At 38.2% G+C, this 56,419-nt stretch overlaps 2 protein-coding genes across 3 annotated transcripts; one reads left to right on the top strand and one right to left on the bottom strand.

Annotated features, from left to right (window-relative positions):
* The first annotated feature begins 18,276 nt into the window (after positions 1-18,276).
* Positions 18,277-35,191, top strand: LOC145781426 (thrombospondin-1-like). Its single transcript, XM_082593210.1, has 23 exons — positions 18,277-18,417; positions 18,745-19,352; positions 19,993-20,062; positions 20,284-20,591; positions 21,363-21,456; positions 25,714-25,878; positions 26,463-26,639; positions 26,800-26,973; positions 27,276-27,403; positions 28,276-28,378; positions 28,470-28,624; positions 29,499-29,612; positions 29,737-29,859; positions 30,330-30,489; positions 30,875-30,993; positions 31,250-31,388; positions 31,530-31,625; positions 31,878-32,105; positions 32,549-32,745; positions 33,081-33,155; positions 33,768-33,865; positions 34,071-34,210; positions 34,447-35,191. The coding sequence occupies exons 1-23, from the start codon at positions 18,363-18,365 to the stop codon at positions 34,452-34,454; spliced, it is 3,534 nt and encodes a 1,177-aa protein (XP_082449336.1). The 5' UTR covers positions 18,277-18,362; the 3' UTR covers positions 34,455-35,191.
* Positions 35,192-37,821: 2,630 nt separating this feature from the next.
* Positions 37,822-52,608, bottom strand: LOC145780863 (sarcosine dehydrogenase, mitochondrial-like). Of its 2 annotated transcripts, XM_082592514.1 has the most exons (18): positions 52,480-52,608; positions 49,945-50,219; positions 48,606-48,784; positions 47,567-47,746; positions 46,975-47,124; positions 45,523-45,702; positions 45,187-45,316; positions 44,354-44,531; positions 43,464-43,605; positions 42,824-43,036; positions 42,470-42,701; positions 42,247-42,394; positions 41,927-42,031; positions 41,346-41,494; positions 40,827-40,989; positions 40,072-40,179; positions 39,433-39,645; positions 37,822-38,930 (listed from the first exon to the last, which is right to left on the bottom strand). In XM_082592514.1, exons 1-17 carry the CDS (start codon positions 52,551-52,553, stop codon positions 39,441-39,443), a joined length of 2,811 nt encoding a protein of 936 aa, XP_082448640.1. In that variant the 5' UTR covers positions 52,554-52,608; the 3' UTR covers positions 37,822-38,930; positions 39,433-39,440. The 2 variants fall into 2 exon arrangements, with proteins under 2 accessions (XP_082448640.1, XP_082448639.1); XM_082592513.1 differs by having other exon boundaries at positions 37,822-39,645.
* Between the last annotated feature and the right edge of the window lie 3,811 nt (positions 52,609-56,419).

The following is a 56,419-nucleotide window of genomic DNA, read 5'->3' as shown; positions in this document are numbered from 1 at the left end:
TCAAACCACCCAATAAAAGCAACAACACAAAATTAGTTTTGAACGTTTTTAACTTCTATGGGGCCGTCATCGGAAGCTCAAAAAATATGCCTACAATAAAAGTTACAATTAGAAACCAAACTTTTTCTAACAGCAAAGGATTCTTCAAAAACTGAACAACTCAACTTTATATCAGTCCACAGGTAGGACGAATTTATGCCGCAGTTGGAGAGTGAAAGAAATAAGTGAAACTTTGAAGTCTGCACAAAAATAACGTTAAAATGAGCAAGTTGTTTTGGTTAGCGCGTCACTTCTGAAACGAAGAAACTTCAAGATCAAGCGGCGCTGGTTCGACTCTCGGGGTGTGCGCTTGAGCAACGCACGTTAAGGACTGCTCTCCATTCAGCGGCATCTAATGGATGGAATAGCTCCCCGACAACAAGACTTCAACAATCGGAAACTTCACTCTGTCAGTCTCGGTGACCGGGTCTGCGTCAGTGATTCAAAGCCTCTACAAGTATGAGAAACTACCAGGATTAAGCTCTGCAAGAAGCTTTCCCAGTCCGAGGATAAAGATTCAATCAATCAATAAAACTACGAAATATTTCTTCGATTCCAACTCTTCATTCCATACAATATACATGACAATTGACAAGCCCCATGTCCAACTGTCCATCTGCTCACAGAACTCGCACAGTCCATTTCATCCATTCCATTCATAACATGCTCTTGCACAACGAGTAATATTCATTTTCTCTGGCAAGCGCAATATGGCGGTAGACGTACCTACAATGTGTCGTCCAGAGCAGCTAGTGCTGTTTGCAAAAGGCGTTTCAGCTGTCTGGTCCACCCAGCCAACACCGGCGACGCGTGGGAGCTACTGCGAGACATGTGAGTCACCAAATCTTTGTTTTTGACCATGAACAAGTAGATCAAACGCATTCTAGTCTTCATCATTCGCATTTTGTAATTAGTCATAATAAGAGACACGGTGCAATTTCTGTCCTTGGTGTGATAACAATCATTTTACCATATTTCGAATAGGTGTCAAGGGATAGTGTTGCGTTTCAAAAACTATGAATCAAAAAAAATTCACGACTTATATTTCGTGTTTATAAGCAATGATTCAACTCAACAATACTGTACATGACTTGCTATTTTAATTATCACAATCCCATCGATGACGACGACTACGACGATCCGATGAATTCGTGATAAATTTTGTTTACACTTCAAAGTTTCGTTTTTCATCTTTCGTTGCGAGACATTTTGGAGGGCAAAACTGTGGTCAAAGAGTTAACGGTCGAGTTGCAAAAAACATGTTTCCCTTCACATTCAAATTTGTGAAATTGTGCAAAATAAAAAAATATCATCAATTGACAATTTCGTGGCAAACTTTGAAAAGAAAAACTTCTAAAAACTTGACCTGAAATCGATGAAGGAAACCAGACAGCAAGTCAATTCTTTTCACATTAATTCAACGTTTGCTGACAATGAATCAACGAAAAAATGGGCCGATTTTCTGGCTAGATAGTAGACCTACTTGTTGAGCAGCAGCGTCACTTAAAAGTTACCAAATTATCACGTTTCCAAGCAAAGTAGGCTGAATGGAAGAATGATGAGAAGCAATTTGCACTTCCTATGATTCCTGCTTTAATTAGCTGAAGGGACGTTGGTTTAGAATTCGATAAAAGATTGGAAGAAAAAATTGATTCGCAATCGGTGTAGTCAACATGATCGCAGCTGAACGGGGTTTCAAACCTTTCTATTTGTAGGTATGACGACACTTCGCACCAACCCGAGGTATCAATCGAAAGTTTCGCTACGATGGTGGTAAGAAAGTATTTGACAACAAGTTGGCCTTTTTGAAAAGCAACGTCAACAATTGACAAGCTTTCGTTTTCGAGGAATTTCAATATTTCTCAATCAATAGGGCCTAAAATAACATCTAATTTCGGATTATATTGAAAAATATCAACACTAATCCTAAACAATGCGACATGGACTGCTGTATTGGTACATGAGTATCACTGAGTTGCCCATTGCATTTCAATCAAGCCAAACTAGGTATTTTCAGCTATTAAATTTCTTTGAATTAGTTGATGATTAGAAAATCGTTTAATCTAAGCCCCTATCAGCACAGGCGTGCAAACCTAACCAAAAATGCGAAATATGCTGATCCAAAATTTCGTTGTAGGTCGTGAAAAGAAAAACTTGTCGCTGAATGTGATCCGAACATCTGCGGTTGCTTGAGAGACGGAGTGAAGCAAAGGTTGGACTTGAAGAGATGTAAATATTTACAGGAAATTGTTAGAACAAAAACAGTTTTTTCATTTAAAAAATAACCTCAAACTAACTTTAAAAAATTGCTTTCATATATTAAAACTTTTCAATCAAGTTTTGTTGGGTTCGGAAACAAGATTGAAACGTGGTTATAATTCTTAGATTGTAAACTGTTGATCATTTATTTTTGTTTTATTAAGATCTGAATTTCAAAAGGGATGCAGCCGAACAACATGACCCCGTTGAATTAGCATTCTTCTTCTTCTTCTTCAATTGCCTTGCCTGAACCAAGGATCGACGGCTTCAGTTAGACCAAACATTCCTATTATATGTTGCATGGACGATTGTTTCTGTCTTGTCGTTAAATTGTTTCAGATGCGTTTGTCTGCCAAATGCCCGCTTTCCAAAAATTTTACCAGAGAGAGATGCTCCAGTTTTTGCTTTCTTATTACATGGCTGAGAAATTTATATTGTCTGGTATTCATGCTTTTTAAAAATTAGCATTACAAAGATTATAACTTTGCAAGCTGAATTGCATCTGTAGCCCATATTTAGCTTAAGGCGATGACAAGTGGTAATTAAAAACGTGAAATAGTTTGACTGTGTTTAACAAATAGAATTAACAACAACGAAAAAGGACAAAAAACATTGTAATAAAATTTTCTTCGTCCAAAAGTGAAATCCTGCAACCTTGCAAATATAGTGGGTTTACTTTTTGATGATGACATATTTATGTTGAACACAGACCACTCAAATACGTTACACCCAAAACAATATGCATATACCTGCATTTTAAATATTTTACATTCTGGTTACTTTTTGCAAATTTGGTTGTTGTTAGCTTCATATTGTCCTGGCATTACCCAGGTAGTAAATTCCGTCATTGTTACATTGATTCAACAGACGCTGTATATTTATTGCATATTTGTATAGTCTGGGTTGCACATTTGTTTTTTGTTTGATGTTATCGTGGTCAGAATAGACGCAAAGTTAAAGCCGGGACTAAATATTATGCTCTTTGTACGAACACGAATATTCGTGATTCGTCAATTCGGTGAAGGCCTGTCCAATTTTCAAGATTATTCAAATGGTCAAGCAAGACACTTTTTTAAGTTTTACAAAGATTTTTGGTCTGCATGCTAAGTAGATTTTATCACACAGTAGCCTAACCAGGGCTTCTTCAAACAGATTCCTACTGGAAGGAAGTAATTTTTACGGTGAATATCCTTGTTACTGGTGGGGCGGGGGGGGGGGGAGGTTCGACTCCCAAACTTCCCAACACTTTCTCAGAAATCCAATTCGAGTTACATTAACCTAAAAAGGTGGTTTGGTAAAGATAGTTTCACTTTCGTGGTTGCGTGTGAAATAACTTATTCACCGGACCGCTAAAAATATTCAACTTGTCAAACTGGACCTTTATTAATAAGATTAGTAAACTTTGTTATAGGGCATCCAAGTAAAAAATGCTCATAGAACTAACAGTATATACAGTGACATAAAGATATCACCAAATAGTGCAGTGCCGACCTACACTTGGGTCTACATACTTCTTGGGGGTCCTTGAAAAGTTTTAAGTGGAGAAGAAAGCTTTGATTTTGAGAAAAAATACTCAAATTTACTCATCAAAATTACATCTGTTCAGAAGTAATTTAAAAACATTATACTCAGACTTTTTCTTACAAATATTACAATTATTCTTACAACTATTTAATGTTTATAAACTTTTTTGAAAATTTTATGAAAAAAAGAGCTTGGCTACATAATACGTTTGGAAGTACTGACACGAAAACTACTCGAGAAAACTTGAGATTGCACATTGATCATTGATAGAGCATTGGAGCTGTTTTGAACAAAAAAATGCAAATATATGTAACTACAAAGCAAGGGTTTGATCTCTGGGGGTATTTCACCAGGAAATATCATAACCAACTCCAAAAACTCTGTAATCATCTTTTTACAGATAATAAACATGATGATATAATTTTTACAATCAGCTATTGTTGCAGTAATGTGCTCATTGGTAGATGCACATGTAGATTGTAGAGGCAAAAATTGATGGCTAGATATGTTCATCAAACTGGCTAGGTGGAAAACAATATTTTGATTGGTTGCATTGTCAAATAGATTGGAAATTGCACTTTTTGATTGTCATTTCGCAAACTCAAATCCGTGTATTGTATAAAAGCAGTAGCTCGTCACTTTGGTGCGATTGATTTATGTTGATATCACTAATGTGTTGTGAATATCAGTACTTTCTTCTGTTTTGATAAAAAATGTATTTTTTCACCTAACTTGAAATGTAGATCAGCTAGAGCTATATGGTGCATTAAACTTGGATAGGAAACCTACATTCTGCAGCTTTCATTATTACGTAAATTAAGTTTCAAGCATTTGTGTTCCATAAGATATGGACGTTGGCGCCATTTGGCCCCATGTGGAAGAACGAGGGGGCTTGAGCTACCCTTTTACATAACAACTTGAAAATATTTTGCATGTGATATTTTTAGCCAAATGGAACATTTTAAACACCTGGTACGAACTTCCAATATCTCGCCTAATAGTGACGTACTTGTTGCCAACAACAAATGTAGCATTTCTCAACGAATTTCGTTGTTTGAGTTTTGTGTTAAGTTCTAAAAGTTTTTATTACATAAAGTTATTTGTTGCGCGGAGAGGCCACTTTCATCATGACACCATGGTAAGATAGTTACAAGCATGTGTGGAAGATAAACAAAGCCTACCAACAAAGTTTTCTCGATGGTTGCAGTTACCTATTTATGGAATCTATGTTCTTCTAATTCCACCATGGAATCCAATTCTTCACATATTGTAGCACGCTCCTTGTAGGTCATCGTTTTTTGAGAGTATACGATAACCATCCTTTTGACGGTCAGTAGGTCACATTATATGAAGTAGCCTACACGATTACAGCAAGTCAGCAACATGACCATGCCGCCTTTGAAAAATACCTTTTTCTTAAACACTTGGAGTTGTGCAATGTGCATACCTGAGGCAAAGCATCACTTTTAGAGTTGTTCCAAGATGATTCGTTTAACAAATGGCTGTAAGTTTTGTTTGAAGCGCCGCTTTGAATAAGATTTTGCACAGTTGGCATGTCCTGTTTATTCTGTGAAAATGTTTAAAGCCTTAAATATACATAGATCTCCATTACATACCTTGTTTGGACTGAACAACGCACATCGCCAACCAGTCATGATCAAGAGTTTTGGTAAGAAATCTGAAATTGAAGGTTTTTGATTCTTCATCGCTTTAATGTATATTGACTGCTATACAACGTAAAAATACTGGTTTTAGTAGAAAAGGAAGCATTTAAAAATGAAATCATCTTTCTACAGTGGAAAGACAACAATTTCCTGCATTGTCATGTAAATTTCTGCATGTCTAATATTTCAAAAGTTGTGAAGAAAGGCGTTCTTCCCGGCTATCAGCACAAGGCTGATTACTCACTGGTTAGCGAAGCGTCACTGCAGCTCGCTGTGCTAGTGAGTAATCAGCCTTGTGCTGATAGCCGGGAAGAACGCCTTTCTTCACATTGACCTACCCCTGGCACCTGCTGGTTTTGTTGGCTCTTTCTTTCCACAAAGATAAGAGTTAAACTGACTGGTAAAGCGGCGGTCGATTACTCAAGTGGCAAGAATACGGTGCGATACTGATGAGCCCAGCCTCATGGGCGAAACACGTGTCTATCGCTGTCTATTCGATGCTACAATCGGCTGCCAAAATAACTTAAACGTTTAATTGGAGGTCTCAATGGCTGGCGTGGAAGCTACACCGTTCTGGTTAGCGAAGCGTCACTGCAGCTCGCTGTGCTAGTGAGTAATCAGCCTTGTGCTGATAGCCGGGAAGAACGCCTTTCTTCACATTGACCTACCCCTGGCACCTGCTGGTTTTGTTGGCTCTTTCTTTCCACAAAGATAAGAGTTAAACTGACTGGTAAAGCGGCGGTCGATTACTCAAGTGGCAAGAATACGGTGCGATACTGATGAGCCCAGCCTCATGGGCGAAACACGTGTCTATCGCTGTCTATTCGATGCTACAATCGGCTGCCAAAATAACTTAAACGTTTAATTGGAGGTCTCAATGGCTGGCGTGGAAGCTACACCGTTCTGGTTAGCGAAGCGTCACTGCAGCTCGCTGTGCTAGTGAGTAATCAGCCTTGTGCTGATAGCCGGGAAGAACGCCTTTCTTCACATTGACCTACCCCTGGCACCTGCTGGTTTTGTTGGCTCTTTCTTTCCACAAAGATAAGAGTTAAACTGACTGGTAAAGCGGCGGTCGATTACTCAAGTGGCAAGAATACGGTGCGATACTGATGAGCCCAGCCTCATGGGCGAAACACGTGTCTATCGCTGTCTATTCGATGCTACAATCGGCTGCCAAAATAACTTAAAAATTTCAAAAGTTGTTTCAACAATCCACTTAGCTCGTTTTGCAGGTGGCGCTAAAACCATTCCACAAACAAACAAAAGTTTCCATCTTCGTCGTCAGGATCTTGTTACCATCGATTATAAAAACCCAATTCTCTACATGCATCCAGGGATACTTGTGAGCAAAAGTGGCGAAACTACAGGACACAGTTTTTTATGTTCACTTACCCTGACAAGTAATAACATTGACTGGGAATGTTGTAGAGGTGTTTTTGGATCCAGACCCAGGGTGTTTTTAGGGGCATGTAACCTTTCTAAGAGGCTCTAGAACTTGAAGAACCTAGTATTCTTTAGATGTAGTGCGTTCTTCTTAAAAGTGTTCTGATTTGGGGTCCGAAGATCTTATTGGTACCGCGCCCAAGTTATCCTCTCAGCGGCCCTGAACAAGCGTATACATTGACATTTGTATGCCAATTTGTATGCCAATTTGTAAATTGATTTTGACTATTTATTATGTTTTGTTGCTACTTTCTCCAGCAATTGCAACCCATAAAATTTCTCACAATCCCCGATGTTAAATATTGAAAGGTAGTCTCACTGTTTTTCTCGCCCAGTTGGGTTTTCTCACAAATTCCAATCTTGTTCAATTATTGACCCATCGCGTGTAGCAACTTGTAACTCTTGATAAGCTCTTTGTTGTGTTCGAGATAGAACACAAAGGTCTGATTGTGATCTTGGGGCTTTGATGACATTGACAATATTTGCTGTGTCAACATGGGGTACAAATAAGTTTTATCGTTTTGTGCAGAATGTAACGTTTATATCTAAAAGAATTCTTTCAAAGCTTAACATGGAAAATGCAGCCATGGTTTTCCCATGACGGTCAATGCTTACACCTTTGTAGACAATGAAAAGAGCAAGTGCTGGTTTAAACCACTGACAAAAACCGAGTTTCCAAGTTTAGGGTAGTTTCTGCTTGCTATCAAACTGTACCCGACTAGTTCCCCTGTTAGGAGAAGGGAATTCGGAAGGTAAACGACAAACATGTCTTGATCGAGACACTTCCTCATTAGGTCGAATGGAAACTGTTGGAGCTTTTGAATGATGTCTGGAATTCTTTATTTTTTTAATGCTTTTCTAAATGCACTACATGGAGTGGTTGAAAATTGTTATTGAAATCGTCGATCATGTCTTAAAGGCATACTAAATGAAAATTTCAAACGGAAATTAAGCATTAAAATGAGTAAACTGAACATTCAAGAATACATTTCAAAAAAAATTACCGAAAAAAAATTGTTTTTAATGGCGCTGGTAAGGCCCAAAGTCCAATGTTTCATTTATTTTCATTTTTTTCAAAATGACCAAAAAGTGCAAATACTGCTCGAGAATACGTCACTAAAGACAGCAATAACAAAAGCCACATTACCACATCTGATGTTTTGAGCAAACTGTCTGATGTTTTGATGTTGAAATGTGTTGTTTTGATGTACATGCATACATAGCCTACAGTCAAATCGCCCGCAGTAACAATTATTGCGAGATTAGCTGGATTAGCTGATTGCCATAGTCTTTAGTGACGTAACTGTACAGTCGCACGCTTCGCTGCTCAGGCCAATTTCGTTTTGAAAGCTCTGACAAAAGCACGCGCGCAATGGTGGTCAGACCGCAATGGGGCAAAATTTTATTGAAAATCGTTTTATGGTAGCATGTTAAACACAAAGAACGTGGAAAATCGCTAAGTCAGGTTTTTCCTTTAGTATCCCTTTAACAATCATTAATATATACGTCTTAGCTGGGGCATATTCAATTCCGTGCGCGGACATTTTGCCGAAAGACATTTTGCCGAAAGACATTTTGCCGAAACTCACTTTTCCGAAAGGTTATGTGTTATTACGTTATGATAATACATATAATCCATTTGTATAATTTAGGCAAAATGTCCATTCGGCAAAATGTCTTTCGGCAAAATGTCCGGGTACCATTCAATTCAATGAAACAAACAATTTTCCAAGCTGTATTTAATCGAAATTTCCTGTTACAAAAAACAGGAGAACTTTATTATTATTTACGTCACAATGGTATTGTAGATATTCCACTCTACGCGTTTTATGAGAAAAATTTTTCGATTATTTGAAATTGTGTCAATACATTTCATCATCCTCTTACATCGAAATACATAATTAACTACAAAATTTAACACTTTGCGCAAATAAGTTACAAAAAGTAACTTCAAAACCTTCGCTGTGATGCGAAAACTCATTTTTGCTACGCGATAAAATTGAGATTTTTATCAAACTGTAAACACTTAAACGCAAACAACATTTTATCTAAATTTGTGTAGATAAGTCTTTTCCACATCTTCTTATCACTCGTGCCAGGTCAAGTCAAAATTAAAATAACGCTGCTTCTAACTCATAGAACAGAAATATCCCCAAGTAAAACACACTTTAATAATAAAAAGGTGAGTCTCATACTTAATCCCAGCATCGGGAGGTGAGAAGATAAAGTCCATTAGTTTCATTATACTAAGCCTTCGGCGCTAACGAGAGTAGGGTGGACACTGGCCAGTTCCTTTCTCTTGGCCGCCTTTCCTTCACCAACTACGCGGCACGCTCAATTTATTACACTCTGGGTAGTGAGCGTGTTTTTCAACAACCAGCTGAAGCTGGGAGTCAAAGCAGGATTGCATGATTGGAAAGCGGGCGCCTTATCCGCTTCGCCATTATAGTAACACACGTAATACAAAAAATGATGTGCAATTGAATTAACTTTTAAATAAATTATGAAAATTCATTTGTTAACTAACAAGTTATAAACTCATTTTCATTTTTCACATAGTGGTGGTTAAACAGGCGAAATTGTGTCGCACTACGTTGTGCCAATGTGTGTGAAAATACGCATAAAAATCAACATCTCTTACGTCATCTGATTGTATTAGTAACAAGTATACGGATTCTAAAGATAACGTCATGAGAGAAGTTTACCGCAATAAGATGTTAATAGCTTCGAAAAAAAATTGTCCCAATGCATATACACGGTTTATAAAAATGCCTTATTGATTGATAAAAGGCTTGGAGAAATCAGGTAGGTTGTTATCGTTGCACTTTTACTGTATATTACATCGTTGACTGCAACAATTATCTTCACAAGAAAAGTCAATTTGTTATGAGTGACGTAATGGAACTGTCATGGCTTACATGAAAAGTGTGTGCAATTTTATAAGTCGTGACGTCATTCAAGATAACCTTACCCAGATTAAAATGGCAACACGTTGATAGGAAAGCCTCCGCTTCCCGCCTGTCTAATGTTGTGCACTCAAGGAGAAAACAATATCTTGTGCTGATTCACCGTCCCAGAATGTAAAACTAATGTAACCTATCTTTTAATTTTAAGTAAGATAAACAAGCTTAACCGAATATGGAGTAAGTTAAGTTGATCATTCAAATTGAAAAAGACGTTTTTTGAAAATAATAGTTTCGAAATTGAAATATTTGAAATTCTTTACATTTTCATTGATAAATGAACGAAGAAACTTTATTTAGAAATATTTCTTCATTGAATCTGAATTTCTTCATTGATTCACTAAACCCGAGATATTCACAAGCCGCCGAACACGTTGGCATAAGCTGACAGACAAACCTTTTAAGGATAATCTTTCGACAGACAGGCTGGAATTTTATTTATTTTCAAAGAATGCATTGTTTTTATTTAACTGAGAGATTCTCGGCATCAACAGATACAGATGTTGCTATAATTATAATGTTTTACCTCTATTCCAAGTCTTCAACAGTAGCTTGCTGCCAATTAACAATGCGCGGCTGTGATTGCCTAAATTATTTTTTTATATGAGAAATGAAAATTAAATTCTTAACTGTTGTTTCACGTTTGCTTACGATTGAATTGACCCAGGGTTAAATAGCAAATAAATAATATGTACAAATGATTTTTTCAACAAACAAAGCGTTTAAAAATTTGGATTTAATTAGTCAATCGTCAGGATTTGTATAATCATTTGTGAAGACCAGCATCTCAAAGAAGTTTCCAGAAACCATGGACAACCGCTTTGAGAAGGAATAAGGCAGCACTGTAATCTAGAACTCAATGTAAAATTAAAGTGCAACTGCACGATGACTTTGACCGCACTTTATCTGAAAGAGCATGTTTCAATCTAGAAATACCAACCTCGCCCTTACTTTTTAAGGCTATATTTATCTCAATAAAAATTATCAAAACTATGGTTTTCCACGCGCTTGCATTTTTGGCCACGTTCTTGCAATAGAAGATGGCATTGCGCAACACGCGGATTATGACGTCAGTTGGAGTCAGTCAGATCGAAGCGACAATTGGTTTTGCAAGTCTTTTAGTTGTGTTTGTCCTAGAGAAAGTTGTTTTTTTTCACTGTTTCGATCTTGTTGCACGTGCTTTTTATGTGAAGGCAGGTAGCATAGGCTCTTTGCAATCTCGAGTTTGAAAAAAATAAGCCAGGTCTGTTGACTTATCCATTGAAATTGTTGGTTAAGGAACAGACCAAAGCTGTCATAGGCCATGCGAGGTAAGGTACGGTACATCTTAACCAATGTTATGTGACATTCTTGTAAGCTTCAAGTCTTTCGTTCAAATATATAAAACTTTTAAAACAAAACATTTCTCTTGCAACTTCGTTTTTTAGATTATTCTAGTTCTAAGCCAAACATTTAAAATGGTGAAAATTTGCTCTATCTGTCACACAAAATTTGTTTCTGGTGCAAAGGTGACATTTTTTTGCCTTCCCTAACGATGAACGTTTGCGATTTAACTGGTGCAAGTTTGCTCATCAAGTCCGCAAATGAGGACGCGATAGAAAGTTGTCAAATGAGTGAGTTCACTTGAGCTTGTTTACTGTTCAACAGCCTTTCAAGAGCTGGTTGCGTAATTGTTCCATTCATTATTAAACGACTTGCTGTTACATCTCCCAGGCAATTCAGGCTTATAGGCACGTGCTGGAGTGGCTGTTGGATGGAGAAGTTCTGGGCAAGTCCAACAGAGTCGTGCTGCCATCCTGCATTGTCTCTTTTATCCGCAGAAAGTATCCCAGCGACGATGGAGACTATGCTGGGTTCCGAAGACCAGTGTTAACATTTTAGTCTTTTTAAAACGCAATCTGGTTTATTTGCAACCGTTTGGTTTATTTTTATTTTTCGATTTGGTGTTTTTTTGGTTTGGTTTGTTTTCGATTTGTGTGTCGTAATGCGATTTGTCATCAGTATTGTATGTTGATTTACTCTTATACTTTATTTCTGCTTCAATTTGGTTTATTCTGGTCTTTTTTTTAGCTTCATCTAGATTATTTTTAAAGAACGTAGATGTCAACACCGCCGAAGACAGTCCCAATGAATGCTAAAACGTTATCGCATGATAGTCGACTGTACTATGTCCTACAATACCGTACAATACAAAATATTTTCGATATAACCAAGTTTGGCTGTTGTAATCTACGAAACTAACCTTCGGCGATGGGCTTCGCAAACCACTCCTGGCACACAGGCATAAACAACTAAATTTGTATAATGCTGGCTGAAAGATGCGTCTTCACTATGGATGTCTTATAAATTTGCGCATTCACTAGCAACCAAGCCTATCTCAGCTAGTTTGGTCTCCACTAACCTCGACTCCAACTGACGTCATATCGCTAGGTGGCGTTGACGAGTTTGCTACTTCCAGGTAGCGTGAGAGAGAAGCGCTAGAGAGCGTGTGAAAAGGGTCGGTTTCTCGGCTGTGGGCCTCAATTGTAAGGAAGTAAGTTTTTCAACAGGTTCCCGATGTCTTGGCAATGGATTTTAGCCTATGTTAATTCGATCGTGCAGTTGCACTTTAATAGAAAAGCACTGTTTTTCCTTCAGCCAAAGTACCGTGTGTTAACACGAGGCAGATTCTTTACTTACGGCCACCACTTGATGTCAGTGCACAAAACGCTGTCATTCAGGACCATGAGTGGAGGGTTAAGCAGGCTCGAGCTGGTCAGAAGGGCAGACTGTTGCCTTAGCCTATCTCAATTCTTCATCAGCGTACCGAGCTTCTGGTTTGTGCTTCATTACTCTTTGTCACTATCCCGACACGGCAATCACATGAAAGGATTTCCGCGCCGCTTCATCAGACAATATCACATTAAGGTAAGGTAAAGGTGAGTCCCATACTTGATCCAAGCATCGGGGGATGAGAAGATAAGGTTCTCATTATACTAAGCCTTCGGCACTAACGAGAGTAGGGTGGCCAGTTCCTTTCTCTCGGCCGCCTTTACTTCAGCAACTATCCCCACCCAATTTATTACACCCTGGGTAGAGGTGAGTGGTGATTTTCAACAACCAGCTTAAGCCGGGAGTCGAATCAGGATTGCATGATTGGAAAGCGAGTGCCTTATCCGCTGCGCCATCTCACCGCAAATCACATTATTACATTTTTAAAACCAGATTTGAGTTTGCTATAGAATATACCACTCTGTCTCCCAATTGACAAACATTGAAACCAACCGTCTCTTCCACTCAAGTGGATGCTTTTCCAAACAAGCATTTACGTCACTGCAATGAAGACGTTACGTTGTGCGAGCCAGTAAACTTTCACATATTGAGTGTAATAAGACGTCTGTACTGTTCCTTATAACTTGACATCAGAAAGGAGACTACAAATAGCAAGGATCCGTTCTTTCACCCAGGATGCCGACATCAGATTCATCATCTCCCTTCCTAAGCAGGAGCGGATGCAACTCGTTTGTCTTTTCATAGTTGGTTGGTTGGTTTTGAATCTTTATCCTCGGACTGACAAGCCTTGATTGGTTATTCCTGGTAGTTTCGCATACTTGTAGAGGCTCTTGACACAGGACCGGTTACCGAGATTGGCAGAGTGAGGTTTTCCGATTGTTGAAGTGTTGTTGCGGGGAATTATTCCATTCCCTAGGTGCCGCTGAATAGAGAGCAGGGAGCAGAACACTTTCCATTGGCGCTTTTCATCTCGGGCTGGAGGGATTTTATATGCCCGTGGTCTTTTAAGGCGCCTGGAAACTTAAAGAAGCCACCTCGTGTTTTTGGATATAGTGCGTTTTCTTAAAAGTGCCTTGATTTGGGGTTCCAGGATCTCATTGGTACCGGGCCCAAATTGTCCTCTCAACAGCCCTGTGAAGACCTGGCGCTGTTGTGAGATTGAAAAATGGAACTACAACAAGCTGGAAGGAAAACTTGAGCCTGTAATCACAAAGCGCATTGTTACAACCAGGGTTACAACTAACCATGAAACAATCATTAAATACTGAGAAAAATATCATCTATTTACAAACTATTTTTGACAACGGTTCAATTATTATCCTAAATGCCTGTTGTGTTGTACATCTTTTCAAGGTTTGGAAGCGTTAGAACGATAAGAAATGACGACTTTGTTTGGATGCAAGAGACCACCAGTCGTGTGAAATAAGTCATTAGCTAGCTGCTACTCCTTCAAGTAGAAGGACAAGAGTTTGTTGTGAGCAAATTACATTTTTATGTTCTGAGAAAACATCGCCATTTTAAATTACATTGGTTGGAAGTTTCCCTTCCCAGCACAACAATAAAGAGTGGGCGCTGCAGACATTTAGTCAACAAGATCGGAATTCTTAATCAATAGTATTCACTTTTTTCGACGTAGAAGCGACGTTAACATACCGTGGAAATGTAGACATTGCATGGTTGCTGAGATCAAGCCTGTGCAAATACCAACTTGGAGCGCATGTGACCAACGACGCGACATGGGAGGGACCAACCTCAAATCCGACACTTGGACCACACGTCATTATATCACTATACTCCCAAGCAACAGACTTTGACAATCTTCTGTCTGAAATCCAACAAAATTTAATGTAACATGTAACTGCTATAAGTTGAAAACCATGTTGATAAAATAAATTGCTTAGCTTGTTTTCCAACGGTTTGAGGAGACATGTTTATAGCATTCTCACACAAGACGATTACAAAATTCATTTTTGATTTTAGCAGCTTTCAAATCATTACGGCAGTAAACAAATCTATTTTACGTTGATTTCACGTCTGTAGACTGTCAATTAATATAAAACTGAACTGATTTTCCAGTTGAATTTCAGATATCCGAGTCCAATCTGCAAACAACTTATATACATCATCATCAGCGTTGCATGTCATCTCCAAATCAAAGGTTGGATGTTAATTATTTCCACAAATCTCAATTCGGCTCTTAGCTTGTCTTCACCAATTTCACATTGCTTCAAACAAAAGCAATAATGCTGTTCAGTTGCGTATACTTTTTGAAAAAGTACTCAACTTTTTACTACTTTGAAGTTCTTAGAGTTTGTTGACATTATGTCTGACGCAATCAATCAGACAACATTCAACATTAGACGTTGAATCAACGTAAAACTGATGGATTTTGCTTCCTGGGCAACAACGTGCATTGGGAAGAAACTGTAATTTGCTTTTTGAACCTCATGTTTTATCCCTAAATACAGGAATGTAAGAAGTTACAATAAATGATTTCATCACGGCAACAAACCGAGCAATGCCAAACACTGAGATGTCACTGCTTGCAAAGTACTCATCCATCATGAGTGAGATTTTTATGAAGTTCTAGAAAACATACAAGAAGAAGAAACCGGCAAAACTGTTTATTGAATTTCAGCCATTTATTATTAACATTTCACGAATAATTGTTTTGTTTAGATGATTTAAGATATTTTCCTGAAGAGGGCAGAAAGTTTTGTCGAAAACGTTTGAAATTATGTATTTATTTCATTTCTGTATTAATTTTGAATTATGCAATTCAATGTTATTAAGTTGTTATCGATTGTCTGTCTACTGTTCATTTCATTTGTTAATTAATTTATATGTTTTCACTTGCTTGTGCTTTTCCAGGTGCTGAAGGAGTCGCCTTCACGGCGTCGAAAGCTTTAGCAATAAATTATGCAAGTTTCCAAACATGACTGATTTTGGTTACTTATCAACTTGCAGTACCAATTTTTAGGCCTGTTTGCAGTAACAGTACCAAGTTATTCAAAGAGTCGTGGAGGTAAAGTAAAAAACGATAGTTATTTCTGGTAGGAATCCCGCATTCCCTTGGATGAAGATGACGTAGTTGAGTTGTTCATTACGTACAAGAGTAGTTCATAACCATATTAGGTAAAAGAAAATGCTTTACGCATCACGTCACAAAGCCTAATTAAGCTGGGCTATGCGAGAAGTTTCTCAACAGAGAATATTTATCTCACTTTAGCTCATAGAACATTCCATCTGGTATCTGAGTCGTTGAATGTATTTCTTTACTATTTGTGGTTTCTTGGATACTTGCAAATCATATTAAGAGCGATCAATGAAAAGCTAAGTTGATAGTTTCTACCATAGGTTAGCCACGGAAAGCACACGGATGAATGGATCGATCTGAACAAATTCAGTTCATGACGAATTTGTAGAAATGAATCGAAATCCTTGTCACCAGTTAAGGTTTAGCTGTGGAATGGATTTGAATTGTTCGATGCGAACGTGACGTGCCAAGTTCGTGATTGAAGGCGATTGTCTCAGAAAAAGCTAAAATTAATCATTAAATATCTTATAGCAATTCATAGCAATTAGACTCGCTCTTTTGCAACGGAAACTCCATTTATCTATTAGTGCATTTCTATTAACCTGTTGCATTAACTTAAAAAGTGACGTCATGAATCCAAGTTACTTTCTCTTCGTTTAATCGCACACCGCGATAATACGCTTTGGATCTTTCCACCAACTTGCCAGCATCCGCTTTGGGTCTGTAATCCTTCTGTTTTCGCACGGAGGTGACAGTAAACAACAATATAATTCTACCGATCGGCAACAAAGACACTTTTTGTGGCATTCCTACACATTCGTGCAACACAACTTTGGATATCCATTAATTCTGCTATCTTGAAACGAACTAAAAATATAACGACTTTATAACCAAAGAAACCTTCATAATTATATAATGACAATCTACTTGGTTTGAAAATTATTTTGTTGTTTATTGACTAATCATGGCTTTTAGTGGCATTAGCTTGTTCTGAGATGAGATGGTTCCAGACAATTCAGTATCCAATTCGAGTAGCCTACTTTGCTTCTATTCTGCAGACTTATAAAAAATGCTTAGTTATTTTTCCTTCAACGTCTTATAGTCGAAGTTTACCACAGCTATTGCGGTTCTATCGAGATAGATTTACAAATCACCAACTTGAAATGGCTGAGCTGTCTGGCCTAGGAACAGAATTATGGGCCTTGAAAGTTGCAACAGAGGAAATAATCAACAATTATGATGTTGCATAACATGAGGTTACAGTCCTTCATTCGGCTTCAAAATTTAGGTGGATATTTTGTCACGAGTCATATTGCAGAGCTGCTGGATTACATCACTACAAAGGGAATGGCATCGACTATAGACGATCTGCATCAGCTTTAGGGCTTTTAAGTTTAGTTCTAATGATAAGTAACACCGCCTTAGTTAACTTAGGAACGGGATGATAAATTTCAACTCATTATCAACGCCACCTTTGGTGTATAAGCTTCATAATTAGCGCATGACGCAGTTATGTTGGAGCAAATTTTTTGCTTCGATATTCATCGACGCAAATACATCTTATGATGACGTGAGCTAAGTCGCACTGCGTCACCTGCGTAATATCTGCATTTCATGAATGGAGAAATGTCATTTCGCGATCCCATAAACTGGCGTGAACGTATGCGAGTGTGTAGCGAAAGAGAAAGGCTGTCATGTCTGACATTCGCTATAAAAGCTCCACCAGACGAGCGATCCACCATAATGGTTTACAACAGCATTCATCAGAAAAGGATCGCTTTAATTGATAAAAGTTTTATTTGATTAAAGTTATCAACAGCTTTCAAGTTTGTTTATTGTTTTATGAAATAAGTAGCAACTTGAAGGCAGAACCAGGTTTTGTTGGCAAAAATGAACAATCAATTGGTTTAGAAAATCACAACGGGGTCGAAATGCAAAATTAAACGGCGTTGATAAGCGATCAAGCGGCATAAGGTATTCGGTGACACTTTCATTTCCAAAGTTGAGGTGTTTTTATTTTTAATGTGACAAAAAGCAGCAAGTATTTGTAAACTCTAGTAAAAGTGTTCTCTTAAAATTATACAGAAAAAGAATTGATAAGCGTTTGTCAACTACTGCTACTTTGTTAACAGAAAATGCCACAGGGCTTATATAATTCATTCCGACAGATAAATTAGAGTAGTGAAAATATATAAAGTACGATAGGTTACAATGCTTTGTGGTTGGTAAGGGTGAACAGAGTGTTATGCTGTTTGACCAAAGGTTAGAATTGGGAAACCTGTTTTGCGCCGATTTGGCTTCTCATCATTATTTATTTACCGGACGAATTGTTTTGCTCGGTCTAACTAAAATTATGTCCATCAAAACTTGATTTTCACTGTAGCCACTCACAGACCGATCTAACAATGAAAGAGAGAAAAAGAAACACACTTCAATCAACGGTACCGGTAGTCTAGCGAAATGACAGAGGCTAGCGTTTCCGTTTTGTAAAATCGTTGCCTGAGCAGGAACATCTAAAGGACGAGTTAACATTTGAAATTGTCTTCTGGTTTGTACACGGCTGTTGTTTCTTTTCAGAAGTTGTAGGACATTTAACTTACAAGTCGCTTCAAGTTGAACAGCAAGATTTCAAGCAGGTTGACACGTCACCAACACGTCATAATGAAGTGTGCGATATTTCTTTGTGTTCTCAGTTTGTCGGCTGGGGCTTTTGGAAGTGAGTCTAGATGTAGTTTTAATTGACTAGCTATCAATTTAGCACGAAAAGATAAAATACAACTGGGTTCATTGTTTTTGGTTTATTAAGGGTTCAAAGAGTTTTACATTTCCTTCACTACCAGGCTCAATCGACTTAATAAATGCAAAGATGCTTACGCAGTCTCTTTGCTCATTATTACTTTTGCAAACTCTATGACTTTTGACAAATATGTCCTTGGTATATTTACTATTGCAGAGAAACTTTTCAATCGTTACATTTGAATGAGATTTGCTGCTGTTGAACTAATCCAACAATAGATGAAATAAATGATTGTTTCACTTTTAGGCCAACCGCGCACTTACGATCTTTTCATGATGACAAACATCGCTTCTGTGGTGGACGACGCTGGAACGATGAAAGCGATAAGACGTGAGAGCAACGTTCCCGATCCTTTCTTCACAGGCTACAAATTCCGTCGACCACTTGGGAGCATTCGGCTCGTATCTTCTGATTCTCAGTTTAGACTTTTCACCGCTTCTCTTGCAAGCAAGGTGCCTGGTTTCACGTTCAGCGCCTCCATTAAGCAACATGGAAAGAATCAAGGAACCATCGTCAGCGTCACATCGAAGGAAAGTCTTGAGGCGAGCACTTCCATGGCGCTTGTCAGCAATGCGAAGCGAAATGCATTTGAACTTTACTACACTTCTGAAGGAAGGGAGCAAAAATTAACCTTCAAACCAGCAAACATCGCATCTTACCCACCAAACAAAGCATGGAGAAACGTTACCCTCGAATTCAGTGAAAACATAGCTACGCTCTTTGTGAACTGCAAGAAGATTGGAGTCAAAGTTATGGATGCGCAGTTCTACCGATCGTTCAATCCTGATAACAGTGTCATGAAGTTGGCGTCAGCTTATCTTCCCTCAGATGGGCCGAGGCTGGAGGATTTTAAGGTAAGAAAGGCAGTAGCAGGTAGTTAGCAGGTAGCAGGCAGTAGCAGTAGCAAACCTTTTCTCACATTGTGTTCCAGCGACTTTATGATTGTGGGAAGTTTTATGTTTACCCGAAAAACAAGACTTTGCTTCATAAATTTGCGTGGTAAACAGTCTCGTCTGGTTTCTAACCTTGTCACCTCTATCTCACATTGTGGTCGCTTGCTAGTGGAGAGTTTGTTCGACCTAAATATTTGCGGTTTACAAACTCAATTGCCTCCATCAAATTAATCCCCAAGCAAATACAAGGAAAGCGATTGTGAGGTTAAATGGGATTGGTTCTTGATAATCATTGACAAATAACCTGGAAAGTTTTTAGTTCGTTACTTCAACTCTGAGACATGGGTTCGGCCCTCGTCGAAGCATACCACAGACAAATTCTACCTATTCTATTTTAATGTTATCCGGCTGCTTTGCCTCAGAACTAGTTGGTTGCCAGGCCACAGAACTTATACATTCCGTAAATCGTAACTCTGCTTTGTTGCGTGTAAGGTTAATTATGCGATGTAGGGCTGTAGTATTATAATAATTTATTATTGTTAACAGTTGCTTTTCACAAAATTCCTATCCTACAAATGGATTAAATTTATATTCTTTTCAGGGCTCTTTGCACAAAGTTAGGTTTTCAATTGGAAGCTCTGGAAGAGACATTCTGGCAACACAGGGATGTGGTAAGCATAGTTTTCTTTCTTAGCACAAAAAAGTATCATAGTTAAAATGTTAGATCATGTGTTGTTTAGTTTTCAATGCTTTAATTGATACCAAAAGTCTGATAACGAGATAAAACAACATCCAAAGTTTAATTAACAAAATCTCTAACATTATTTTATGCATTGAGTCCTCATGCAATCAGTTGGCAACTGTTTCTCATCTATCTCTCTTGTTTGTTCAGACAATCAAGCGGCTGCTCCAATCGTTTCCTTCGATGAAGATCTTGATGTTCAGCCGAGAGTAGCTCATTCGCCTCCCGCAGCGGCACCCCAATCATCCCGATCCAACCCATTCTCGTCCTTCGACAATCAGGCGCGTTCCTTCATACTCCAAGTCCTCCAAGAAGACTGCGCTGTCTCTTGCAACAAGCTGGAAGCAAAAGGTCCCTCTCAGATCTCCATCTTTCCTGATTGGTGTTTTGATGGGCAAGTTCAGTATGAGAATGGCGAGTCCTGGCAAAGCGACGCCTGCACCAACTGCACGTGCGAGGTAAGATATCTTGAGTTTTTCCATCACATGAGGTAGCCTTGTTGTGTATAATAGAAAATATGCATGATTTTAAACTGTCTTGTACTGTCACAAATGTTCACTTTGTTTCACATGTAGTGGCATGAATTTGAACTACCGCCAGGGAAATGTCAATTGTCGCCATGCTGTTCATCATTGGTTTATAAGAAAACATGCAAAAAATGGACCATATAATCGGTCCTAAAATGATTCAATTATTACGCAATGCCAAAAGGTCGAAATGTAATTATATCATTAAAGTTGCTGTTACTTTTGCTCACAGTCATGTCATGGCAGGTTTCGTTTACATTGAAGTTCTTGACAATTGTCTATCACTTCCAGAAACCACATTCGTGTTTAAACTGCAAAAGCTGTGAATCATAAGTAGATTTTAATAAGCATCACAATAAGAGTTACGTTTAAACCTTCCGTTAATGCGATAAATCCTCTTACTTTTAATCTAAGCTATTCATTTCTTCTTAATAAAATTATGATCGAAGTATTGGTTAATGTCAAATTTCGCAATGTTCGTTGAAGACATCGAAGCAAAGTAAATAAACGTATATTTTGCATTTATCAAGAAAATTGTAAGTAGGCCTACTGGACGGTGTGCTGCTGAAGGTTGTTGCTTCCTTGCAAGGAATTTGCAAAGGCCGCTATTCAATTAACTTTTGCCATTCAATGTTGTTTGTTTGCCTCCTATATTATTCGGATCAATCTGCCAAAGCATTTCAACAATTATTTTTCTTCTAGTTCACAAAAGTCAGATGCGTTGCCCTGCAGTGCCCTCCAGTGAACTGTTTGGAGCCTGTGAGAGAAGAAGGGGAATGTTGCCCATCATGCCCGGGTAAGTGGGTCCAACTTTTAACGACATAGCATCAAAGCAATGTGCACTGAACTAATTACTCAAAAACAGCAAAAGAAACATAAAAAAGGGCTTTGTTTAGTAACTTCCAGCTGACGATGCTGTCTCTTGCAGAAAAAGATCTATATACAAAGCAGATGTAGGCAAAGTACATAACTGCTGAGTTAATCTAAAAAATCCCAAATGAAATAAATATTTCTGTACACCAAGTTACCGTAGTGATACCAGCGTCCGCAAAGGAGAATGTGTAAATTGTTGTGGTGAAGTTTCGAATATCAATCTGTGCTTGGAAACCGTGTTCCATCAAATGTAGCATTCGCCGTCACACTCGTCGAATTCTAAATTCGTCACATTTACATCGGATTGACGTATTTTAATCCAAGATAGATGCACCATTGCACGAAAGTTTTATATTCAATCTCCAGTGGTGTTTATCTCTCAAATACGTAGGATATTTCAATGTGGGATGCATGAGTTCCATTCCAGACTATGTTGACAGCAGATTCAAGCAGCCATTCCTTTGCCTGTCGTCGCCTACATAGCAAGGAATTTGCGCTCTTATGACCAAACACAAAAAAATGTCAAATTTAAACACTTTGAATACAACGCAGACGAACCAAGAACAAAATGGCCGAAAGAAAATTTTATCATGCTGATATTTTTTACGTTTATTGTTCTGGAAATTCACAATTAACAAGATGTAGGCGTCCTAGAATTATTTTCAATGCCGATCTACAGCAATAAAATCCCTTGACAAGCATGACACGCTTGAATGAAGAAGAATTGCATATTTTTAAGATGATTTTGGCTCAGACTGCACAAAAAACTTTAAAAACAGACATTGTGAAGGAATAAGAATACGAAAAGTTTCATTTTTGCTTCTAAAGTAATTTAAACGTTGAATGAAAGACGTTGATTTTGAATTTCAGTTTGGAATTTAATCACTCAGCTACATTAGCTTCCTGTTCTCAAGGCACATCAAAAGAGACGTTTGACCCTTGGTAACCTTTGTAATTGAACAAAAGAAACCTTTTGACCTTGCGTTTTGAGGTCAAGTTCATAGGAGTCAAGTTTTCGTTTTTCGTTTTGATTCATTTTCTTCTAAGTAGGTATGCGATGATTAGTTTTGATTGACCCAGAACACAACAGGAAATAAGGAATCCGATTCTGGAAACAGGTTTCAAAAAAATACCACTAAAAGTTCACTTATGCTGAAATATGACCAATCAGAGTGGCGCTCATATAAAATAATTGCTAAGAATTAAATTTTGAAAGCGATCTTGCGAGCGGGAATGCTCAAATATGGTCGAGTCTTTTGGTTTTTCCTAGTTCTGTATCAAAATAAATTTTTGTAGGACCTGTCATGTTTTGAAGTGATGCAGCAGAATAAGAAGAAAATTCAAGGTTTAGCTAAAAATTATAAAGTTTTTCATTCAAAAGATCAGAGTTAATACTTTGGCGTTGGGAGAGCGATTTTACTGCTTTCTTTTAAAGGCGCGTATAACCATTACGGTGTCTTTTGTTGATTGTTGCGATAACAACCAAAACCCCAAAAATTATATGTCTTCAGTGCGCCTTAATCCCTTGGCTATAGAAGTATGAAAATTGCTAGCCTTCATACTTTTGGTGTTATGAAATTGAACAGCTTCTCATTAATTTTTCGATTATTCGGCAATAATGCGACATGCTTCGTCAGGTGTGACTCATCATTGCTTCATTTTCAAGATGACAATCTGACGTTCAAAGAATTTGTAGAATGCTCGTTCAAGGGCAGGAGAGTCCGTTATGAGTGACCACAAATTCTGTTTGGGTCTATATTAGGTCGTACAGTATACAGGGATGACTGGCTTGTCAGTAAAAATAAAGATTGCACAACCTCGGGCAAACGATAAAAAGTTGTTCATTTTTTGTTTGTATTTTTTAAACAGTAAATCAGTGCAGTTCGAGGAAGTATCGACACGCTGTTGTGGCAAAACGGTGCACTCTTGGCTGCACAAACTCAAATGATGAAAAATATATACTTGAACTGATGCACTTGCCAATAGCTTTGCCAATCATGCTATACCAGAGTTATTAGTGGCAATTAAATATAACTGACAATCTTCACAAACATTGACCGACCACCGTGGTTTGGGTATCACACACATTCTTCCTTGTAAGAATCACCATAAAAATTGTATCCCAGCAGCAAAGACATTTTTATAAGTTTATGGGTTTTCGTGAGCCATGAAGCCCTGAGTCTACTAATGCGGTTAGTATCTGGTGCAAAATATTACACCAGTTTTTATTTAAGGTAAATAATTCCAAATCAATATATTGCTTTGATTTGGTGGTTACTTTTTGTAGAATGTGTGCTTTTATCATGGATTGTTTGCATGGCTAACACGTCGCAAATATTCAAAGTTTATTGTGAATTTCAAGCTTGGCGATTAAAAGTTCGCCTTTACCATTGCTAAAGTCAAATTGTATTTGATTTGTAAACCGAAGTTAAATTAATCTGTGAAAAATTAAAGTTTTTTCAATCGGGAATTTTTGGTCAATTTGGTTCGCAGAGTTTGTTTAAAAATAGCAGACATTTTTTCTAAAACTCTAAACAGTTATCTTTATACACTTTTAAGATTAAAGTAAAAACTGACACTGTTTTGTAACAAACACTTTTGACGTATGCGAAGGTGTGGAGACTCTCATCTGCATATTTGGAAAAATATTTGGCGTTGAACCTTTAAAAATTCTCTTTTGCTGATTGTGAACTATTCGCTGCACTGCAGCTGCACGCGACGGGAGCTTCGTCAGTGTTCACCGCTCCTACCAACAATTCTATTGTTTTTTTGCATCGATTGCACGTTGGCAGACTTTGAATCAATGTAACAAAGAACTGATATGTTGATTGTGGCCTTGATTAGGTGGAAAAACGAGTAGCCTACCACACACAGTATACATTTCAAACATAACTATTTGCTTACATATTTAACCAATAAACAAAAACCTATAAATTCTTGTTGGAATCTGAAAAATTGCAGTAATTGTTGCTGGTTTGCCAAAAACATATTTTGTAATCTGCCAAACGCGATGCTCTTGGCTTTCTAACTGTGGTTTAAACATTGTTCTATCATGATTTTATGCGTATTTTTGGAAAGTAGTTAACAATGTCACTCGACGATATCGAGTGCACTTTGTCTGACTACACTATTGTGACGTAACAAACATTTGTTTCGAAAATGTCAAGGACAATATGTCGTTTTTGAAAAGGGGCTTCAAATTGTTGTTTTTGAATCAAGTGACGTTGCATAAAGATATTTTTTTTCAAATGTTTGGCGCTTATGCTGTTGTCTAACAAACAAACTAATAATGGCTTAGTTTGAAAATTACGGCTTGCTGTTAAAAAATCAGTTCACATTTTCGTGCAAAAGTATGGCACGCAAAACAAGTCGATGTGTTTCACTTAAATTCAAAAAAGATTGTCAATATGTTGATAGGCGTTTAACTTTATTTAAATGCGATCTTTCGTTGTGCTTGTTTACCCAGGCTGTATATATTGACAGTCTGTCGCAAAGAAATAATGGCGCAGAGTTGTTTAGGTATTTTGTCTGACGACAAAATCTATGTGGCCGGACGGTTTCCTCAAACTGAAAGGACATAATTTATGGCCGTGCTGGGTATTTACATTGAGTGCAATGAGCAAACATAACACTAGACATATTGCACACGATAATATCTCGAAAGACATAACTATGATTGGAATTGAAAAGCGACAGGGAAATAAACACTGGGTTACCAAAACGGCTCCAATACCAGTCGTTCATCTGTTGCTGCTTTGTACCTTTCAAAAGGTCATCAAAACTTTTAAGTGTCTGGTTGCCATTATGTCTCCGCTAATAGTACAAACCCTTTATTTAAGCCTCGGACCTTCGGCCCCAGACGCTCACACGACGACGACGACGACGATTTAACGAAAACCGAGCTTCAACTTGTTTCTGTGACTAGTATGAGCATTGTTGATTGTTCGCATCAAGGCTCTACTTGACTCTACTATAGGAAATAGGCTCTACTATAGGCTCTACTATAGGAAAGAACATTGTGGTCTAATGTTCTTTCCTATATTTTGCACTTGGTGGTTGCTTTGAAGTTTAGAATCTTTCTAATACTGCCATTTCTTGATAAAACAAATGTTGCAGTAACGTATCTTAACTCAAAAGTAATGTTTCATATTTTCATTGTTTATTTTATTTTTATTTGCAGATTCATACCAAGGTTTCTCACCCTGGTCTCCTTGGTCCGAATGCACGGTCACCTGTGGACTGGGCAGTGAAACGCGAGGACGGTCTTGTGATCGACGCCACTTCCCATGTGAAGGGCCAACAATGGAATCGAGGAATTGTCGTCGGGACCCGTGCCATGTTGAAGGTGGGCCATCATGTTGCCACAACAACTCGTTTTGTTTGTTAGCTTCCTCTTTCGTTTTGTGCTGACTTGTGTCATTCGACTTTTTTGTCACAAAAGGTCGCAAAAATCTTTATTACTTTTAGTGTTAGTTATTTTTCTCCATGTGGGAGCCAAGCTTGGCATCCAGCTGATAAATCGTTGACTGAAATATCTGCAAACGTTCCATAGACGTGATAATAACCGATAACATAGAACTAGTAAACACGTTCTGCTACGTCTACTTCTTTCAGCCAATTGCGAAGTAGTTACGATCAGCATTTTGCTTCGATATTTGCATAAAAACTAGCTTTGATGCAGTGTTGACGATGTTTTACCTCATCGTATGCAACCGCATAGCGAAAGTAGCCATTTTGTATTATTTCAACGACTAACGACAATGAAATGATGTAAAAACGATAACCTTGCTCGCAGGACATGTAAGAACATTCAATTCGGTAACTAAGCAGAGTCTGTCTCCCGACAGAATGATATTGACTTTGATGATGGAGTTTCACTTAAGAATTTTGAGTAGCTCGATTAATCATTTCTTATTAAATTCTTGCCAGTCCGTCGAGATGGGGCGTGGTCCTTCTGGTCCCCTTGGGCGCCATGCAGTGTCACATGTGGGAAAGGAAAGCAATCCAGACAAAGGAGCTGCAACTCTCCACCTCCCCAAATGGGGGGAGACGATTGTGAAGGAAAAGCCCTACAAGCCAAAACATGCAAACGCGGACCCTGCCCAAGTAAGCTAAGCTTAGTTGATGAGGTCATTATGTCATTTAATTACAGCTGTGGAATATTTCATTTCCAAAAGTTTGCTGTGTGAAAAATGAGACAACATTTATTTTGTATGTACTTTTTTGTGTATTGCTTTGTCCTCACAAAACTGATTTTATTCTTCAGTTGACGGTCAGTGGGGGCCATGGGCACCTTGGAGCCGATGCAGTGAGACATGTGGTTCTGGATTCCGAACCCGCAAGCGAAAGTGCAACAACCCCAAACCTAGGTACGGGGGCGAATCCTGCCCTGGGGACAAGAAATCAACCGAAGCTTGCAATGAAGAACCTTGCCCCATCGGTAAGGAATGAAGATAAATCATTGGCTCCAGTACAAAATCCATGAATGTTTACTTCGTGGATAAACTCGGATGAACTTTAAGTGGAAGAGTGAAATAGTTTAAAAATCCACAAACGAAAAGAAGTCAAATGAAAAAAAAAATCATTTGCTTTTTTGTTAACAGATAATCGCAGTCGAAAAGTTAAAATTGTTATGTAAACAGAATGCTTGTGAGAAGGCGTCCAAACGCTCCAATGTGGCCATGACCTAAACATTTTGTAAAACTCGGATTTGTTAATTCAAACAAACAATTCTTTGTTTAGACGGTTGCCTCTCGAATCCCTGCTACGAAGGTGTGGAATGTCGGTCTCGAAAGGATGGGTCCTTCACTTGTGGGGCTTGTCCTGAAGGGACCCAGGGCGATGGATTGACATGTGAAGATATAAACGAGGTTGGTACTTGGCCTAAAATTTTATCAAAATAAAAAGAATTACAGTTGTTAGCAAGAAATACAAAACGACCAAATTATCACGTGATGATTCACAGCCAAATATTTGATTCAAAAATCACTCCACAACGAAGATGCGCTGAACCCTTTCAAAAAACTTTTGTTAGAGTTGGTCTTAAGCTTGTTGGTAGTGATAGGAATGTGTTTATTCACACTGGATGCTATATTAAAGTGATTAAATAGCTTTCCTGGCTGTCTAACATTACCCAGATCAATAAGGCACTTACTCAATTATTTCAGGCATCTCAAAATAAAAAAGGCAAACATTTTAATGGGTTTTTGATAGGTTGGATTAACTTTTAGTGTACATAACTTTTGTAATCACCCCTTGTGATAGGTATCGTGTTTGCACTTTAAATATACCTTTTGGAGCTAAGCTAGATTACATTTGACATTTATCTGAAAATAAGCAGGTTCTCTTTAGTAAAGGCGTTGCAAAAAATCTCCAACAGTCGTTGGTATTGTTTATTCGTTGCGAGTGAAAGTGCACTTTATAGATCTTTGGCTGCAAAGTTAAATTTTCAGATCACTGTCACTTTATCTTAACTTTTCAAAGTTGATGATTTTAAAAAGAAAATGAACTTCTGCAGACGTTGAATTACTCTAAAAAACGACTGATTTGGTGTCTGGATAGTAGCAGATCGCAATATTCCTTGAATATGTCCAAAAGGAATCAAACCACACATTCATTTCTCCAATTCATAAAAGCTTCCGATAAAGATTGCGATGTCGGTCTCCACAAACGAAAGCTAGCTATTCGGAGGACATTCCTATGTTTTCCTCAACGGGAGACTTAAAAAAATCTTTTTCTTTAGTGTCTTCTTGTACCGGGCGCTTGCTTCAATTACCAAGGCATACATAGATGTGAAAACCATGTCCCTGGATATTCTTGCCTACCTTGTCCGACTGGTTTCACAGGTGAGTGCTTGTTTATTGTTTGCAAAGGAGTGGACTTTCATTTGTTCTGATTTCTTTGATGAATTTATAAAGTTTCAACAAATTATTTCAGGTAATCGACCTTCAGGAATAGGTCCAGAATTCGCCAGAGCGAATAAACAGCATTGCGAAGTCGTCAATCCTTGCAACGAGCAGCTGGATATATGTCCAGAGAACTCTCAATGCGTCTTTCTTGGCATTGAGATTGCGCCACCCTTTGTATGCAAGGTATGAAAGGCTCGCAATAAATTTATTTATCTGACGGACAAGCATGAAGTCGATGACTTCTGTGGGCGACACAAATAGGCCTTTTTTAGTTTGCTAGTTGGTGAGAACTGAAATATTTTGAACTGTTTATTTTTCAATATGTTTTTGGCGTATAAGTATGGAGATTTTATGAGAGAAAACCACTGCTAAAGCTTAGACAAACTGAATAAATGCGGTTTTCCCAGTGGTGGCCCTAAACGTAGCAAGCGATTGTCAGACATCTTATTGTAAAAAGGAATTTATGCCACTTGAGCACTCATTCCCCACGTTGGGAGAATGGATGGAATTTTAAGACTTTTCCTCAAACATTTCAAGTGGTTCTCATATGAGAAAGAATTTGATATTGAAGAGCTCTCTTTTTTATTTTTCAATTGCTTTAGCTTTCTAACGCGACTATGTAGCGTTTGATCAAGTGACAAATTGTTTGCAGCCATCCGCATCTTGCAATAAGATTGTTAAAAGCAAACAGGTGTTTTAACCGTTATCACTACATACAACCTCAATACAAAAGACTAAAAGCACGAACATCTGGTTTAGACAGTAGATTCTTTAAATACATGTATTCAATTAGAACTTTCAGTGCGTGAAAAAATCTTGTTCAACTCCTTTAAATAAAGCTGTGTTGAAAAAATTTATAGCGATCAACTTCAGATACGCTGCAGCTTGTTGACGGAGGCGATTAACATCTGAGTGGTGTAAGGTACTTCCCAAACTTTGGCTATCGATTATTCCCTCACAAAGATCGATTTTAAAAAGCCGCAAAATGTGATCAGCTTAGGCTACGTTTTGAGAAGTACATTGTTTTATTAACAAAACAAATAAAATGTTTTGACAGTGTCGGCCAGGTTATGCCAGCTGTCCTGGATGTGAAGGACTAGTTTGTGCGGATGACCGGGATTTAGACGGATGGGCGGATGAGCCAATCTCGTGCACCAAAAACGGAAAAGAAGTATGTAGATATTTAATGTAATGTTTGTCTTGCCTAATGTGTTGGATCAAGCCACAACAAGTTTTTGGCCTTGCATTAGAATTTTAGTCCAAGATCAAAAATGTAATTTTAATTTTTGATTTAGATAAAATGCGCTGGAGATAATTGTCCGACCATTCCAAATAGCGGACAAGAGGATGCTGAAAACGACGGAATCGGAGATATTTGCGACAGAGACGATGACAACGATTTAATCGATGACAGCCAGGTATTGCATAGTTAGCGAACGCTGATATACTTAGAATGGATGAAGCAATTTGTTTCTTGTCGTCACAACCTCTTCAGAGTTGAATATGATACTTTTTCTTGAAATGAGTTCAACAGTCAATCTGATTTTGACAAAGTCATGTTGTTTGGCAAGTTTTGGTTGCAAGGACCGACTAATTGGCATTAAGCTAGTATCAGATTACATCAAATTTGTGTAATGATTCTTCCGCGCAGCATATCGCGTGACTCCGTTGTTACGTGAGCTGGGTTTCACAAGCCGAGTTCTTTTTCCAGATTAAAAGAAGTTAATCTGAAGTATTCTTAAGAACAACGTAAATTATTTTTCTATTTTTAGTAGCGTGCTGGAAATATCAACACAAAAATGACCGATATCTTTTTTCCATTCAGTTTCCGTTTCTTAAGCCTCACTTGCTTTGAAATGTATAAATTTCTAACCAATATCTTTGGCAGGATAATTGCCCTCTTCACTACAACCCGTCACAATCGGACATCGATCGCGACGGGGTTGGCGACGCCTGTGACAACTGCGTCCACGACCGCAATTCCGATCAAGCAGACACCGATGAAAATGACGAGGGCGACGCATGTGCTGCTGACATCGACGGAGATAGTAAGAGGCTGTTGTGAGATATTGTCACAGCAAACACTGCATTTTTATCTGTTGACTTAAAACACGATGTATTCTATGTCGAGCAGACCTACTCAAATAAGATGAGACGATTGTCAATATGACATGCAAATCTGTCGAGTTTATGAAAACTGTAACTCACTAAACGGTTTTTCATTAACTATGCATATCCGCTTGAGTTGTAAATAATTATTTTGCCGAATGTTTTGTTAGTTTCAATATAAAACTTGTTGCAAAAGACATCAATACGGTGTTGGATAGCCTACTTTTAGCCAATATCCAAACAGCATAACCGTAGCGAAGTTTCAATATGTAGCCTAGCGTGTTGTGTGATAAGCAATGAACTAACCTTTCGTTCGATTTAAAGGAATATTGAATGTTGACGACAATTGTGATTACGTATACAATCCCGACCAAGCAGACAGTGACAGGGACGGCGTAGGAGACGCTTGTGACAACTGCCCACTGGTACATAACCCACAACAGGTGAGTGGTAAAGATTTAATGCTATAGCCTACTGGCGTTGATATGAGAAAATTAGAATAATATTGGAAAAACAATTATTTTTTGTTTTGTTTGAAATAAAGTTATTGCACATACCTGGAGATTTGCAGGTTACAATTTTAAAGTGTTACTTTAGTTTAAGCTATTGGCCAGAAGAGCAGAAAACAGACGAAACTCTGACGATTTTGAATGAAATATCCACAACGTGAAATTTATGTACTCCTCTTACTTTTTGTAGCTGGATGGAGATTCGGATCGTGTCGGTGATGAATGTGATACAAACCAAGACATTGATGAAGATGGGATTCAAAATAACTTGGACAACTGCCCATACATTGCCAACTCTAACCAGGCCGACCACGATAAAGATGGGAAAGGTATAAAAGAAAACACAATCCAAAACTACTTAAGTTATTAAATCATTAAACCAGAACTTTATAGGCAGATTTTAGAAATTATTTTGCATAACAATATTGAATGATTAATTATTTGTTACAAGTTTATCTTTTTTCTTTAAGGTGACGCATGTGATTGGGATGACGATAATGACGGCATAATGGACGACAAAGACAATTGCAGACTTGTCATCAACCCGAGCCAACTTGACGCAGACAGTAAGACCCCTTTCATATTTCATTGATACAAATATTGATATGTGGGTGAACTAAACCTCGGTGATTTACTCAGCAGGAACATATTTTCCTCCTGCAGCGTAAGTTGCCGGTCTGGTTATGAGCACAGCCTGTGTGAGATGACGTCACATTTCATTAGTGATGTCATAGTCCAAAGCGATTCCAAGTGAAATTTACACTTTAAGACCTGGAATCCTTTTTTGGACAAGGCAACTTAAAGATTTGGTTGTTTAGAAAACGGTAGAGGTGACGCGTGCGAAGGCGACTTCGACGGCGATGACATCACAGACGCACTAGACGCTTGTCCATTTAACTCCGGAATCAGCGCGACGGATTTCCGTAAATTTGACATGATTCCGCTCGATCCGAAAGGAACGTCACAGATCGACCCCGTGTGGGTTGTCAGGCACAAAGGGAAAGAGATCATTCAAACTAAAAACTGCGACCCTGGTCTGGCAGTAGGTGAGCTACTGAGCATGCATTGATTTATATTCTTAATATTACATTTCTATTTGTTTTATCTCAGTTAAACTACATATTTGAGTGTCCCATCTTTGGGAGACTTTTCAGGAAAAATAAAGTTGGGCCATATATTGATTTATTCATTTTATTTATGTTTTATATTTGAAATTTTCGATCGGAATTTCTTAGGCGAAAATTTTCAACAATTATCATAAATTTTGTGTTTTGAGTTAAACAAGAGCTAGCACCTGCATGACTGGTGTGCTCTTATACTGTACATTCATGATCATGATGCCATAAACCTCACTCTCATGAAAGCCCATCGGTTAATGGCTGAGCCATACTAAAACGACAGCACCGACTTAGGTGTTGCCCGATACCGGTCACCGAGTCAAATTGTGGTTCTATCACAAATCAGCATGTTTATTTTTACACCGTTTTAGGCATGGACAAGTTCCAATCTGTTGACTTCAGTGGCACATTCTTCGTGAACACGGGAACTGACGATGACTACGCTGGATTTGTGTTTGGTTACCAATCGTCGAGTCGGTTCTATGTTGTCATGTGGAAGCAGGTGTCGCAGAAATACTGGAGGAACCAGCCATCCCAGGCGCACGCATATGGAGCTTTGCAATTGAAGGTAAGACGACAGAATTCTTCAGACACAACTTACAGCAAAACAACAATTACTTTGACGATTCTTTTGCGCCTAATTTGTCATTGAGAATAGCCGGACACTTGTGACGTATGCCAGCAATTTAAAATGTTGATTATAAACGAATTGTATGTGCAGAAGCCAGAAGTTACCTTCTTGATCATGAGCTCATGGTATATGCATGCATTTTATACAGTGGCTAGTCATCTAGACTTTTTCAGCCTGTTTCAACTTAATTGAGATCACCAGAAGGTTTTATCATTCAAATAGAAGGGTGTTGTATCTTACTGGGTTATTAATGATTCATTTAATTCTTTTAGATTGTTAATTCAACTACTGGTCCTGGTGAAGCCTTGAGGAACGCCTTGTGGCATACAGGGGATACCCCGAATCAGGTATGTGAGGAGAAAACATTAAATATTTAGTATTTTGTTTTGATTCAAATGCATTTATTACGCCATGCAGGCGGTTCACGTAAGCCTTCTTGATGTTTAGAAATTGGTTGCTTAGGTGGGCTAATGCCAGGGAAAAATACAACGAATACAAAAAATAATAAATACAATAAAAATACAACGGCTGCATATCTAAATAGTGAATGATGTTTTGAGTTTGTAGCAAAATGGTTGGAACGCCTGGGTAATATAATCAAAACATAAAGAGCCTAAAATGTAGATAATAAACTCATGTTCAGCAAATGTTTCAACAACAATCATCTTCAGTGCTATAAATGTCAATATGCAAGTAAACATTTATGGAACTGAGGATGAAGACAGTAGGCTATAGTTTTAGAAACGTTTGTTTGCTGAACATAAGTTTAGTATCTATATTTTGGGTTCGTTGTTTTTTTATTAGATATTCTGAGTTAGCCTACTTTAAAAAGGTGATTCATGAACAAAATAAATGAAAAATGTTGCTGAAGAAGATTTTAGTCAATTAACTACCATACACCAAACTGGAACACTTCTAACCTTTTTTCCGGTAGTTTTCAACTCATCATCTTGTTTCAGGTGAGGACGCTCTGGTACGATGGAATGCACCAAGGCTGGAAAGACTACGTTGTTTACAGATGGACGCTGCAGCACAGGCCAGATACCGGCTATATCCGGTGAGTAGTCGCCCGTTACAGGGAAAACCTGGAGGTGAAAGTAAAACCTTAATAAATGAAACAGTTTTCAGGTTCAGTTTACATTTCAGAAACAGACAAAAACATTTTGCAAGGGACGAAAACAAATCATAAATTTGTTCTAGGCCACAGTAGGCTGAACGCATTTCGATGTTACTTGGAACTGAAAATTGATTTTGTTTTCCAGAGTGACAATGTATGAGGGGAAGCACCTTTTAGTGGATTCTGGCCCAGTATACGACAAAACGTCATCTGGTGGTAGACTCGGAATGTTCATATTCTCCCAAGAAATGGTTTTCTTTTCGGACATGGATTATATGTGCAAAGGTAAGAAGTGCAGTATTGCATTGAACTTTTCAATCTCAAGAGATGAATGTTCTAGATTTAATATCATTCAAGTAGGCAGCATTGGTTCAAGCAACATTACGATCAAATTTACAAGGCAGCAATGTAAAAAAGGATATTTAGGTGTTAAAAAAGTTTTCCTGCCTTATTTTGCTTCCTATGCCGATTGCATGCAAGCACGTTTTATTTTATTAAAGGATATAATTTTGTTATTTCAGACACTTAAACAAACATTCAAAATCCTTTGGAAAGAAGAACAGCTCGAGGAAAAGTAGAGCGTGGCTTACAGCGCAAGCCTTCGTCAATGACGTCATCTCGACTCAAGCGCCTCACAATTCCATCACATTCCTGCTTTTAAACGTATTCCAGGCTTTGAAACTTCAAATTTCAACATGATTATATTACTTCTGGTTATCATTTCTGTCCCTCATTTAGTCAACTACAAAATAACTTTTTACCTACCCATCGTGTTGTGCAAATGCTCCTTTTATCGTTTATGAAAATTTTGCCGCAAATAATCGTGTTTTTGCGTATTTATTGTGAATGTTTCCAACACATTTTTTTAGTTAATTTGCCTTATTTTCTGTAAGAATGCAACTACGCATAGTATACGGCGATATTTATTCGACTACTAGACTACCGGTACGCTGATGGATTATATACTAATTTTATTGCCGGAATATGTTCAATGTTTGGAAATGAATAGCGGAACCAAAACTGACCGCCCTCTAGAGCTTTAGCCTCATAAATTCACAGACGAGTTGGTAAATCATTCAATTTCTTGGAATTAAAAAATAGTTCAAATTACTAAGTTTAACTTTATGTTTTGGCAAAGGAAGGTTTTAGTATATCGGTACTGTAGGCTATAAGAGTTTTCGTTTATTATTTTAAATACTGTTTTTGATTCTTTGTGCCTTTTGTAGTGTTTTAGTTTAATTGAAAATAAATTATAAAACTACCTTCTTCGTTCGAAATTATTATGAATAATGAATCAAATTGGCATAATTCTGCCAAGCAGTATGTTCGAGTTAAGATATTTATAGACTTAAATAATGCGGAAAAGCAGTTTAAACTTCACGTGTGTATTATTGTTAGGAAAACTCACTGCAAAATCTTATCATGGTAGTTGTTTCTACAGTAGCTCCGTGATCGGTCGGCGTATCATATTGAAAGTGGCTTTGTGGTAAAGTTGATTCGTTGACGTCAAAAACTACTTCACAGAAACAATTTTAGCAGAAAACGCGATATGCCTCAGACATCAGGTGGCGATGTCTTAAATCAAACACTTTGTCGTTCTCTTCAATTCATCAAATATTTGCCCCCCCAATTCTTTTTTTCTGGCTACGCCACTGCCCCCGGACCCCCCGAAAAAAAAACACGTGTCTTCGGCACGCTCTAATCTCCCACGAGCTTCATTGCTTCTCTTGCTCAACCAACCAGGATACGCCACTTCCTCAGAGGCTGATTTTTTTCGGTTTAAAATAGAGCAACTGATCGGAGACGCAGGTTGATCACTTGCTCAAATCGACAATAACGTCTACGTAGAAGTGAGTGCATGAGACGGTATTACAAAACCATCGGGCTTTAGACTGCACCCAATACAATATCAAACAAGGCCAAGCTAGATAAAAAAAAATCACATTCATACAATTTATTGTGTCCCTTTATGATGCACCTACAAAATTCAACAGGTCCCTCGGCTCACATGCACGCAGCAGGTGGAGTGACAATAATTGCATAATTGAGACACCCACTAAATGGCCAAACCCAAGCACGCAGGCGATTGAAGTCAAGAAAAAATTTCCTTGCTTCGGTTGTCCCACTGGGTCAAGATGTCGCCCCCAATATGCAGGTCCAACTAAGGCAGGAGAAGCTGGCAGCCAGGCTGACATTGGCCGATATGGAGCTTTATTCTACAAAACGCCTTCCTCCCGGAAAGCGTGAGTCGTGGAAGCATTGGCGGTGCCTCAACCGCTTAAGAACTGGCACTGGAAGATGTAAGACGTTGATGCGACACTGGGGGTATTTCATAGAAAGCACAAGTTGTAAATGCGGACAGGAGCAAACGATGCAACATCTACTCGAATGCTCTGTCCTAAAAACAAGATGCTCTACACAGGATTTATCCGAGTGCAACGATAGAGCAAGAGCTTGCGTGATGCTCTGGGCTGCGGCGTCTGACACACCACGAAGAAGATTGCATAAAGAATTTAAACAAATTTAATGAGATTGAGTAGGATTATTCAAATCAAATGCTCCAGCACGCATCATTCAGCGCTACCTAATGGATGAAATAATTCAGACAAACAATAGAAACTTTACGAGGTCAATCGGTGACCGGCCTGCGTCAGTGGTTAAAGGCTCTACAGTACAAGTGGCGCAGCGGATAAAGCGCTCGCTTTCTGATTGTACAATCTTGCTTTGACTCCCGGCTTAAGATGGTTGTTGAAAATCACCGCTCACCTTTACCCAAGATGTAATAAATTAGATGGGCGTATAGTTGCTGAAAGAAAGGCGGCCGAGAGAAAGGAACTGGCCACCTTATTCTCGTTAGTGAAGGCTTTAATAGTATAATAGAAACCATATCTTCTCATCTCCCGATGCTTAGATCAAGTATGGGAAACAGTCATTAAGCTCTCAAGAAATTTTCTCACTGCGAGGATAAAGATTCCCACAATCAATCGCTTCTGCCACCCAGTCGATTGAGAGAGTGATGTTTATTGCCAGTAGTTGGCGCTAAATCAAAGGAAATTGCTTTTGCAATGGCTGGTTTTTAGACCAACCGTTGGAACTAGATGAGAATGACAATATCTAGTTAAGCGTTGAAAGTGTCTGAAAGTATTTGAAATGTCAGCTCGGTCTGTCAAAGCACAAGTTATCACTGGTTGCTTCTATAGCTTTGATCAAGCCCTGCAACCATGTTTGTTGAGGTAGCAATGACTTTTTATCATATTTCAACAAATTTGTATGTTATAGACAATCCAATGAAACGATTGTCTACATATGTTAAGACTTTTTTTACTGTCTCCACTCTGCATTAAAGAATCAAAGTCAAGCACCCTCAGGCTAATAGCCTAACTTCCTATTCTGACTTCATGCAACAACCTTATTTTGTACAGACTCGTTAAAGGAATCTGTAGACTACTGGAATTTCTATTCTGCTTAGAGAATGTTTAAAACAGGACTCAAATCCGTTTTCTAATAAATAATTTTTGATACTGCCATGTTGAAATCACGTTAAATATTAACTAGAATACAGTAGGCCTATACATTAACACCTAGGATGGTCTCAAATCCGGTTTGGAAGTGTTAATTGTGGCTATAAGCTACTTTATGATTTTTTACAAATAAAAAACGGAATTACTGTAGAAATCTACACCTGAGCTGTAGTGTATACCCTTCCTCAGTTGTGCACTTGGGCGCAATACAGCCTGCCCGGTTGAAAAGCACTGCCTTTGATCGACGATGCAAAAAAATGCTACAGTTACATTGATAATAATCTTATCACACAAAGCCATGTCCAACGCGGTCATGCGTGACATCCAGCACAGCACCATGCGGCTAGTTTCATCGCAGCGTAGAAATGAGCAACATAAGGCGAGGTATTTATATAATTGCGCACTCGGAGGAGAAAATAGGTATAACGTAGCGTATAAGTAAGCTAGCTATGCCACGATATCATACTGAGCAGCATAAGAAATTAGAAAGTATTTCAGGGAAGATAAAGAAATAAACAACGATGTGTTTCGGTGGTGTTAAAAGTTGATGGCAAGAATAACCACAATGCGGACACAATGTGATATCCATTCATTGACCAGTCTCGGGTAAAACTTTGATGAATTACACTATAAAGTGCACTAGCCCAGGGTTTCCCAAACTTTCTTGGGCCACGAACCACTAGTTAAAAACCTTTATTGCATAATCTATCAATTCTCGGAGCTATTTGTGACAAGTCCGCGTCAAGTCTGGACCTATATTTTATGTTCATATTGGCAATTATCTTAGACAGCGCAGGCGATCTTTTGTACAATGGGAATGTTACAATTTCTTTTTTGTTACATCGTCACGGACCGCTTGTGTGGCCGCCACGACAACTAATGGTCCACGGACCACAGATTGGGAAACCCTGCACCAGGCCATGTTTTTACGTGAGAAAAATATTTTGAAAACACGAAGCGTTCTAAGTTCTAAGTTCTAAGTTTCTAAGGGAATGAAATAAAAAGTACAAGTCTAAGGTAAAAATGAGAACTTATTTTTGTCGTACCACACTACCACTACACAAAAAAATGAACGTACGGAAGGCATCAGAGTACAAAGACACAACGCATTAACATACAGAAGTGATGGGCATGAACGTATATAGACAGTAGACACACTACTAATGCAGCAAACAACAGGTTCCTCAAAACATGTCGGATTGATAAGTTATCGACCGGGAAGTCAATGAGATGACCACAAACAAGGCAACCTTCGATATCCGCCGGATAGATGTGAGCATGTGAATGTCTATTTGTAAGGCTCGGAAGCACAGGCAGCGAATACTTCCATCTCTCTTGGTAATCTTGGTCAGCGCAGGGCGACGTTAATAAAGAAGGAAAAGCATACCACGTCACATCACTCGATGGCAGCGTCGTACATTGCGGATACGCAACAGCCCAGCCAACAGCCCACCGGCCGATGCCATTGTTAATGTGGAAACGTCCTTGCAACAAAAGAGAGCGGGCATGGTCAAAACAACAGCAAAAATTACTGAGGTTGGTAAATAAGGCAACAGTCCGGCAGCTGAAAGGGCAAACTAAAGCAGGGTTGCGATTGCTAGGAGGTAGAGCAATGAAGAGAGTTTAAAATCGATTTATTTTCTTTACATAAAATACTATTTTAATTTTACATTATTTCGATAAACCAATGAAATAGAAACAACGTCTTCCAAGGCCGGTGGAAGTGAACAGCATTTCATTTCAAAACAAATTATGATGAAATCATTTGCGTAAAAGACCAAAATAGAAAAAAAACACAAGAAAAAAACAAATTAGGTACTGTGATTGGGGTACACCTAACAATAAAAACACATCTACGTAAAATGCAATACACAGGCGGGCGATAGAAGTGATTCGTTCAAGTTGCATAGCGGCTAAAGTACTAAATTAATATCACCATAACATCCCTTCAAGATTAGCAAATTAATTGGCCACACTGAAACCCACCAATAATATCATTGCAATGCACTGAGCATTGATGCAAAACGGTCCTGATGGCTTTGCGAGTATCTTCCCATTATTCTGTTGAACTTGGGGTCAAATGGGCTGGCTGGGTAAATGTTAGCCCCATACTTCACACCTCTGCACTCGATGGCGTAATCTCCTGTCGTTATGACGTCATCACTGACAGCGGAAAGCGATCCACAGAGCTTGACGTAACTGTGACGAAATACAAAGAGAAATGAACACACAATGAACAATGGACACATATTGAGGAGGCATTTCGAAGTGGAATGGTAGCCAGGAATGATGCACACTATGTGACAGCAAAGGGGCTCAGTGCGGCACCATGAATAATTGTGACTATGTGGTGTGTGGGTGTTTTTTCTTTCCATAATGGTAAGAATTCAATTGACTGGCAAAACCAGCGGCCGAAAGTCTGTGGCATAAATTAGTATAGCGATACTGACGGGCTTAACTTTATGGAGTAAAACACCTGCCTATCGCTGTTAATTCTTGTTACAGTCAGCTGCCAAGAAACATCTGAGAACCCAGTTAACTACATCCATGATGCGTTGATAGAGAAGATCACAGCTTTATTGAACACATATAATTGATATTGTTTTAAGAAACTGGTCATCTCACCCAAAAGCTATTTCCTTATCCATGGCAAATGCGTGGCTGGCATTCCTTGTGTAACCAACTACCTCACCGTCTCTGTATATGAGCTCGTGGCCGAATAATTGAACAGGCCTGGAATGACAAAGCAGTGGTTGCTATCAACTTGTAAGCGATGACAAGTTCCCACCAAAGACATTGCCTCAACATAGGTGTCACTACCAGACGATGCATAACCTACAATTTAGCTACGATGATATCGAATAATTAATTATTGGAAAACAAAGCACCTATAAGAACGTCAAGCATTCAATAGTTTAGTTGCATGGTTACCACCAGTGGGTGATGCGTTTACATCAAATCAACGATGAGAACTTTCCGCTGTCATTGCACTCACATTGAGCTGGTAATAGACGACATAGAAAGGACACAGCAATCAGTCACGTGACCGGAAACTACGTGTTCTATCAACCTCGATTTATACGAAGTCTGATCGTGCGAGACCTCAAGTGGAGGGACAAATGACTGCAGCAAAGTTGAAGTTTCACCAAGTGGATCACATTCATCTTGAATTGGTTTCAAGTTATCAACCGTTGGTGCCATGAAAGCGAAGGAGCCAATGGGACGACAGCATTAGTGACGACAGCATTAGTGACAAACACTTTATAAAATAATCTATTTTCAATTTGTTATCTAACGTTACAACAACGTTATTTCAACAAAAATGAACTAAAATCAATCGAGGTTTTACAATGTGAAGACAATTCAATCCGATAACTTACTCATCCACAGTGAGACAGACTAAGATCTTCTTTGGATCCTCTATCCTCATCTTCCTAACCGCATCCGATCCCACATAGGAAGCGTCATCGTCACAAAGATGTAACAACCTTGCTTCCAAGGGGGAGTCATCGGGGCGTATGCTGTGCCCCCAGTGATGGAACCCTGGGTAGAGGGAGGTCGGGTTTTACAACCAACCACCGTAACTTCAATTGTTAAGTTTTTATAATTCCCAGTTTTTCCAATTTACTTTCAAATATTCACTTTGCAAAGTAAAAATAATTTTCAAGATGACTAGCAACAATCTTCACAGTTATTTTGTATGAAAATGTGGATTTAAAAAGTGGTGCATCCATGGCCAGTATCTTAGGACTTTATCAGGGGGGATCTTTCAACAAAAATGCAGTAAGAGAAGCACTTTGAATCATGAAGGCGATTTTTAAAATGACCAATAAACATTGTCAAAATTTTTTAGGTCAAACGTTCAGGTCGATGTGACAAAGTGGTCGTGGATGTTTCACCTATCTCCGTGCTCAGACTCTCCATGGCTCTGTATCCAGCGTCGCATCCGCCCGCTCTCTCTGTTTCTTCCATTATGACGTCATAGATGCGGGGAGCGTCCTTGGACGAGCAGTGGATCTCATAACCAATTTCTCCAACAAACGAAATTCTGTGAATTCAAATTTAGTTTATTGGAACGTGAAGTCGCAACTAATAACCCGTACTAAGTTGAAAGGTATGTTAGTTGAAAGGTCGTAAGTAGAAAGGCATGCTGCATTGCTGTCGCATGTGATCGAGTACTGTTTCCTTCAACTTAGTAAATCACAGCGATGATGGATAAAAGCTACGATCAGGCTACGGTCTACAAAATGTGTTGTTAAATGAAATTCACAACATTTACGAAATTAGAAAAAAATCTCAAACACCGCTTTTCCTCGTTAGGTTAGGGTTTGGATTTTTTCACGATTCTTATCCCTTTCCCCAAATGAGGGCGACACACCAAGATAAGCTCAGTGAAACGTAACAAATTGGAGGTAGTCGCAAGCTACTTAAAAAGTTTAGTTAAGGGAAATTCACAAGGAAAATAACTATCAACTCTAACCTCATAATCGTAGTTGGCAACCTTGCTATCTCTCCTGACATCCAGCGGCTGAACTTGAGCTTTTGAATGTCTCCACCAGCCAAAAGTTTTTGAAGAATGTCGCGACTATTGTTAGAAAAAAATAAGCAATATTTATCATTTTTGTAAAGCAACTTATTTAGGAAAATATGCAAATATATCTTAACTATCCATATCAAGCATATCAACTATATGTGCACATGTTCACTTTTGTTCAAGGTCAGTGCATTTGCAGTACCACTATCGGTTCTTGCACATAGGCTATGCAAAATACTTTCCAACACTATGGAAGACTGCATCACCTTTTGGGTCCTTGCAAGCTCAGAAGACACATGTCCTCTGTCCTGTCCTCCACATTGCATCGAAGTCCTGAACCTCTCAGACGGTCGCTTAGGTATCCCTTGCAATATTCAGTGGTGATCCCACCCACGGTCATGTAAAACTCCGGTGCTGCAAAACATTGTTTGATTCAACCAAATATCAATATCTCCACGACATACAAGCAGAGGATGATGAGACACCCACCTCCAGATTTATCCTCCATCTTGGCAACTATAAGATCGGATTCAATTCCTCCTCTCTCGTTCAGCATCAACGTGTATGTGCACGGGTTCTTCTTGGCATTCCCAGTGACGTCACGCGAGAATATGAGGCGGGCGGCCGCGGGGGCGTCGGGGCCGGTGATGAACAACTTTCCCATGTAGCTCGAATCGAACACACAAGCGGCAGTGCGGCACGTCAGAGCCTCGCGACCAATCTAAGCAGAACTCGATGTCAGTAAGTTGGAGAGGTCGCATACATCTCTTCATATTGAGATAACAGGTCATTATTATAACAAGGTACCTAAGTAACAACTGTGGCAAACACATATCCACTCACTTGCTTATGTGTCACTCCGGGGTACTTGAAAGTATAATCCTGCTCTAAACAATCTCTGTAAGGATAATCCACATGCTTCTCGTTGCCATAGTAACCATAGAAATCATAATCTTTCACAGGGACGGTTCTATTGAGACCACTAGAGGGCACAAAGTAGCCTGGCCTTTCCCAGCCGTGCTTCTCTTCAAAGTAACAACCCCGTTCTTGCAAGGTCTGAAAGTTAAACATCAATATCATGTTGGTTGCCAATGAGAACATGATGCGCTTCTGCTAGGTGAGACATAAAACGTAGCGGATGCTTCCATAATAGCGGGAATCTAGTACCACAAGGGGGATCGCTGCACCACACTTCTCCACCTAATGTGAATACAAAGCAATGATAGCGGCGTGAAACAACAGCGGTATGTCGTCAGCTTAGGACGGACTAGACGGTGAGTCTTTCTATCTCTATTGCGAGGACAAAACTTTTGGTCTCGAACTCAACGAAGGCTCATGCAAAGCTGAACAAATGATTGTTTGATATTGTACGTTTCTGACAACATTGTATCCATCTATGAGCCTATCTCTTAAGGGGGTGAAACAACTATTGACTTTCATATTTAACATCGTATCGACTCTACCTATCCAAACAGTGGTTTACTTGATGTATTGAGTCCTTGCGGGCGTTCCTTCCAGCGAGGGGTTGGTCGTAGTGGAAGGCTATGCTGTAATGTTTTGCATAAGCCTCGTGGGATTTCTCTTTCAACCAACGATCGTTCGTAACCATGCTGGATGGAAAGCGTCTGGAAAGATGAAAAAGAATTAGAAGATGAATAAACAGAAAGATGCTTTTCCTTAAGGGGAGTGTTGTTGATTGCATGAAGCAAAAAAGATGTTCCTTTAGGTCAATACAACATTTGTTTAAGTTGCACAAACGTGAAACCGCAAACAGTATTGTGAAATGAATTAAATATTTGTCATATAGGAGACAGATAATCATAAGACAGACAGATAGATAATTAGACAGATAATTATAATCCCTCTATCAATCATTTCAACAGAAAAAAAAATCAAAAACGTATGGCACCAATAAAACGGCGATACAATAAGTTGATGAAGTTTTCATAAAGAGCAAAACAACGATGACTAAAACACAACCCGGTGTTTGTACAGCAATTCGGGATATTTTTAATGCGCTTCTTAGCAACCGGTCACCATCAGACGAGTTGAAACGAGCTGTTACAGCTTCGCCACTAAAATTAGTTCAAGGTGGCTAAGTGACAAAGCTGTGAACGCCTTCAATTTTCTACGCAATTTCTACATTAAAAATAAATAAATGTTGTTTTACCTTTGCCAGCAATTCATTTTATTGAGTGTGTGTATTATAATCCTATTTTTCCGGCATTGTTTGTTTTTTCCTTCTTACATAAAAATACGGAAACTCGAAAAGCTAAACTACGATCGCAATGCTGCCGTTAAATGGCAGCTCTTCGTTGGTAACAAAGACAAAAAATATAAGTAACGTCAAAGTAACGTGATTTTTCAACTCACCTGATGTCCCAAGAGAACATGTCAATGCTTGGGCCCCCATTGATGACCCAGTTCGCAATCTCCCTCCCGGCCCCACCTCCAAGCATCATGCCCCCGCTGTTGAACCCACTGCCGAAGAAAAAGCCTCGTACTTCAGGGGATTCCCCCAAGATAGGGTTTCGGTCAGGGGTGAACGATTCTAGAAAGGAACGATTCATGCATTAAAGGATCATCTGTCATTACACGATTGGAAATCGTACATATTGACATTGTCTGCTTTGTAAAGCGCTGAGGAGCAACGCATTCTGCGATGGGTACAGCGCTATATAAAAACAAGTATTATCATTATTATATACAGATTACAGAAGCAACGCACTCAATGTTCGTTAAAATGCATAACTTTGTGCAAATGGTCTTCTGTATTAAATGAATGCTATCACATCTATTTTCATACAACTACCCACAGAATGAGGATTGCAACGAAACAACGCGAGTTTACATTTATAATCGTCAATTGAAAACAATAAGAAACTTTAATAGATGGTTAGAGGAAGTGTGGATGAGAAACGGGTGAAGAATGATGTAAATTAGATGTACATTGTACAGATGGAAATGAAGAGAAGAGATTTAGACAATTGCCTGATGAAAACAGACTGGTCTTTATCAATAAGAAGAATAGGACGGGTGGTGGACTGGTGGTGATTGTTTTATGGTCGCTTCACATAAATTGTCTTTGTACACGCAATCGGCTACAGCATCTTCCTTCCTCGCATTTCACACAGTCGCGATCTGTGCTGCAGAAGTAAAAACTCGACTAGGCCATGGACCAGTTGGGATCAATTTTAGTTACGTACCTGGTCCACATACGGTGGAACGAATGCCAGATTCTGCTATGGCCGGTAGCACTTCGCAAGCAATTTCAATATGGCGCCCAAATACATCCCAGTCCAAATCGTACAAGCCGAACGCAAAATCGTCCTCGACCTGCAAGTGAAGCAAGCCACAAAGAATATAAAACATACGAAAGGAAAAGTGGGAAACGAAACAAAATTCGTAGCCGGAGTTGAAACTGCATCAAAATATATCATTTCTTCAAAAAATAGTGTTTAACAGTCAATGTGACAAAATCAACTTGAGTATAAGTTACGGGACATTCTCGCTCTTGAGCCCAGAAGTGTGAGGGAAGTCACCTTGCCGCAAGACACTGGGTTAGCCTCGTAACCTCCAACTTGTATGGTGTTCCCCTGTCGCTTTAGATAAATCGAACCATCATGATCCCGCATATTAGGAACTTTGTCCACCCCTGGTATCGACTCGGTGACCACGTAGGCATGCTTCAGCGCAATCTGTGGCATGTTTAATCCAACCATCTGCAAAATCGAAAAATATCTTTTAAACTTTTGAAGAGATTATGGAAAGGGATCAGTTGTTGCTGAGTAAACACAAAAACAAGCGACAGGGACGTGTAGAAGAAAGAGCAGTAGTCGTACGAAACAAGGAGTACAATGTACATCCACTACATAGCCACAATCAAAGGTAGAGCAACTTTATGACATCATGTGGTGGGGGAAATTTAGTATCACTTTCGCTGAGATCATTCCTCATAGATGCCACTTGACTAATGCAATGAAAGTTCTTAGCATCTATAAATTTTTGAATGTTGTATTTAGTCTTTATAGTTATTACTTGTTTACCTTTTAGTGATTGATGCGTGTTGGTGTGCTGCATCTTTGAGTTTGCAAAAATTACGCTTTGCAGTGAGAAGTTTAATTGCACGATAATCAGCGTTTTCAGTGCACTTCATATCGTTATCGATTTTAATAAACTTTTTCACGTCTTAGTTTGTAATAGATTGGCAGCTACAAGATTGACCTAACTTGCATGAATCTAAATGTATTCTGAGGCAAAATCAACAGTAAAGTATCAGCCAAAACTTGAGCTATGCAGTGAAATTACATAGTGTTTACAATTTACGTTCAGTTTCCATTGTGTGATGTTTGCAACTCCTTGCATGCTACTGCTGATCTCCAGAAATACTTCACTTTCTACATAACTTCAAGAAAATGAACAAGAGAGGAAAAGCAAGTTGATCACGCTTTGTTATGTAATAAAGCGTTGTGTGATCAGCTCTTCACGCTGTCAACAAGTTTTCAGATTTGAAGGCTGGGAAGCTAAATCGGTGAGAAGCGCATATAAATATATATTATACAATTAAAACAATGAAAACTATTAATACTACAAAAAGTGCTCAATGCTAAGCAAAAAAGCAAAGCAGAGCGAATTAAATCAAATATAGTAATAACTATATTTGATTTAAGTATATACAATAATATATACCGTACAATAAATGGTATTAATACCACAAAACAGTGCGCGACGCCAAGCGCAATGCTAATCTGAGCTAATTCAAGTAAATTGATTCACTATTCTTAAAGTAACCTTTACAGCATGCTTCACCCATTGCGAGATCTACATAAGGCGCTTATTGGGTGAAACAGGCTGTAAAAGTTGCTTTGATAATAGTGATTCAATTTACTTGAACTGTATGTAACAATAGAAAACTCAAAAATCTACTGTCATAAAAAATCATATGATTAACGAATAGTTCCGTGTCATAAGAAACGGTTAACCTAGCAAGTAACCTTTCCAATGTGCGGCGCCCATACACCGGTGCAATTGACAACGTTGTTCGTCTTTATGGAGCCGAGTTCTGTTTCCACTGAATCGATTCGTCGGATTCCCATCGAGTCTTCTTTGGTTTTAATACTTTTCACTGCGCAGTCTTCAACGATCTGTTGAAAACATTCGCATTGGCAACGGGATCAATAACTTCAAAATAGCGCCGTGCAAATGCAAATGTAGGAAGCTGGTTCTCAATGAAGTGCCAATGCTGTACAAAGACGTTTTGTTACAACTGTAGAAAAGCTGATTAGGTCAGTGGCTGCAGTGAATGTATGGGTCTGGTTCTCATAGTGGCGTGAATGCTTCATCTCGCATTTAGTAATACAAGCACAACACAAAAGCACAATGAAAGACAATATGTATATGAAAACACATTAACAAATAACAAAGTATACGCAGCTCACAACAGTTCAGTATCTGTTTTGAAGTGAACACAACAACCACCACCAACTTTCGTTGACTTTGCTAGTGAAAACAAAATAAAGTCAAACGACCGATATTAAACCCCAACGAAAGTTGTTGATGTTTACAAACACCAGCTCTTTCTAATACCTTTGCACCATATTTTGCTGCAGCCCTGGTATAAGTAATGCAAGTGCCGGCGGGGTCCATAGTGCCATCTCGCGGACTGTAAATTGCACCTATCACTTTAGACACGTCCAAGTGGGGATAGATATCAGTGATCTCAGATGGTGTAAGCATTTGCGATTCAACGCCAAAATATTTTCCAATCTGTAACAGAAGAATTATAAATTTTCTTTCAAAATAATCTTGCAACAAGTATGTTTTTAAACTATAGCAGGTGTAGCTGACAAAGTCTTTTTCTTCTGATACGAAATTCTTAGTGTGTTTTTAAACTTCTATGGTCAATGAACCCTTGGCGCAGGCAACCTCATTGACGTTGAGAGTACGACATTGTCGGAGTTGTTTAAAAATGTTGCTTGGTAATAGAGTTGCCTCTTGCAGTAAAATGCTGTTTGTTGTAAAGTAGATCATCTACTAGATGTCACTGAGATTGTAGAGTTGTTGAAATATTCAAACGCAAATGCCGAGAGTTAAAACCATTAGCCTGGTCTTGAACTTTTCTCTGTTGGTATAATCGGGTAGTTTTCGATATTCAACCAATCAGATGTGTAATGTTACATCATACATAACGTGACTTAACAAACCTCATTCAATCCGTGTCACTTTCTAGTCGATTTCCATGGTCAAGCAATGCAGGCATGCATTGAAAGTTTAATTCAAATTGGTAGACGAGAATTTTTTTAAAATAGCAATGGGAAACCGCAGAGTCTGGCGTGCTTTACATGAATATCAGTTAAGAAGAAGTTTATTTTAAAGCGGCATTACAGCAACTAACACGATAAAAAATAAAGGGAAGTAGTAGGCTATTTGAAAATTATTTTTAAGTCGCAAACCAGCAGAGACACTAAAAATACGTTGATTAGAATAGAAAACTCAGTCCTTTCATTTCAAAGCATTTCTCCCTCCGCGGCCCCGAAATTTTCCTCAAACCTTCATGCGGCTCTTCATGCTCTCACTCTTGTACCACCCTGCAATAAGCTACAGATTGTTATCGTAGATTACTTACAGTTCCCATGGCTTTGTATATGTGCATACGTTCTTCAGTGTAAGCTGTGAAAAGACCCCCTGTCTGGACCCAGCCTGTTTCCTGGCCGCTTTCGTCGGGAAGAACTTCCGTCATTAGCTTTCGCGTGTGTTCAATTATCTGTGTTTCCATGTCATGAGCCGACAACCTCCACAACAATCCTAAGAGATGTTTTCATCAGTATTTTCAAAATAAAAATTGGAAGGAAATCTAGTTTACATGTTTAAGTTGAATATATTGAAAAGTTTGCAGCCAAATTTAGCCCGTTATGGATTGGCTGCTTGAAAACCTGACAGAGAACCAAGTCTTGCTAAACGTAGCAAAGGCAAAGCAAGGGGGGAGGGGGTTATATCTGTCTGGTTTCATCGGAAGTTGTCATAGATCTGTTTGCATTGACAATGCGTTTACGACAAAACAAAGTAATGGCGTTTTGCATCTAGCTTCAAGATTAGAGTTTGTGTTGGTGGCACAGGTTCGGGAAGAAGAAGTTATTCCTATAACAAAAAATAATAAATTGGCCACTTATAATCGCGGCGTTGTGGAAGAACAGTCGCTATATCCACATCCAATAAAGCTTGGCTTGTGCTTGGTCCTTATGTGCAGAAACTACATTAGGTAAGATAAGGGGGATCATTGACTTCACAGAAGTTGCTTCTGTATCTTAGGAGTGTTGCAACAATGCTAAGCAACGTTGAATCAATGTAAAAAAGCGTGTTTTTGTTAGGTTTCACTATGAAGTTTTACATAGTTGATAACCGAATAAATAAAGTCTACACAAACACTACAATAAAGTCTATCTATAAGCGACGCCCATGTTTGTTTGCCGCTAAGTACATAAAAATGGTTAATTTCACGTGAATTAGTTGTTTGCTGTGTATAGATATAATATACATTGAAAGTTGAAGCAGTACTCCACCACGCTGAGCACCACATTGCTGTAAAGCAATTATATGCGTATCTGGAAAACTGTCAAACTGTAGAGGAGTTTTAATGATTTAAAACAGCTTTTAATTTAGGCCACAATGCCACAAAGCATAAAAATCTAAAATGACACTGGCAGGATTTAAACGGATGACTCAGATTTTCAATTCAAGCATTCTTGATGCTTTTGGACACTCAGGCCGGAGAAGAGCAACACTCTCTTACATCCCAACCCGGAACCAATTTCCACGATTGGGGTATTTTTAGTTCAAATTTATCTGATTCAAAGTTTTGTGATAAATATTGATTGCCACAATTAAAAAAAAACTCCATCAAATCAAAATTTCTAGAGCACAAACTTGAGTCCTCATATAAATCACTCACAAATAAAAATTTATACCAGCAGTGTGCCATGTTGTTCCTGCAGTAAGTTTATGTTTTTCCAATAACACAACTTTTCCAACTCCCATCTTAGCAAGATGGTAGGCTGTACTGCATCCCACACTCCCTCCACCTATCACTACAACATCCGCTTCTGCAGGAACTGAACGAGCGGAAACATCCTTTCCCTGCTGGGCATGCAACGATGACTCGTATGGGACTCCCTTGACATCAGTAGAGACATTGTCAGTACTTTTACTGGAACTTTGTATATACGCTGTTCTCTGAAAATTCCTGCAAATTTAAGATTTTGTTAATAAGTTGATGAATGCAAACTGTGTAATTTAAGCATCACCAATAATATTCAGTGTCACCAATACATTATCACCAACAACGCTCTTATTTGCCTTCAACACTGGCGTGACAAGCTATGAATGAACAAATAATGTTCACAGATTATCAAAAACAAAAAAATGTCATTAATTCTTCAGATGGCATTATAGACAGAAGTAAGTTGTTGTTACACACAAATGAAAGCGCACATCGGTTAAAAAAACTAATTGTACAAAGTGAAATGTTCAAACATATTACACAAATATGGACTATAAATGTATGACACTTCCCCTCTCAACAATTCATTTTTTCTTCTTTCAAATATCCGATCTGCTGTGCTCCGTAATCTAGTTTTCATTTCATGTGAACAAGATAAGCAGTATTTCAATTGTTTAGATGAGACCATATTTTTGTAATAGCCTACTGTATTTTGTTAGACTTCATAAGGACTATATGTGTAGCAGAAAACTGTAAAATCGTATATTTTGTTTGTTATATATAATGTTAAATATTGTAGTGTTGCTCGACTATGTCTGTTTATGATTAATTACATTGGTTACAAATTGATGCATTGCATTCTTCTGGTGATGCAATTATTATTTTATGATTAAATTCCTTTCTGCATTAACATTGGTTAGTGGTTACGATTAGAATTTTGATCAGGAAGATAGCCCCCGAGATTCCCAAATCTGCTTCCACCCCATTAAGTGATTGCACATAGAGTGACTAATTTTCAGAGTAAAAAATTCACAAAAAACATGCCAGACAAATACAACTAGTGATGGAATAACTCCCGGCTCCGGTTTAACTCCAGCCACTTCTTTCAACTCCGGTTCTGGACCGGAGGTATGTGTGCCAACTGTGTGTATGGCTGTGGTCAAGTTCATGACCTTGGATAAATGTAACTTTATGTTGCATTGTGGTATTGTAGTAATGCAAGAATAATGGCTGTAATATTGGTCTTAAGTGTACAAGTAAGATTGAAAATGGGTTCAAGAAAGTCAATACAAATCTTCAATAATATCTTAAAAACAATACTACATCGGTGGATAGAAAACACAGCTAAATTTGGAATTTACTTAAATGTTTGATGTTTACTCTTGAAGGAACCCCTATAAAAGACCATAAGCATTGCCATAAAGCAATTTTTTAAGAGTGCCCGGTTATCGCTTCACTGCTTGATAAGAGTGGTGTACCATCAGGCCCAAAATTCAGACACTTCTAAGAAAAACGCATCATATCCAACAAATATGAGGTGGTTCTTTCAAATTCCCGGGCCTCTTGGAATGGTTACAAGTCTTAAACTCATCCAAAATTATATACAATCAGTCCAAAATATCCTCTGGTCAACGCTTCTGCCAACAACTGCTTGGTTAAAACATTCATGACATGAGGTAGATATTAACCAAGCTCAGAAGACATTCTCTGGTTGAAACATTCTGTCTCCGTTGCATGACTAAATATAACTTGTATATAATAATTTTAACATATATAGTCATTCCCCTAACCGCGAATTTTTGGTAAAATAACCCGAACCACGAATTTCAAAATAAACAGGTTAATATTTGTTCAAACACAAAAACTGAAATGGCACAGGCAAGAAGATTGCTATCCCTATTTCTGCACTAAAAATTAGACCAAAACCGCTTTTCAGATTTCAGCAATCAGCAAATGTTTGACCTATTCCCAAAACCCTGTCCCTAATAAAATTGAAAACTTTCTGACCGTCTGCAGTAACTTTGCTGTTAAATCTCTTTTGGTGAACCTAGAATTGCCATTGAAACATTAATAAAATCGGAAAATAATACTCTAGCGCCATGTGACAAATAAACGTTCAAAACAGCAACCACTAGATGGCAATGGTAAGTTTCGCGCTTCGAGCAATTTTACCAGTGCGTAAGAGCGCCCATGCTTTTGTCCAGGGATGCCAGGTTGGCATTTTTAATGCCAAATGTCACAAATTTGGAATTTTTTTATGGTATCGGTATCATATATATTTTGGAATTTTTTTAGTCCTGGGCAGAGATCAAAACCTTAATCTTATTCCCAACTCTAACCCTTACCTTGACCCTTCCTAACTTTAGGCTACTTTTAACTCTGGCAACACCTGATTGTAACCATGGCATTAAGTGTGGAAAAATAGCCACTTCAAAAAAAAAAAACAATTTAAAAGAAGTTTTATGAAATGAAAAGGATTGAAATGAATAAAGCAAGTTCTCACCTAACATGAAGAATATGCCGAAATGTCCAACTTGAACGATTCAACGAAAGTTGAATGTTTTTCAAGTGCAGCATGATAAACTTTCTTAATCTTAATATAACCAAACAGGAAGGAGACTATGAACTAATCACCGGACTGCAATGCAAAATTTCATTATGACAATAAAACAGATACGGTATATACATACACTAAAACAATACTATATATATGCAGATTATCAGTAATCAGTATGTGGGCCCATTAGGGTCAAAAATATCCACATGCTTGCATATGCTATAATAGTATTCTTACAAGAATACCGGTATTGCATTATATCTATACATAGTAGCTAACTGCTCTTGGCTGATGCTGAGCTGCGTCGGAGTCTGCCTCGCTTTCTGACTTAGTCTTATTCTGAAACGATCCCTGTTCCATATCTACAAAGCTAAAACCTCAATTGCTAAGGTATACCTTAGCAATTGAGGTTTTAGATATCTATACATAGGCTACTAATATTTATTATCTTGTGGTGGTGAGGATATGTATTATTTATGCTTAACCGTTTTTGTACTTTTTCTGTGAAACTCACAAATAAAATAAATCTATCACAAAATGAACCTATCTTGTTGAATCCGAGAATGTTTATCCTCAGTCAAAGAAAGCTTAATTCTGGTAGTTTCACATACTCATAGAGGCTTTGAACCACTGCAGGCCTGGTCACTGAAATTGGAAGATTCCATGTCTTGTGGTCACTGAAATTGGAAGATTTGAAGTTTCATGTTTAAAGTACGTATTGTCTTTCAAATTATTAGACCTCCAGCAAGGTGGCGCTAAATGGAACGCTGTCTTTGAAATGCGTTGCTCATATGCACACAGCACACTTCAATGATTGAACCAGCGCCACTTGATTTTGAAGTCTCTTTGCTCATAAAGTGAGAGGACCACCGTCATTCTGGCAGAATAATTCTGCGCGATCCGCCTAAAAAAATGATCCGTAAAAATTTGCGCGATAAACAATGCGATGAAAGTAGCAACACTTGGAAGCTGATAAAATCACTTCTCGTTACCACATCAAAGCAAATCTTATATTTTTTCCATAGCCAAATGAACAGTGAACACAAAAATTTAAATAAAAAACTCGACTTGTCAAAGATAAAGCAACTGCAATTGCAAAAAGTTAGACAAAAAATCGTATCTATTAAGACTGCTATATGTGATATGGCAAGAAAAGTAAGCATCACAAAAACAACTATAAAAAAACTTTCCCGAAATATTTTTCGGAATTTTATTTTTGAATCGTGTTCAGAATTAAATTTCCTTTCCAGGGGTGTCAATTTTGTGGTGGGGCAGACGAAGGAAACGCGAGCAGAATGGTTTAAAAATGGAAGAAATTTCTTATCTATTTAAAAATAAATAGAGATTTTAACGTTTATAGACGCCTTCAATTAGGCGTCTATAAAAATATTTTCCGAAATATTTTTCGGAATTTTATTTTTGAATCGTGTTCAGAATTAAATTTCCTTTCCAGGGATGGCAAGCTCGTGGTGGGGCAGACGAAGGAAACGCGAGCAGAATGGTTTAAAAATGGAAGAAATGTCTTACGTATTTAAAAATAAATAGAGATTTTAACGTTTATAGACGCCTTCAATTAGGAGTCTATAAAAATATTTTCCCGAAATATTTTTCGGAATTTTATTTTTGAATCGTGTTCAGAATTAAATTTCCTTTCCAGGGGTGGCAAGCTCGTGGTGGGGCAGACTAAGGAAACGCGAGCAGAATGGTTTAAAAATGGGGGAAATGTCTTACAAATTTAAAAATAAATAGAGATTTTAACGTTTATAGACGCCTTCAATTAGACGTCTATACAAATATTTTCCCGAAATATTTTTCGGAATTTTATTTTTGAATCGTGTTCAGAATTAAATTTCCTTTCCAGGGATGGCAAAGTCGTGGTGGGACAGACGAAGGAAACGCGAGCAGAATGGTTTAAAAATGGGGGAAATGTCTTACGTATTTAAAAATAAATAGAGATTTTAACGTTTATAGACGTCTTGAATTAGGCGTCTATAAAAATATTTTCCCGAAATATGTTTCGGAATTTTATTTTTAAATCGTGTTCAGAATTAAATTTCCTTTCCAGGGGTATCAATTTCGTGGTGGGGCAGACGAAGGAAACGCTAGCAGAATGGTTTAAAAATGGAAGAAATTTCTTACGAATTTAAAATAAATAGAGATTTTAACGTTGATAAACGCCTTCAATTAGGCGTCTATAAAAATATTTTCCCGAAATATTTTTCGGAATTTTATTTTTGACTCGTGTTCTGAATTAAATTTCCTTTCCAGGGGTGGCAAGCTCGTGGTGGGGCAGACGAAGAACACGCGAGCAGAATGGTTTAAAAATGGGGGAAATGTCTTACGTATTTAAAAATAAATAGAGATTTTAACGTTGATAAACGCCTTCAATTAGGCGTCTATAAAAATATTTTCCCGATATATTTTTTGGAATTTTATTTTTGAATCGTGTTCAGAATTAAATTTCCTTTCCAGGGGTGGCAAGCTCGTGGTGGGGCAGACGAAGGAAACGCGAGCAGAATGATTTAAAAATGGGGGAAATGTCTTACGTATTTAAAAATAAATAGAGATTTTAACGTTTATAGACGCCTTCAATTAGGCGTCTATAAAAATATTTTCCCGAAATATTTTTCGGAATTTTATTTTTGAATCGTGTTCAGAATTAAATTTCCTTTCCAGGGATGGCAAGCTCGTGGTGGGGCAGACTAAGGAAACGCGAGCAGAATGGTTTAAATATGGGGGAAATGTCTTATGTATTTAAAAATAAATAGAGATTTTAACGTTTATAGACGCCTTCAATTGAGCGTCTATAAATATATTTTCCCGAAATATGTTTCGGAATTTTATTTTTGAATCCTGTTCAGAATTAAATTTCCTTTCCAGGGATGGCAAGCTCGTGGTGGGGCAGACGAAGGAAACGCGAGCAGAATGGTTTAAAAATGGGGGAAATGTCTTACGTATTTAAAAATAAATAGAGATTTTAACGTTTATAGACGCCTTCAATTAGGCGTCTATAAAAATATTTTCCGAAATATTTTTCGGAATTTTATTTTTGAATCGTGTTCAAAATTAAATTTCCTTTCCAGGGATGGCAAGCTCGTGGTGGGGCAGACTAAGGAAACGCGAGCAGAATGGTTTAAATATGGGGGAAATGTCTTAGGTATTTAAAAATAAATAGAGATTTTAACGTTTATAGACGCCTTCAATTGAGCGTCTATAAATATATTTTCCCGAAATATGTTTCGGAATTTTATTTTTGAATCCTGTTCAGAATTAAATTTCCTTTCCAGGGATGGCAAGCTCGTGGTGGGGCAGACGAAGGAAACGCGAGCAGAATGGTTTAAAAATGGGGGAAATGTCTTACGTATTTAAAAATAAATAGAGTTTTTAACGTTTATAGACGCCTTCAATTAGGCGCCTATAAAAATATTTTCCCGAAATATTTTTCGGAATTTTATTTTTGAATCGTGTTCAAAATTAAATTTCCTTTCCAGGGATGGCAAGCTTGTGGTGGGGCAGACGAAGGAAACGCGAGCAGAATGGTTTAAAAATGGGGGAAATGTCTTACGTACTTAAAAATAAATAGAGATTTTAACGTTTATAGACGCCTTCAATTAGGCGTCTATAAAAATATTTTCCCGAACAATTTTTTGGAATTTTATTTTTGAATCGTGTTCAGAATTAAATTTCCTTTCCAGGGGTGGCAAGCTCGTGGTGGGGCAGACGAAGGAAACGCGAGCAGAATGATTTAAAATTGGTGAAAATATCTTACGTATTTAAAATTAAATAAGGATTTTGACGTTTTGACAAGCCTTCAATTAAGCGTTTATAAAAGATAGTTGAAAAATTGGAAATTACAGAAAATAATGGAAAAGACCTGTACAAAATA

This window comes from Aplidium turbinatum, chromosome 12, assembly GCF_918807975.1.
Source record: "Aplidium turbinatum chromosome 12, kaAplTurb1.1, whole genome shotgun sequence".
In the NCBI taxonomy this organism is placed as follows: Eukaryota; Metazoa; Chordata; class Ascidiacea; order Aplousobranchia; family Polyclinidae; genus Aplidium; species Aplidium turbinatum.
Note: the sequence above shows the minus strand (reverse complement) of the source record. Positions and strands in the feature narration are given on the sequence as shown.

What these genes read in the sequence shown, in the direction of transcription:
- LOC145781426 (XM_082593210.1), top strand. Translation starts at nt 18,363, where the DNA reads ATGAAGTGTGCGATATTTCTTTGTGTTCTCAGTTTGTCGGCTGGGGCT. An exon ending in CAAACGCGGACCCTGCCCAA is followed by an intron (nt 26,640 to 26,799) that starts GTAAGCTAAGCT and finishes TTTATTCTTCAG; the next exon opens with TTGACGGTCAGTGGGGGCCA. An exon ending in TGGTACATAACCCACAACAG is followed by an intron (nt 30,994 to 31,249) that starts GTGAGTGGTAAA and finishes TACTTTTTGTAG; the next exon opens with CTGGATGGAGATTCGGATCG.
- LOC145780863 (XM_082592513.1), bottom strand. Translation starts at nt 52,553, where the DNA reads ATGCTGCACTTGAAAAACATTCAACTTTCGTTGAATCGTTCAAGTTGG. An exon ending in CCGGAGTGACACATAAGCAA is followed by an intron (nt 42,702 to 42,823) that starts GTGAGTGGATAT and finishes AGTTCTGCTTAG; the next exon opens with ATTGGTCGCGAGGCTCTGAC. An exon ending in GATGGAGGATAAATCTGGAG is followed by an intron (nt 42,395 to 42,469) that starts GTGGGTGTCTCA and finishes AATGTTTTGCAG; the next exon opens with CACCGGAGTTTTACATGACC.